Source organism: Oncorhynchus mykiss, chromosome 10, assembly GCF_013265735.2.
Source record: "Oncorhynchus mykiss isolate Arlee chromosome 10, USDA_OmykA_1.1, whole genome shotgun sequence".
NCBI classification, from domain to species: domain Eukaryota; kingdom Metazoa; phylum Chordata; class Actinopteri; order Salmoniformes; family Salmonidae; genus Oncorhynchus; species Oncorhynchus mykiss.
Genome location: NC_048574.1, coordinates 86,354,080 through 86,418,507, shown reverse-complemented (window position 1 = coordinate 86,418,507; position 64,428 = coordinate 86,354,080). Strand labels below are relative to the sequence as shown.

The 64,428-nt window shown below is 44.3% G+C and overlaps 3 protein-coding genes and 1 long non-coding RNA gene across 10 annotated transcripts in view; 1 reads left to right on the top strand and 3 right to left on the bottom strand.

The window, feature by feature from the left end:
* Positions 1-8,635: 8,635 nt before the first annotated feature.
* Positions 8,636-13,051, bottom strand: LOC118936866. 2 transcript variants are annotated; one of them, XM_036934379.1, is made up of 4 exons: positions 12,857-13,049; positions 12,418-12,486; positions 9,446-9,501; positions 8,636-9,289 (listed from the first exon to the last, which is right to left on the bottom strand). In XM_036934379.1, exons 2-4 carry the CDS (start codon positions 12,458-12,460, stop codon positions 8,792-8,794), a joined length of 597 nt encoding a protein of 198 aa, XP_036790274.1. In that variant the 5' UTR covers positions 12,461-12,486; positions 12,857-13,049; the 3' UTR covers positions 8,636-8,791. The 2 variants fall into 2 exon arrangements, with proteins under 2 accessions (XP_036790274.1, XP_036790273.1); XM_036934378.1 differs by lacking the exon at positions 12,418-12,486 and having other exon boundaries at positions 12,857-13,051.
* An 8,922-nt stretch (positions 13,052-21,973) lies between these two features.
* On the bottom strand, positions 21,974-23,315 carry LOC118936865. The gene is made up of 2 exons (XR_005034314.1): positions 22,353-23,315; positions 21,974-22,294 (listed from the first exon to the last, which is right to left on the bottom strand). It is a non-coding gene; the product is annotated as an uncharacterized LOC118936865 (long non-coding RNA).
* Positions 23,316-23,441: 126 nt separating this feature from the next.
* Positions 23,442-49,689, bottom strand: LOC110514239 (maternal embryonic leucine zipper kinase). Of its 4 annotated transcripts, none has more exons than XM_036934375.1 (19): positions 49,557-49,689; positions 48,797-48,878; positions 48,068-48,153; positions 47,673-47,789; positions 47,100-47,243; positions 46,236-46,304; positions 45,578-45,682; positions 42,129-42,227; positions 39,833-39,901; positions 35,667-35,765; positions 33,099-33,185; positions 31,938-32,072; positions 31,246-31,332; positions 30,862-31,156; positions 28,737-28,848; positions 26,480-26,642; positions 25,995-26,098; positions 24,054-24,141; positions 23,442-23,763 (listed from the first exon to the last, which is right to left on the bottom strand). In XM_036934375.1, the coding sequence occupies exons 2-19, from the start codon at positions 48,852-48,854 to the stop codon at positions 23,674-23,676; spliced, it is 2,007 nt and encodes a 668-aa protein (XP_036790270.1). In that variant the 5' UTR covers positions 48,855-48,878; positions 49,557-49,689; the 3' UTR covers positions 23,442-23,673. The 4 variants fall into 4 exon arrangements, with proteins under 4 accessions (XP_036790270.1, XP_036790269.1, XP_036790272.1 ...); XM_036934374.1 differs by having other exon boundaries at positions 49,486-49,640; XM_036934376.1 differs by having other exon boundaries at positions 23,443-23,763; positions 45,590-45,682; positions 49,486-49,640.
* Positions 49,690-60,259: 10,570 nt separating this feature from the next.
* Positions 60,260-64,428, top strand: part of LOC118936496 (thrombospondin type-1 domain-containing protein 4-like) — a 21,707-nt gene continuing 17,538 nt past the window's right edge. For all 3 annotated transcript variants that reach the window (XM_036934373.1, XM_036934370.1, XM_036934372.1), the window contains exons 1-3: positions 60,260-60,490; positions 63,326-63,455; positions 64,073-64,248. In XM_036934373.1, the coding sequence (XP_036790268.1) occupies positions 60,350-60,490; positions 63,326-63,455; positions 64,073-64,248 (447 nt within the window). In that variant the 5' untranslated portion in view covers positions 60,260-60,349. The remainder of the gene's footprint in view (positions 60,491-63,325; positions 63,456-64,072; positions 64,249-64,428) is intronic.

Genomic DNA, 64,428 nt, shown 5'->3' with positions numbered 1-64,428 from the left:
GATCCTTAATGAGTCCTGGTGTCTCCATTTAACCTGATCCTTAATGAGTCCTGGTGTCAACACCATTTAACCTGATCCTTAATGAGTCCTGGTGTCAACACCATTTAACCTGATCCTTAATGAGTCCTGGTGTCAACACCATTTAACCTGATCCTTAATGAGTCCTGGTGTCTCCATTTAACCTGATCCTTAATGAGTCCTGGTGTCAACACCATTTAACCTGATCCTTAATGAGTCCTGGTGTCAACACCATTTAACCTGATCCTTAATGAGTCCTGGTGTCAACACCATTTAACCTGATCCTTAATGAGTCCTGGTGTCAACACCATTTAACCTGATCCTTAATGAGTCCTGGTGTCTCCATTTAACCTGATCCTTAATGAGTCCTGGTGTCAACACCATTTAACCTGATCCTTAATGAGTCCTGGTGTCAACACCATTTAACCTGATCCTTAATGAGTCCTGGTGTCTCCAATTAACCTGATCCTTAATGAGTCCTGGTGTCAACACCATTTAACCTGATCCTTAATGAGTCCTGGTGTCAACACCATTTAACCTGATCCTTAATGAGTCCTGGTGTCTCCAATTAACCTGATCCTTAATGAGTCCTGGTGTCTCTATTTAACCTGATCCTTAATGAGTCCTGGTGTCTCCATTTAACCTGATCCTTAATGAGTCCTGGTGTCTCCATTTAACCTGATCCTTAATGAGTCCTGGTGTCTCCATTTAACCTGATCCTTAATGAGTCCTGGTGTCAACACCATGTGACCTGATCCTTAATGAGTCCTGGTGTCTCCATCTGACCTGATCCTTAATGAGTCCTGGTGTCCCCATCTGACCTGTTCCTTAATGAGTCCTGGTGTCTCCATTTAACCTGATCCTTAATGAGCCCTGGTGTCAACACCATTTAACCTGATCCTTAATGAGTCCTGGAGTCTCCATTTAACCTGGTCCTTAATGAGTCCTGGTGTCTCCATTTAACCTGATCCTTAATGAGTCCTGGTGTCTCCATTTAACCTGATCCTTAATGAGTCCTGGTGTCACCATTTAACCTGATCCTTAATGAGTCCTGGTGTCTCCATTTAACCTGATCCTTAATGAGTCCTGGTGTCTCCATTTAACCTGATCCTTAATGAGTCCTGGTGTCAACACCATTTAACCTGATCCTTAATGAGTCCTGGTGTCAACACCATTTAACCTGATCCTTAATGAGTCCTGGTGTCAACACCATTTAACCTGATCCTTAATGAGTCCTGGTGTCAACACCATTTAACTTGATCCTTAATGAGTCCTGGTGTCTCCATTTAACCTGATCCTTAATGAGTCCTGGTGTCTCCATTTAACCTGATCCTTAATGAGTCCTGCTGTCTCCATTTAACCTGATCCTTAATGAGTCCTGGTGTCAACACCATTTAACCTGATCCTTAATGAGTCCTGGTTTCAACACCATTTAACCTGATCCTTAATTAGTCCTGGTGTCTCCATTTAACCCGATCCTTAATGAGTCCTGGTGTCTCCATTTAACCTGATCCTTAATGAGTCCTGGTGTCACCATTTAACCTGATCCTTAATGAGTCCTGGTGTCTCCATTTAACCTGATCCTTAATGAGTCCTGGTGTCTCCATTTAACCTGATCCTTAATGAGTCCTGGTGTCAACACCATTTAACCTGATCCTTAATGAGTCCTGGTGTCAACACCATTTAACCTGATCCTTAATGAGTCCTGGTGTCAACACCATTTAACCTGATCCTTAATGAGTCCTGGTATCTCCATTTAACCTGATCCTTAATGAGTCCTGGTGTCTCCATTTAACCTGATCCTTAATGAGTCCTGGTGTCTACATTTAACCTGATCCTTAATGAGTCCTGGTGTCAACACCATTTAACCTGATCCTTAATGAGTCCTGGTGTCAACACCATTTAACCTGATCCTTAATGAGTCCTGGTTTCAACATCATTTAACCTGATCCTTAATGAGTCCTGGTGTCAACACCATTTAACCTGATCCTTAATGAGTCCTGGTGTCTCCATTTAACCTGATCCTTAATGAGTCCTGGTTTCAACATCATTTAACCTGATCCTTAATGAGTCCTGGTGTCAACATCATTTAACCTGATCCTTAATGAGTCCTGGTGTCAACACCATTTAACCTGATCCTTAATGAGTCCTGGTATCTCCATTTAACCTGATCCTTAATGAGTCCTGGTGTCTCCATTTAACCTGATCCTTAATGAGTCCTGGTGTCTACGTTTAACCTGATCCTTAATGAGTCCTGGTGTCAACACCATTTAACCTGATCCTTAATGAGTCCTAGTGTCAACACCATTTAACCTGATCCTTAATGAGTCCTGGTGTCAACACCATGTGACCTGATCCTTAATGAGTCCTGGTGTCTCCATTTAACCTGATCCTTAATGAGTCCTGGTTTCAACATCATTTAACCTGATCCTTAATGAGTCCTGGTGTCAACACCATTTAACCTGATCCTTAATGAGTCCTGGTATCTCCATTTAACCTGATCCTTAATGAGTCCTGGTGTCTCCATTTAACCTGATCCTTAATGAGTCCTGGTGTCTACATTTAACCTGATCCTTAATGAGTCCTGGTGTCAACACCATTTAACCTGATCCTTAATGAGTCCTAGTGTCAACACCATTTAACCTGATCCTTAATGAGTCCTGGTGTCAACACCATTTAACCTGATCCTTAATGAGTCCTGGTGTCAACACCATTTAACCTGATCCTTAATGAGTCCTGGTGTCTCCATTTAACCTGATCCTTAATGAGTCCTGGTGTCTCCATTTAACCTGATCCTTAATGAGTCCTGGTGTCTCCATTTAACCTGATCCTTAATGAGTCCTGGTGTCTCCATTTAACCTGATCCTTAATGAGTCCTGGTGTCAACACCATGTGACCTGATCCTTAATGAGTCCTGGTGTCTCCATCTGACCTGATCCTTAATGAGTCCTGGTGTCCCCATCTGACCTGTTCCTTAATGAGTCCTGGTGTCTCCATTTAACCTGATCCTTAATGAGTCCTGGTGTCACCATTTAACCTGATCCTTAATGAGTCCTGGTGTCTCCATTTAACCTGATCCTTAATGAGTCCTGGTGTCAACACCATTTAACCTGATCCTTAATGAGTCCTGGTGTCAACACCATTTAACCTGATCCTTAATGAGTCCTGGTGTCTCCAATTAACCTGATCCTTAATGAGTCCTGGTGTCTCTATTTAACCTGATCATTAATGAGTCCTGGTGTCTCCATTTAACCTGATCCTTAATGAGTCCTGGTGTCTCCATTTAACCTGATCCTTAATGAGTCCTGGTGTCTCCATTTAACCTGATCCTTAATGAGTCCTGGTGTCAACACCATTTAACCTGATCCTTAATGAGTCCTGGTGTCAACACCATTTAACCTGATCCTTAATGAGTCCTGGTGTCTCCAATTAACCTGATCCTTAATGAGTCCTGGTGTCAACACCATTTAACCTGATCCTTAATGAGTCCTGGTGTCAACACCATTTAACCTGATCCTTAATGAGTCCTGGTGTCTCCAATTAACCTGATCCTTAATGAGTCCTGGTGTCTCTATTTAACCTGATCCTTAATGAGTCCTGGTGTCTCCATTTAACCTGATCCTTAATGAGTCCTGGTGTCTCCATTTAACCTGATCCTTAATGAGTCCTGGTGTCTCCATTTAACCTGATCCTTAATGAGTCCTGGTGTCAACACCATGTGACCTGATCCTTAATGAGTCCTGGTGTCTCCATCTGACCTGATCCTTAATGAGTCCTGGTGTCCCCATCTGACCTGATCCTTAATGAGTCCTGGTGTCACCATTTAACCTGATCCTTAATGAGTCCTGGTGTCAACACCATTTAACCTGATCCTTAATGAGTCCTGGAGTCTCCATTTACCCTGGTCCTTAATGAGTCCTGGTGTCTCCATTTAACCTGATCCTTAATGAGTCCTGGTGTCTCCATTTAACCTGATCCTTAATGAGTCCTGGTGTCACCATTTAACCTGATCCTTAATGAGTCCTGGTGTCTCCATTTAACCTGATCCTTAATGAGTCCTGGTGTCTCCATTTAACCTGATCCTTAATGAGTCCTGGTGTCAACACCATTTAACCTGATCCTTAATGAGTCCTGGTGTCAACACCATTTAACCTGATCCTTAATGAGTCCTGGTGTCAACACCATTTAACCTGATCCTTAATGAGTCCTGGTGTCAACACCATTTAACCTGATCCTTAATGAGTCCTGGTGTCAACACCATTTAACCTGATCCTTAATGAGTCCTGGTGTCTCCATTTAACCTGATCCTTAATGAGTCCTGGTGTCAACACCATTTAACCCGATCCTTAATGAGTCCTGGTGTCAACACCATTTAACTTGATCCTTAATGAGTCCTGGTGTCTCCATTTAACCTGATCCTTAATGAGTCCTGGTGTCAACACCATTTAACCCGATCCTTAATGAGTCCTGGTGTCAACACCATTTAACCTGATCCTTAATGAGTCCTGGTGTCAACACCATTTAACCTGATCCTTAATGAGTCCTGGTGTCTCCATTTAACCTGATCCTTAATGAGTCCTGGTTTCAACATCATTTAACCTGATCCTTAATGAGTCCTGGTGTCAACACCATTTAACCTGATCCTTAATGAGTCCTGGAGTCTCCATTTAACCTGGTCCTTAATGAGTCCTGGTGTCTCCATTTAACCTGATCCTTAATGAGTCCTGGTGTCTCCATTTAACCTGATCCTTAATGAGTGCTGGTGTCTCCATTTAACCTGATCCTTAATGAGTCCTGGTGTCTCCATTTAACCTGATCCTTAATGAGTCCTGGTGTCAACACCATTTAACCTGATCCTTAATGAGTCCTGGTGTCAACACCATTTAACCTGATCCTTAATGAGTCCTGGTGTCAACACCATTTAACCTGATCCTTAATGAGTCCTGGTGTCTCCATTTAACCTGATCCTTAATGAGTCCTGGTTTCAACATCATTTAACCTGATCCTTAATGAGTCCTGGTGTCAACACCATTTAACCTGATCCTTAATGAGTCCTGGAGTCTCCATTTAACCTGGTCCTTAATGAGTCCTGGTGTCTCCATTTAACCTGATCCTTAATGAGTCCTGGTGTCTCCATTTAACCTGATCCTTAATGAGTCCTGGTGTCTCCATTTAACCTGATCCTTAATGAGTCCTGGTGTCAACACCATTTAACCTGATCCTTAATGAGTCCTGGTGTCTCCATTTAACCTGATCCTTAATGAGTCCTGGTGTCTCCATTTAACCTGATCCTTAATGAGTCCTGGTGTCTCCATTTGACCTGATCCTTAATGAGTCCTGGTGTCTCCATTTAACCTGATCCTTAATGAGTCCTGGTGTCTCCATTTGACCTGATCCTTAATGAGTCCTGGTGTCAACACCATTTAACCTGATCCTTAATGAGTCCTGGTGTCTCCATTTAACCTGATCCTTAATGAGTCCTGGTGTCACCATTTGACCTGATCCTTAATGAGTCCTGGTGTCTCCATTTAACCTGATCCTTAATGAGTCCTGGTGTCTCCATTTAACCTGATCCTTAATGATTCCTGGTGTCTCCATTTTGACCTGATCCTTAATGAGTCCTGGTGTCTCCATTTAACCTGATCCTTAATGAGTCCTGGTGTCTCCATTTGACCTGATCCTTAATGAGTCCTGGTGTCTCCATTTAACCTGATCCTTAATGAGTCCTGGTGTCTCCATTTGACCTGATCCTTAATGAGTCCTGGTGTCAACACCATTTAACCTGATCCTTAATGAGTCCTGGCAACACCATTTAACCTGATCCTTAATGAGTCCTGGTGTCTCCATTTAACCTGATCCTTAATGAGTCCTGGTGTCAACACCATTTGACCTGATCCTTAATGAGTCCTGGTGTCTCCATTTAACCTGATCCTTAATGAGTCCTGGTGTCTCCATTTGACCTGATCCTTAATGAGTCCTGGTGTCTCCATTTGACCTGATCCTTAATGAGTCCTGGTGTCTCCATTTGACCTGATCCTTAATGAGTCCTGGTGTCTCCATTTAACCTGATCCTTAATGAGTCCTGGTGTCTCCATTTTGACCTGATCCTTAATGAGTCCTGGTGTCTCCATTTGACCTGATCCTTAATGAGTCCTGGTGTCTCCATTTGACCTGATCCTTAATGAGTCCTGGTGTCTCCATTTTGACCTGATCCTTAATGAGTCCTGGTGTCTCCATTTGACCTGATCCTTAATGAGTCCTGGTGTCTCCATTTTGACCTGATCCTTAATGAGTCCTGGTGTCTCCATTTTGACCTGATCCTTAATGAGTCCTGGTGTCAACACCATTTAACCTGATCCTTAATGAGTCCTGGTGTCTCCATTTAACCTGATCCTTAATGAGTCCTGGTGTCTCCATTTAACCTGATCCTTAATGAGTCCTGATGTCTCCATTTAACCTGATCCTTAATGAGTCCTGGTGTCTCCATTTAACCTGATCCTTAATGAGTCCTGGTGTCAACACCATTTAACCTGATCCTTAATGAGTCCTGGTGTCAACACCATTTGACCTGATCCTTAATGAGTCCTGGTATCAACACCATTTAACCTGATCCTTAATGAGTCCTGGTGTCTCCATTTGACCTGATCCTTAATGAGTCCTGGTGTCTCCATTTAACCTGATCCTTAATGAGTCCTGGTGTCTCCATTTAACCTGATCCTTAATGAGTCCTGGTGTCTCCATTTAACCTGATCCTTAATGAGTCCTGGTGTCTCCATTTAACCTGATCCTTAATGAGTCCTGATGTCTCCATTTAACCTGATCCTTAATGAGTCCTGGTGTCTCCATTTAACCTGATCCTTAATGAGTCCTGGTGTCAACACCATTTAACCTGATCCTTAATGAGTCCTGGTGTCAACACCATTTGACCTGATCCTTAATGAGTCCTGGTATCAACACCATTTAACCTGATCCTTAATGAGTCCTGGTGTCTCCATTTGACCTGATCCTTAATGAGTCCTGGTGTCTCCATTTGACCTGATCCTTAATGAGTCCTGGTGTCTCCATTTAACCTGATCCTTAATGAGTCCTGGTGTCTCCATTTGACCTGATCCTTAATGAGTCCTGGTGTCTCCATTTAACCTGATCCTTAATGAGTCCTGGTGCCATAATCAGTGGTGTAAAGTCCTTCAGTATAAATAAAGTCCTTAATTCGTTTTTTAGGGGTTATCCTAACTTTACTATTTATATTTTCGACAACTTTTACTTCACTACATTCCTAAAGTAAATAATGTACTTTTTTACTCCATATATTTTCCCTGACACCCAAATGTACTAAATGTTACATTTAGAATGTTTAGCAGGACAGGAAAACGGTCCAATTCACACACTTATCTGGTTTGATTAATAAGGATTTTAAAATTATTTTTTTACTTTTATTTTTGATACTTAAGTATATTTAAAAAAAAACAAATACTTTTACTCAAGTAGTATTTTACTGGGTGACATTCAACTTGAATAATTTTCTATTTAGGCATCTTTTACTTTTACTCAAATATGCCAAGTGGTACTTTCCATCACAACATCCCATAATGACAAAGCAAAAACAGGTTTAGACATTTTTGTAAATTTATAAAATAAACAAAAATTAAATATCACATTTACATAAGTATCCTTTACTCAGTATGTTGTTGAAGCACCTCTGGCAGCGATTACAGCCTTGAGTCTTGGGTATGACGCTACAAGCTTGGCACACCTGTATTTGGGGAGTTTCTCCCATATCTTCTCTGCAGATCCTCTCAGGCTCTGTCAGGTTGGATGGGAAGCGTCGCTGCACAGCTATTTTCAGGTCTCTACAGAGATGTTCGATTGGGTTCAGGGCTGGGCCTCTTCTGGACATTCAGAGACTTGTCCCGAAGCCACTCCTGCGTTGTCTTGGCTGTGTGCTTTTGGGTCGTTGTCCTGTTGGAAGGTGAACCTTCGCCCCCAGTCTGAGGTCCTGAGTGCTCTGGAGCAGGTTTTCATCAAGGACCTCTCTGTACTTTGCTCTATTTGAGTGTGTGTCCACCCCCTGGATCTGCATGGTAGGGGTGGAACCAGCCATGACTAAGCATTTCTTGATCTACGAAATAAGAACTCTGCATTGTCTGTAATGCAGTTAAGCTCCCGGCAAGTGTGTGGTCGACTAGCTTCATTATTGCAATGATTAAAAATCAATATTAAATAAAAAGTTGGTTGTTTGAAGAAATGACAAAGTCTCTCAGTATGAATGCTGTATACTGAGGACTGAAGGAAATGCAGCTCAATATCAGGAAGGTGTTCCTAATGTTTTGTACACTCAGTGTATATCATTCATTTAATTTTTTTTTTACAAACCTAAACAATGTAGAAATCACAGATTTCCCCTTTAAACAAAAAGGTGCAGAGTTGACAAAACATAATCTGATTTTAGGATTAGGCAGCGTTTACACAGGTAGCCCAAGTATCATGAGAATGAGGAGAGAGAGAGTAGTCTAAGTAGCCATTGTGTATTCTAGTATTTCTGTGTCTCAGTCAGCTCACAGCAAAAAACACACAAACATCTCAGTTTCCAGGTGTAAATGTTACAATCCCCCAAAAAAACAGTTTAAAATTCACTTTATTAAATGATGGGGACTAAAGTTCACCAAACAGACTAAAGGATACAAAGGAAGGGAGTTTATTCTTTAACAAATAAAAACACTGATCAACTGTATTTCAGACTTAACACGATGCCCTCGGCCTCGCTGTGAAGCCTTTACGACCCAACACTGATCCCAGATTTGTCCGAGTCTCGGAGCTGCAGTTTCAGTTGGTCGTAGAACGTTTGGTCACGAGCAGTGGCACCGGCGGTCATTTTGGGTCCGTTCACGTCGGCCATTTTGGGTCCGTTCACGTCGGCCATTTTGGGTCCGTTCACGTCGGCCATTTTGTGTGGAGTCATGATGGCGAGCACTGCCAAAGCACAGAGCACCAACACTAGGTGAACCATATAGATAACTACACGGAGACAGGACACTAGCACAGACAGAGACAAGGTGGCGATACAGCAGGGCCCGGCAAGCAGGAGCAGGACGGTGTAATACAGGGAGGAGGAGATGAGGGTCAGAGAGGAGAAGAGGAGTTTAACCATCACAGAGACCAGCCAGGAGTAGACAGAGAGAGGGGAGAAGAGGAGTTCAACCATCACAGAGACCAGCCAGGAGTAGACCGAGAGAGGGGAGAAGAGGAGCCTGGAAATGGCCAGAGGAAGAGCCTGGAAAATGGACAGAACGATAAGTTACTTCTCTAACCCAGTTTTGAATATTTCAGCCCATCTACAACAAAATGGTCCCCATCTTCAACGTGCATGTACACAAACACGCTCGGGCGGCGTCATGATTTTTCTCCCCCCAGTACATTATAGACTGACCTGATCACAAACACTTCCTTGTTGGTTGACGTCAGACCTGTGGGCATTCTGAAGCCCTGAGGGGAGGAGAGAGGTGAAGGGTTAACATTTACACAACAGAGAGTAGTGGGGGGGCACAAGTTCAATAGTGCTCGTCGTGTGGAAACATCAGCTGTTGAGGCCCCAGCTAACAATCGTTGGTAGAAAGAACCCGTTTGTGATGTCACCCGGAATGTTCCCTTGGATGTTCGAGCGTCTAGTTCTCCCTCCCCCCTCCCTAACAATCGTTGGTAGAAAGAACCCGTTTGTGATGTCACCCGGAACCGTTCCCTTGGATGTTCGAGCGTCTAGTTCTCCCTCCCCCCTCCCTAACAATCGTTGGTAGAAAGAACCCGTTTGTGATGTCACCCAGAACCGTTCCCTTGGATGTTCGAGCGTCTAGTTCTCCCTCCCCCCTCCCTAACAATCGTAGGTAGAAAGAACCCGTTTGTGATGTCACCAGGAACTTTCCCTTGGATGTTCGAGCGTCTAGTTCTCCCTCCCCCCTCCCTAACAATCGTTGGTAGAAAGAACCCGTTTGTGATGTCACCCGGAACCGTTCCCTTGGATGTTCGAGCGTCTAGTTCTCCCTCCCCCCTCCCTAACAATCGTTGGTAGAAAGAACCCGTTTGTGATGTCACCCGGAACCGTTCCCTTGGATGTTCGAGCGTCTAGTTCTCCCTCCCCCCTCCCTAACAATCGTTGGTAGAAAGAACCCGTTTGTGATGTCACCCGGAACCGTTCCCTTGGATGTTCGAGCGTCTAGTTCTCCCTCCCCCCTCCCTAACAATCGTAGGTAGAAAGAACCCGTTTGTGATGTCACCAGGAACTTTCCCTTGGATGTTCGAGCGTCTAGTTCTCCCTCCCCCCTCCCTAACAATCGTTGGTAGAAAGAACCCGTTTGTGATGTCACCCGGAACCGTTCCCTTGGATGTTCGAGCGTCTAGTTCTCCCTCCCCCCTCCCTAACAATCGTTGGTAGAAAGAACCCGTTTGTGATGTCACCCGGAACCGTTCCCTTGGATGTTCGAGCGTCTAGTTCTCCCTCCCCCCTCCCTAACAATCGTTGGTAGAAAGAACCCGTTTGTGATGTCACCCGGAACACACCCGTAGTGATCGCCAGCAAGCTAATTACGAGTAACTAGCTAAACGAAAATACATTACTTTTTATATTTAACCTTTGTTCAAAATAGGCAAGTCAAGCCCCCCTCCCCTCCCCCCAGCTAAATTAGCCTACATTTTAGCCTATTGTGTGTGTATTGCACACTATGTTGAGGTAACAAAATCAGAGTATAACGCTTGTATGGATGTCAACTGCCAATACATGTTCATCGTCATCAATCAACTGCATCACAGTTAAAAAAAAACTCCTGACTATCGCCACCGATTACTGTATGCTAGCTATGCTACCAGCTTACACGGACAGGAGTTAGCATTTAGCAGTCGCTTCTTCTAAACCTGGAAAAAAAAAATAAAAAAATAAAGCTTCTACAACCTATTGAGCATGTTTTGGCGTAAAAAGTTAGGAGAATATTCCCTTAAAAACGCTGGAATCCTTCATTAATTCCATCATTAATGTCAAACAGAACTTACCCAGAACGCGGTTACCATGGGAATGCTGAGAGAATGTTCCGGTGTCCAGTTTCACCTTACCCAGAACGTTGTTACCATGGGGAATGTTGCGAGATTGTTCCGGTGTCCAGTTTTATCTGAGGGTTAACAATTCCCATGGTAACCACGTTCTGGGTAAGGTGAAACTGGACACCGGAACATTCTCATGGTAACCGCGATCTGGGTAAGGTGAAACTAGACACCGGAACATTCTCCCGACATTCCCCATGAAACATGTGTTGGTTGTGGCTGAGAGAGCTGATTAGCATGTCCTGTGTTGGTTGTTGCTGAGAGAGAGAGCTGATTAGCATGTCCTGTGTTGGTTGTGGCTGAGAGAGAGAGCTGATTAGCATGTCCTGTGTTGGTTGTGGCTGAGAGAGAGAGAGCTGATTAGCATGTCCTGTGTTGGTTGTGGCTGAGAGAGAGAGAGCTGATTAGCATGTCCTGTGTTGGTTGTGGCTGAGAGAGAGAGCTGATTAGCATGTCCTGTGTTGGTTGTGGCTGAGAGAGAGAGAGCTGATTAGCATGTCCTGTGTTGGTTGTGGCTGAGAGAGAGAGAGAGAGAGAGAGCTGATTAGCATGTCCTGTGTTGGTTGTGGCTGAGAGAGAGAGAGCTGATTAGCATGTCCTGTGTTGGTTGTTGCTGAGAGAGAGCTGATTAGCATGTCCTGTGTTGGCTGTTGCTGAGAGAGCTGATTAGCATGTCCTGTGTTGGTTGTTGCTGAGAGAGAGCTGATTAGCATGTCCTGTGTTGGTGGTGGCTGAGAGAGAGAGCTGATTAGCATGTCCTGTGTTGGTTGTTGCTGAGAGAGAGCTGATTAGCATGTCCTGTGTTGGTTGTTGCTGAGAGAGCTGATTAGCATGTCCTGTGTGTGTCAATAGGACGCAGTGTGTTTTTGATTATTGACATATACCCGTAGTATTTACTGTCTATACACACACACTAAGACCTGGGCGGACCATCCCCTGTATTTTGGTTAGCGCACCAGGTGGTGCTAAGTTAGGTAAGTACTGGGTAGGCAGGTAAGGTAGGAGAGGGTAGGTTAGGTGAGTACTGGGTAGGCAGGAGAGGGTAGGTTAGGTGAGTACTGGGTAGGCAGCTAAGGTAGGAGAGGGTAGGCAGGTAAGTAGTGGGTAGGCAGGTAAGGTAGGAGAGGGTAGGTTAGGTAAGTACTGGGTAGGCAGATAAGGAAGGAGAGGGTAGGTTAGGTAAGTACTGGGTACATTCCTATGTAAACATGACTTAAGGGAACCATCTCTAAAGGTGTGGGAACATTTGTTGTTAGCTGGGGACATTGTATTTTTTTTTGACCAGAGTCCTATGGGTCCTGTTGTTTTACTCACAGACATAAAGCAGGATGAGAGCCACGACCAGTACAATCTTCATCTTGTTTCAAACTCCCGCTCTAACCTCTGGAAGAAAACAGTATTTTTAAATTTAATTTAATGTCGTTCTTGTTTAACTGTTCTGTACTCCCCATCTATTTTAAAATGTGTCACAGCTAACGGAGATCCTAATGAACTAAAACACACACACACACGAGGTTCAACCGCCCCCTTAGTTTCTGTCGCCTTGGGCCTAAACGTGGTGGTCACTTTGCAAATAAACAATACACCAGGAATGGGCACTTTTGCCCCAGCTAACACACCTGACTCCAATAATCACCTAATCCTGATCTTCAGTTTAGAATGGCATATGTGATTAAACAGCTGTGTTTGCTGGGGGGGGGTGGGGACACCCAGGCCTGCGCTACATCATATGAAGAAGTGAATAGTTGCTCACCGTTTGTCCGAATGGAGAGTCTGTCTAAATGAAGAGGGCCACCTGTTTTCATTAGATTAAACTATAGCTGTTTAAATACACAGGCTTTTTTTCCCCCCATCAGTTGACAATTCAAGTCCGTCCTCCTCTCAAACACTGCCTGACCCAGGTGAAAGTTATGTCGTCAAATGAGCATCTTTCAACATGCTGGTTTTCACCAGTAAAGAGCCTGGATTGGTTGATTGGTCTTCTTTGTAGGATGGGCAAGACATGTGATTGAGTCCTAACGCCACATAGAGGTGGATAGAGGGCTACATGCTGGACAGGAGAGTAGAGAGAAAGACTAGCCCATAGAGGTGGGTGGAGGGCTAGACAGAAGAGTAGAGAGAAAGACTAGCCCATAGAGGTGGATAGAGGGCTACATGCTGGACAGGAGAGTAGAGAGAAATACTAGCCCATAGAGGTGGGTAGAGGGCTAGACAGGAGAGTAGAGAGAAAGACTAGCCCGTAGAGGTGGATAGAGAGCTACATGCTGGACAGGAGAGTAGAGAGAGACTAGCCCATAGAGGTGGATAGAGGACTGGACAGGAGAGTAGAGAGAAAGACTAGCCCATAGAGGTGGGTAGAGGACTGGACAGGAGAGTAGAGAGAAAGACTAGCCCATAGAGGTGGGTAGAGGGCCACAGACTGGACAGGAGAGTATAGAGAAAGACCAGCCCATAGAGGTGGATAGAGGACTGGACAGGAGAGTAGAGAGAAAGACTAGCCCATAGAGGTGGATAGAGGGCTACATGCTGGACAGGAGAATATAAAGACCAGCCCATAGAGGTGGGTAGAGGACCCTTCTTTGCAGCTGTGCCATAATGTCTTCTGTGACAGCAGGTATGTATATACTCTGCCCTTCTCCCCGATGTGTGACCCCATAGATTACACTGCCTGGATATAAGAGTAATGGACTGGTGTCAGGAACATCGTGGAATCAGAATTAGGCTGAAAGAGAGACAGAGGGAGAAGAGAGGAGTGGAGATTCATCTCTTATGTTTAGGCAGGTGACAGGTAGCGTCTGTTCCTGCTGGTGCCCCCTGCCCCTGGAGCGTACACACACACACACACCTCTACCCCCCCCCCAACCAGCGGGAGTCATTATCACAGCTGGGGGGGAGGGGGGGGGCAGTCACCACCCTACCCTAAATGACCATCTCACCCTTCCATTAAGGTTCTCACCCCCTGCTGTGAGACCAAGGAGATCTCAGAACAAACAACTGGGATGTGTTCATTAGAGCACACCGTAGAAAAACGTTTCGCAACAGAAGCAAAACATTTTTAGGAACAAAAACAAGAGTTTCTATTGGACAAATTCAGGAAGTTCCCTCCCCTTTAGGGTCCTAGTGAATACACCTCTGGTCACCTTTATAGACTATAGCCATCCTCATTATAGAGGATGGCTATATATATATATATATATATATATATACACAGTGAGTCCCATATAGTTTAATATGTTTTACACAGTGAGTCCCATCTAGTGTAATATATATCTATCTACACAGTGAGTCCCATCTAGTGTAATATGTTTTACACAGTGAGGCCCATCTAGTGTAATATATATCTACACAGTGAGCCCCATCTAGTGTAATATGTTTTACACAGTGAGTCCCATCTAGTGTAATATATATCTATCTACACAGTGAGTCCCATCTAGTGTAATATGTTTTACACAGTGAGGCCCATCTAGTGTAATATATATCTACACAGTGAGTCCCATCTAGTGTAATATGTTTTACACAGTGAGTCCCATCTAGTTTAATATGTTTTACACAGTGAGTCCCATCTAGTTTAATATGTTTTACACAGTGAGTCCTATCTAGTGTAATATTTCTACAGTGAGACCCATCTAGTGTAATATATATCTACACAGTGAGGCCCATCTAGTTTAATATATATCTACACAGTGAGTCCCATCTAGTGTAATATGTTTTACACAGTGAGTCCCATCTAGTGTAATATATATCTACACAGTGAGTCCCATCTAGTGTAATATGTTTTACACAGTGAGTCCCATCTAGTGTAATATATATCTACACAGTGAGTCCCATCTAGTTTAATATATATCTACACAGTGAGTCCCATCTAGTTTAATATGTTTTACACAGTGAGTCCCATCTAGTGTAATATGTTTTACACAGTGAGTCCCATCTAGTGTAATATATATCTACACAGTGAGTCCCATCTAGTTTAATATGTTTCTACACAGTGAGTCCCATCTAGTGTAATATATATCTACACAGTGAGTCCCATCTAGTGTAATATGTTTTACACAGTGAGTCCCATCTAGTTTAATATGTTTTACACAGTGAGTCCCATCTAGTTTAATATGTTTTACACAGTGAGTCCTATCTAGTGTAATATTTCTACAGTGAGACCCATCTAGTGTAATATATATCTACACAGTGAGGCCCATCTAGTTTAATATATATCTACACAGTGAGTCCCATCTAGTGTAATATGTTTTACACAGTGAGTCCCATCTAGTGTAATATATATCTACACAGTGAGTCCCATCTAGTGTAATATGTTTTACACAGTGAGTCCCATCTAGTGTAATATATATCTACACAGTGAGTCCCATCTAGTTTAATATATATCTACACAGTGAGTCCCATCTAGTTTAATATGTTTTACACAGTGAGTCCCATCTAGTGTAATATGTTTTACACAGTGAGTCCCATCTAGTGTAATATATATCTACACAGTGAGTCCCATCTAGTTTAATATGTTTCTACACAGTGAGTCCCATCTAGTGTAATATATATCTACACAGTGAGTCCCATCTAGTGTAATATGTTTTACACAGTGAGTCCCATCTAGTGTAATATGTTTTACACAGTGAGTCCCATCTAGTGTAATATGTTTCTACACAGTGAGTCCCATCTAGTGTAATATGTTTCTACACAGTGAGTCCCATCTAGTGTAATATATATCTACACAGTGAGTCCCATCTAGTGTAATATGTTTTACACAGTGAGTCCCATCTAGTTTAATATGTTTTACACAGTGAGTCCCATCTAGTGTAATATATGAGTCCCACACAGTGAGTCCCATCTAGTTTAATATGTTTTACACAGTGAGTCCCATCTAGTGTAATATGTTTTACACAGTGAGTCCCATCTAGTGTAATATATTTCTACACAGTGAGTCCCATCTAGTTTAATATATATCTACAAAGTAAGTCCCATCTAGTGTAATATATATCTATCTACACAGTGAGGCCCATCTAGTGTAATATATATCTACCCAGTGAGTCCTATCTAGTGTAATATGTTTTACACAGTGAGTCCCATCTAGTGTAATATATATCTACACAGTGAGTCCCATCTAGTTTAATATGTTTCTACACAGTGAGTCCCATCTAGTGTAATATATATCTACACAGTGAGTCCCATCTAGTGTAATATGTTTTACACAGTGAGTCCCATCTAGTGTAATATGTTTTACACAGTGAGTCCCATCTAGTGTAATATGTTTTACACAGTGAGTCCCATCTAGTGTAATATGTTTCTACACAGTGAGTCCCATCTAGTGTAATATGTTTCTACACAGTGAGTCCCATCTAGTGTAATATGTTTTACACAGTGAGTCCCATCTAGTTTAATATGTTTTACACAGTGAGTCCCATCTAGTGTAATATATGAGTCCCACACAGTGAGTCCCATCTAGTTTAATATGTTTTACACAGTGAGTCCCATCTAGTGTAATATGTTTTACACAGTGAGTCCCATCTAGTGTAATATATTTCTACACAGTGAGTCCCATCTAGTTTAATATATATCTACAAAGTAAGTCCCATCTAGTGTAATATATATCTATCTACACAGTGAGGCCCATCTAGTGTAATATATATCTACCCAGTGAGTCCTATCTAGTGTAATATGTTTTACACAGTGAGTCCCATCTAGTGTAATATATATCTACACAGTGAGTCCTATCTAGTGTAATATATATCTACACAGTGAGTCCCATCTAGTGTAATATGTTTTACACAGTGAGTCCCATCTAGTGTAATATATATCTACACAGTGAGTCCTATCTAGTGTAATATATATCTACACAGTGAGTCCCATCTAGTGTAATATGTTTTACACAGTGAGTCCCATCTAGTGTAATATATATCTACACAGTGAGTCCCATCTAGTGTAATATGTTTTACACAGTGAGTCCCATCTAGTTTAATATATATCTACAAAGTAAGTCCCATCTAGTGTAATATATATCTATCTACACAGTGAGGCCCATCTAGTGTAATATATATCTACCCAGTGAGTCCTATCTAGTGTAATATGTTTTACACAGTGAGTCCCATCTAGTGTAATATATATCTACACAGTGAGTCCTATCTAGTGTAATATATATCTACACAGTGAGTCCCATCTAGTGTAATATGTTTTACACAGTGAGTCCCATCTAGTGTAATATATATCTACACAGTGAGTCCTATCTAGTGTAATATGTTTTACACAGTGAGTCCCATCTAGTGTAATATATTTTACACAGTGAGTCCCATCTAGTGTAATATGTTTTACACAGTGAGTCCCATCTAGTGTAATATATATCTACACAGTGAGTCCCATCTAGTTTAATATATATCTACACAGTGAGTCCCATCTAGTTTAATATGTTTTACACAGTGAGTCCCATCTAGTGTAATATGTTTTACACAGTGAGTCCCATCTAGTGTAATATATATCTACACAGTGAGTCCCATCTAGTTTATTATATATCTACACAGTGAGTCCCATCTAGTTTAATATGTTTTACACAGTGAGTCCCATCTAGTGTAATATGTTTTACACAGTGAGTCCCATCTAGTGTAATATATATCTACACAGTGAGTCCCATCTAGTGTAATATATATCTACACAGTGAGTCCCATCTAGTTTAATATATATCTACACAGTGAGTCCCATCTAGTTTAATATGTTTTACACAGTGAGTCCCATCTAGTGTAATATGTTTTACACAGTGAGTCCCATCTAGTGTAATATATATCTACACAGTGAGTCCCATCTAGTTTAATATGTTTTACACAGTGAGTCCCATCTAGTGTAATATATATCTACACAGTGAGTCCCATCTAGTTTAATATATATCTACACAGTGAGTCCCATCTAGTTTAATATGTTTTACACAGTGAGTCCCATCTAGTGTAATATGTTTTACACAGTGAGTCCCATCTAGTGTAATATGTTTTACACAGTGAGTCCCATCTAGTGTAATATATATCTACACAGCGAGTCCCATCTAGTTTAATATGTTTTACACAGTGAGTCCCGTCTAGTGTAATATATGAGTCCCACACAGTGAGTCCCATCTAGTTTAATATGTTTTACACAGTGAGTCCCATCTAGTTTAATATATATCTACACAGTGAGTCCCATCTAGTTTAATATGTTTTACACAGTGAGTCCCATCTAGTGTAATATGTTTTACACAGTGAGTCCCATCTAGTGTAATATATATCTACACAGTGAGTCCCATCTAGTTTAATATATATCTACACAGTGAGTCCCATCTAGTTTAATATGTTTTACACAGTGAGTCCCATCTAGTGTAATATGTTTTACACAGTGAGTCCCATCTAGTGTAATATATATCTACACAGTGAGTCCCATCTAGTGTAATATATATCTACACAGTGAGTCCCATCTAGTTTAATATATATCTACACAGTGAGTCCCATCTAGTTTAATATATATCTACACAGTGAGTCCCATCTAGTTTAATATGTTTTACACAGTGAGTCCCATCTAGTGTAATATGTTTTACACAGTGAGTCCCATCTAGTGTAATATATATCTACACAGTGAGTCCCATCTAGTGTAATATATATCTACACAGTGAGTCCCATCTAGTTTAATATATATCTACACAGTGAGTCCCATCTAGTTTAATATGTTTTACACAGTGAGTCCCATCTAGTGTAATATGTTTTACACAGTGAGTCCCATCTAGTGTAATATGTTTTACACAGTGAGTCCCATCTAGTGTAATATATATCTACACAGCGAGTCCCATCTAGTTTAATATGTTTTACACAGTGAGTCCCATCTAGTGTAATATATGAGTCCCACACAGTGAGTCCCATCTAGTTTAATATGTTTTACACAGTGAGTCCCATCTAGTTTAATATGTTTTACACAGTGAGTCCCATCTAGTGTAATATGTTTTACACAGTGAGTCCCATCTAGTTTAATATGTTTTACACAGTGAGTCCTATCTAGTTTAATATGTTTTACACAGTGAGTCCCATCTAGTGTAATATGTTTTACACAGTGAGTCCCATCTAGTGTAATATATGAGTCCCACACAGTAAGTCCCATCTAGTGTAATATGTTTTACACAGTGAGGCCCATCTAGTATAATATATGAGTCCCACACAGTGAGTCCCATCTAGTTTAATATGTTTTACACAGTGAGTCCCATCTAGTGTAATATATGAGTCCCACACAGTGAGTCCCATCTAGTTTAATATATATCTACACAGTGAGTCCCATCTAGTTTAATATGTTTTACACAGTGAGTCCCATCTAGTGTAATATATATCTACACAGTGAGTCCCATCTAGTGTAATATATATCTACACAGTGAGTCCTATCTAGTGTAATATTTCTACAGTGAGTCCCATCTAGTGTAATATGTTTTACACAGTGAGTCCCATCTAGTGTAATATATTTCTACACAGTGAGGCCCATCTAGTTTAATATATATCTACACAGCGAGTCCCATCTAGTGTAATATATTTCTACACAGTGAGCCCCATCTAGTTTAATATATATCTACACAGTGAGTCCCATCTAGTTTAATATGTTTTACACAGTGAGTCCCATCTAGTGTAATATGTTTTACACAGTGAGTCCCATCTAGTGTAATATATATCTACACAGTGAGTCCCATCTAGTGTAATATATATCTACACAGTGAGTCCCATCTAGTTTAATATATATCTACACAGTGAGTCCCATCTAGTTTAATATATATCTACACAGTGAGTCCCATCTAGTTTAATATGTTTTACACAGTGAGTCCCATCTAGTGTAATATGTTTTACACAGTGAGTCCCATCTAGTGTAATATATATCTACACAGTGAGTCCCATCTAGTGTAATATATATCTACACAGTGAGTCCCATCTAGTTTAATATATATCTACACAGTGAGTCCCATCTAGTTTAATATGTTTTACACAGTGAGTCCCATCTAGTGTAATATGTTTTACACAGTGAGTCCCATCTAGTGTAATATGTTTTACACAGTGAGTCCCATCTAGTGTAATATATATCTACACAGCGAGTCCCATCTAGTTTAATATGTTTTACACAGTGAGTCCCATCTAGTGTAATATATGAGTCCCACACAGTGAGTCCCATCTAGTTTAATATGTTTTACACAGTGAGTCCCATCTAGTTTAATATGTTTTACACAGTGAGTCCTATCTAGTTTAATATGTTTTACACAGTGAGTCCCATCTAGTTTAATATGTTTTACACAGTGAGTCCTATCTAGTTTAATATGTTTTACACAGTGAGTCCCATCTAGTGTAATATGTTTTACACAGTGAGTCCCATCTAGTGTAATATATGAGTCCCACACAGTAAGTCCCATCTAGTGTAATATGTTTTACACAGTGAGGCCCATCTAGTATAATATATGAGTCCCACACAGTGAGTCCCATCTAGTTTAATATGTTTTACACAGTGAGTCCCATCTAGTGTAATATATGAGTCCCACACAGTGAGTCCCATCTAGTTTAATATATATCTACACAGTGAGTCCCATCTAGTTTAATATGTTTTACACAGTGAGTCCCATCTAGTGTAATATATATCTACACAGTGAGTCCCATCTAGTGTAATATATATCTACACAGTGAGTCCTATCTAGTGTAATATTTCTACAGTGAGTCCCATCTAGTGTAATATGTTTTACACAGTGAGTCCCATCTAGTGTAATATATTTCTACACAGTGAGGCCCATCTAGTTTAATATATATCTACACAGTGAGTCCCATCTAGTGTAATATATTTCTACACAGTGAGCCCCATCTAGTTTAATATATATCTACACAGTGAGTCCCATCTAGTGTAATATGTTTTACACAGTGAGTCCCATCTAGTGTAATATATATCTACACAGTGAGTCCCATCTAGTGTAATGTTTTACACAGTGAGTCCCATCTAGTGTAATATATTTCTACACAGTGAGTCCCATCTAGTTTAATATATATCTACACAGTGAGTCCCATCTAGTTTAATATATATCTACACAGTGAGTCCCATCTAGTGTAATATGTTTTACACAGTGAGTCCCATCTAGTGTAATATATATCTACACAGTGAGTCCCATCTAGTGTAATATGTTTTACACAGTGAGTCCCATCTAGTGTAATATATTTCTACACAGTGAGTCCCATCTAGTTTAATATATATCTACACAGTGAGTCCCATCTAGTGTAATATTTCTACAGTGAGTCCCATCTAGTGTAATATGTTTTACACAGTGAGGCCCATCTAGTGTAATATATATCTACACAGTGAGGCCCATCTAGTTTAATATGTTTTACACAGTGAGGCCCATCTAGTGTAATATATATCTACACAGTGAGTCCCATCTAGTGTAATATATATCTACACAGTGAGTCCCATCTAGTGTAATATATATCTTCACAGTGAGTCCCATCTAGTGTAATATGTTTTACACAGTGAGTCCCATCTAGTGTAATATGTTTTACACAGTGAGGCCCATCTAGTGTAATATATATCTTCACAGTGAGTCCCATCTAGTGTAATATGTTTTACACAGTGAGTCCCATCTAGTGTAATATGTTTTACACAGTGAGGCCCATCTAGTGTAATATATATCTACACAGTGAGTCCCATCTAGTGTAATATATATCTACACAGTGAGTCCCATCTAGTGTAATATATATCTACACAGTGAGTCCCATCTAGTGTAATATATATCTACACAGTGAGTCCTATCTAGTGTAATACTTCTACAATGATAGTAATCTGTATTGTCCATTTTAGAGCTGGAACCTCCAGGAGGGGTTTCTCTCCGGGAAAAGTCAACATGAACACAAACTCTCTACAAACTCCATTTATTTTGATCCTTTACAATTATTAACAATAAATCTTACGCAGACAGACAGATCATCTGACAAAAAAAATAGAGTTAAAACAACAACCTCTCCTACAAACGTAAAAGACATGATAGATAAACAAGTAAATATGGATCCCATTACTGGTATATGTACAAACTAACAAACGTTGTATTAACGCTTTCAGTAAAACTGTTAATCTGTAAAGAATTAACGCTTTTAGTAAACTGTTATTCTGTAAAGAATTAACGGTTTCAGTAAACTGTTATTCTGTGACGCTAAAAGGCTCTATGATATCGTAACACCTCGAAACTCCTTCCTGCTACTGAATCAGTGGGGGGGGGAAGGAATAAAACGCAACACCTCGAAACTCCTTCCTGCTACTGAATCAGTGGGGGGAAGGAATAAAAGGCAACACCTCAAAACTCCTTCCTGCTACTGAATCAGTGGGGGGGAGGGAATAAAACGCGACACCTCAAAACTCCTTCCTGCTACTGAATCAGTGGGGGGGAGGGAATAAAACGTGACACCTCAAAACTCCTTCCTGCTACTGAATCAGTGGGGGGGAGGGAATAAAACGCGACACCTCAAAACTCCTTCCTGCTACTGAATCAGTGGGGGGGAGGGAATAAAACGTGACACCTCAAAACTCCTTCCTGCTACTGAATCAGTGGGGGGGAGGGAATAAAACGCGACACCTCAAAACTCCTTCCTGCTACTGAATCAGTGGGGGGGAGGGAATAAAACGGGACACCTCAAAACTCCTTCCTGCTACTGAATCAGTGGGGGGGAGGGAATAAAACGCGACACCTCAAAACTCCTTCCTGCTACTGAATCAGTGGGGGGGAGGGATTCAAACGCGACACCTCAAAACTCCTTCCTGCTACTGAATCAGTGGGGGGAAGGAATAAAACGCGACACACTTTAAGGAAACATGTTTAAGGAGGAATGGAATGTCACCTGTAAAAGAGAGGAAGTGGTCATCTTATAAAACACGACACTGATCTCAGGTCAGTTTTCATGCAGATCCCCCCCCCCCCCCTCTACTAGTTAACTTATACTACACTGGTTAAGGTTGAGGAAATGGAGACTGTCCCTGGATCTGTGCTTCTGTCGACAGGCACTAGATCAGAAGGTGTCCAAACTCATTCCATGGAGGGCAGTCATCTGCTGGTTTTAGTTTTTAATATGTGTCAGTATGAAGTCCTAGACAACCAGGTGAGGGGAGGTCCTAGACAACCAGGTGAGGGGAGGTCCTAGACAACCAGGTGAGGTCCTAGACAACCAGGTGAGGGGGAAGTCCTAGACAACCAGGTGAGGGGGAAGTCCTAGACAACCAGGTGAGGGGGAAGTCCTAGACAACCAGGTGAGGGGGAAGTCCTAGACAACCAGGTGAGGGGGAAGTCCTAGACAACCAGGTGAGGGGGAAGTCCTAGACAACCAGGTGAGGGGGAAGTCCTAGACAACCAGGTGAGGGGGAGGTCCTAGACAACCAGGTGAGGGGAGGTCCTAGACAACCAGGTGAGGGGAGGTCCTAACTAATCAGTGACCTTAATTCATCAATGAAGTACAAGGGAGGAGTGAACCTGCAGACACTCTGCCCAACATGGAATTAGTTAAGACACCGGCTTTAGGTGCTGGAACGTGGACAGGATGTGACATCATCAACAGGAAGTAGTGACGTCTAGATGCTGGACGTAGAGAGAATGTCCTCCACCAGGTGTTTGTAAACCCAGGAGTCTCCCTTCAGCCGCTGTCTCCTCACACACACCACCTACAACACACAGCATCAATCATCAATAACGTGATCCCTACATTTCCTCACACACACCACCTACAACACACAGCATCAATCATCCATCAATAACCAACTAAAACAATCAATAATGTGATCCCTGCTGGGTGTCAGTAATCAATAACCTACAACACACATCACTAAACCAATAGGGTGGTCCACTGTGGCAGCAAGAGGCTGGTCAAAAAACCATCAATAACCTGATCAGTAGTAATCACTATGTACCTCAGTAACCATCAATAACCTGATCAGTAGTAATCACTATGTACCTCAGGTCTGTGCAGCAGACACACCTCCAGCTCAAACACCATGGTCACCTTCCCAAAGTCTCCCTGGGTGCGACACTTCAGAGTATAGCTGGGGAGGAGAGGACAGTCTGTTTAACGGGAACATTCTTGAGGGAGAAAGATGGAGAGACTGAAGACAAGCTGAGGGAGAGAAAGATGGAGAGACTGGGAAGAAAAGCTGAGGGAGAGAAAGATGGAGAGACTGAAGAAAAGCTGAGGGAGAGAAAGATGGAGAGACAGAAGAAAAGCTGAGGGAGAGAAAGATGGAGAGACTGAAGAAAAGCTGAGGGAGAGAAAGATGGAGAGACAGAAGAAAAGCTGAGGGAGAGAAAGATGGAGAGACAGAAGAAAAGTTGAGGGAGAGAAAGATGGAGAGACTGAAGAAAAGCTGAGGGAGAGAAAGATGGAGAGACTGAAGAAAAGCTGAGGGAGAGAAAGATGGAGAGACTGAAGAAAAGCTGAGGGAGAGAAAGATGGAGAGACAGAAGAAAAGCTGAGGGAGAGAAAGATGGAGAGACAGAAGAAAAGCTGAGGGAGAGAAAGATGGAGAGACTGGGAAGAAAAGCTGAGGGAGAGAAAGATGGAGAGACTGAAGAAAAGTTGAGGGAGAGAAAGATGGAGAGACTGAAGAAAAGCTGAGGGAGAGAAAGATGGAGAGACTGAGAAGAAAAGCTGAGGGAGAGAAAGATGGAGAGACAGAAGAAAAGCTGAGGGAGAGAAAGATGGAGAGACTGGGAAGAAAAGCTGAGGGAGAGAAAGATGGAGAGACTGAAGAAAAGTTGAGGGAGAGAAAGATGGAGAGACTGAAGAAAAGCTGAGGGAGAGAAAGATGGAGAGACAGAAGAAAAGCTGAGGGAGAGAAAGATGGAGAGACAGGGGAGAAAAGCTGAGGGAGAGAAAGATGGAGAGAGAAGAAAAGCTGAGGGAGAGAAAGATGGAGAGACAGAAGAAAAGTTGAGGGAGAGAAAGATGGAGAGACAGAAGAAAAGTTGAGCGAGAGAAAGATGGAGAGACTGGGGAGAAAAGCTGAGGGAGAAAGATGGAGAGACTGAAGAAAAGCTGAGGGAGAGAAAGATGGAGAGACTGGGAAGGAAAGATGGAGAGACTGGGGAGAAAAGCTGAGGGAGAGAAAGATGGAGAGAGAAGAAAAGCTGAGGGAGAGAAAGATGGAGAGACTGAAGAAAAGCTGAGGGAGAGAAAGATGGAGAGACTGAGAAGAAAAGCTGAGGGAGAGAAAGATGGAGAGACTGAAGAAAAGCTGAGGGAGAGAAAGATGGAGAGAGAAGAAAAGCTGAGGGAGAGAAAGATGGAGAGACTGGGGAGAAAAGCTGAGGGAGAAAGATGGAGAGACTGGGAAGAAAAGCTGAAGGAGAGAAAGATGGAGAGACTGAGAAGACAAGCTGAGGGAGAAAGATGGAGAGACTGGGAAGACAAGCTGAGGGAGAGAAAGATGGAGAGACTGGGAAGATGAGGAGGAAATATTGACTCGGTGAAAGAGGTATCACTACAAACCCTGGTTCGATTCCAGGCTGTATCACAACCGGCTGTGATTGGGAGCAGTGCACAACAGGCCCAGCGTCGTCCGGTGTTGGCCGTCATTGTAAATAAGAATTTGTTCTTAACTGACTTGCCTAGTTAAACAAACGTTACATAATCTTCCTGAGGGAGGGGCCTAGCTTCTTGAGGGAGGGGCCTGGCTTCCTGAGGGAGGGGCCTGGCTTCCTGAGGGAGGGGCCTAGCTTCCTGAGGGAGGGGCCTGTCTTTCTGGGGGAGGGGCCTGGCTTCCTGAGGGAGGGGCCTGGCTTCCTGAGGGAGGGGCCTGGCTTCCTGGGGGAGGGGCCTGGCTTCCTGGGGGAGGGGCCTGGCTGGCACTCCTTCTCCACTGTCTCAGATCAGTGCCTAAAAAGTGTGTGCGGGCCTCACCCTTTCTGTGCGAAGTCGACGTGTTTCTCCGGTAGAATGGAGAGGATCTGGTTCAACACCTGGTCTGGGTTGGTCTGACTGGTCAACGTTACATTATACTGGGCCTGGAGAGGAGAGGAGAGAGTCAGTTTGAGTTTATGTAAGACTGAGTGATTGTACCTTGAACCTATAGGGGGTGTCTATATATATGTACCTTGATCCTGTAGGGGGTGTCTATATATATATATGTACCTTGATCCTGTAGGGGGTGTCTATATATATGTACCTTGATCTATATATATATATATATATATACCTTGATCCTGTAGGGGGTGTCTATATATATATGTACCTTGATCCTGTAGGGGGTGTCTATATATATATATATATGTACCTTGATCCTATAGGGGGTGTCTATATATAAATATATATATATACCTTGATCCTGTAGGGGGTGTCTATATATTGGTACCTTGATCCTGTAGGGGGTGTCTATATATCGGTACCTTGATCCTGCGTGGTCTGTCCCGCAGCCCTCGTCTCTTACTGGGTGTGAGCAAGGTGATGACTTTATCCAGCCCTCTCTCCAGACTGCCGAAAACCTTCCCCCCCCTTCTCTTCTGGCTGCTGTCCCCCCGAGACGCCCCCGCCAGGTCTAACGACCGGGACCTAAGAGAAGGACGGACGGAGGGGGACAATGATCTCAAGACCAGTGGTTCTTTTTTTTTAACAATTTTTCTCCCCAACTTCCTGATATCCAATTGGATGTTACGATCTTGTCTGATCGCTGCAACTCCCCCCCCCCAACGGACTCGGGAGAGGTCGAAGTTCGAGAGTCAAGCGTCCTCCCGAAAACATCACCTGTCAAGCCTCTCTAATTCTTAACACACTGCTCGGTTAACCCTGACTCCTGACTCTACCACACAAAGAACCTCGGGATAGAATGGATACTTTCTGTTGTCGGTCTTCATCAAGTCATCATCAGTAACCTTCTCTCTGGGCTGAAGACCAGTATCTCCTTCTCTCTGGGCTGAAGACCAGTATCTCCTTCTCTCTGGGCTGAAGACCAGTATCTCCTCCTCTCTGGGCTGAAGACCAGTATCTCCTTCTCTCTGGGCTGAAGACCAGTATCTCCTTCTCTCTGGGCTGAAGACCAGTATCTCCTTCTCTCTGGGCTGAAGACCAGTATCTCCTCCTCTCTGGGCTGAAGACCAGTATCTCCTTCTCTCTGGGCTGAAGACCAGTATCTCCTCCTCTCTGGGCTGAAGACCAGTATCTCCTTCTCTCTGGGCTGAAGGCCAGCATCTCCATCATACCTTCTCTCTGGGCTGAAGACCAGTATCTCCTTCTCTCTGGGCTGAAGACCAGTATCTCCTCCTCTCTGGACTGAAGACCAGTATCTCCTCCTCTCTGGACTGAAGACCAGTATCTCCTCCTCTCTGGGCTGAAGACCAATATCTCCTCCTCTCTGGGCTGAAGACCAGTATCTCCTCCTCTCTGGACTGAAGACCAGTATCTCCTCCTCTCTGGGCTGAAGACCAGTATCTCCTTCTCTCTGGGCTGAAGACCAGTATCTCCTCCTCTCTGGGCTGAAGACCAGTATCTCCTTCTCTCTGGGCTGAAGACCAGTATCTCCTTCTCTCTGGACTGAAGACCAGTATCTCCTTCTCTCTGGGCTGAAGACCAGTATCTCCTTCTCTCTGGGCTGAAGACCAGTATCTCCTCCTCTCTGGGCTGAAGACCAGTATCTCCTCCTCTCTGGGCTGAAGACCAGTATCTCCTTCTCTCTGGGCTGAAGGCCAGCTCTCCTTCCTCCATCATACCTTCTCTCTGGGCTGAAGACCAGTATCTCCTTCTACCTTCTCTCTGGGCTGAAGACCAGTATCTCCTTCTCTCTGGGCTTAAGACCAGTATCTCCTTCTCTCTGGGCTGAAGGCCAGCTCTCCTTCCTCCATCATACCTTCTCTCTGAACTGAAGACCAGTACCTCCTTCTACCTGGGCTGAAGACCAGTATCTCCATCATACCTTCTCTCTGGGATGAAGGCCAGTATCTCCATCATACCTTCTCTCTGGACTGAAGACCAGTATCTCCTTCCTCCATCATACCTTCTCTCTGGACTGAAGGCCAGTATCTCCTTCCTCCATCATATCTTCTCTCTGGGCTGAAGGCCAGTATCTCCATCATACCTTCTCTCTGGGCTGAAGGCCAGCATCTCCATCATATCTTCTTTCTGGACTGAAGGCCAGCATCTCCATCATACCTTCTCTCTGGGCTGAAGGCCAGCATCTCCTTCCTCAATCATACCTTCTCTATGGGCTGAAGGCCAGTATCTCCATCATACCTTCTCTCTGGGCTGAAGGCCAGCATCTCCATCATATCTTCTTTCTGGACTGAAGGCCAGCATCTCCATCATACCTTCTCTCTGGGCTGAAGGCCAGCATCTCCTTCCTCAATCATACCTTCTCTCTGGGCTGAAGGCCAGTATCTCCATCATACCTTCTCTCTGGGCTGAAGGCCAGCATCTCCTTCTCTCTGGGCTGAAGGCCAGCATCTCCATCATACCTTCTCTCTGGGCTGAAGGCCAGCATCTCCATCATACCTTCTCTCTGGGCTGAAGGCCAGCATCTCCTTCCTCCATCATACCTTCTCTCTGGGCTGAAGGCCAGCATCTCCTTCCTCCATCATATCTTCTCTCTGGGCTGAAGGCCAGCATCTCCATCATACCTTCTCTCTGGGCTGAAGGCCAGCATCTCCATCATACCTTCTCTCTGGGCTGAAGGCCAGCATCTCCATCTCTTCTTCCTCCTTTCCTTCCACTCTCTCCCTCGGTCTCTTCCTCTTCCTCGACGGGTCCTTACAAGTACTGCCTCCTCCTGCAACACGCACGCGCACACACGCACACGCACACACACACACACACGGGAGAAGTGTGTAACACATGTCAGTACACACCACATGGGACAGAGAGCAGGGAAAGAGACAGCAACACCTGTCACAGTACACGCCCAGGGACTCACACACACAGACACACACACAGTACACACCCAGGGACACACACACACAGACACACACACAGGGTCCCTGGTGTGTTAGTCTGGACAGAGCTGTCAGCTGTAGCAGGAGGGGAGAGGTGGGTTATAAATTACACAGAGTGTGTGTGTGACATCCATATTATTAGTGAAAAACTGGTCATAGATAGCTATATACCTACACCTATCTCTATATCCATCTATATATCTACACCTATCTCTATCTCTCTATATCCATCTATCTACACCTATATCCCTACACCTATCTCTATCTCTCTATATCCATCTATCTACACCTATATCCCTACACCTATCTCTATCTCTCTATATCCATCTATCTACACCTATATCTATATATCTACACCTATCTCTATCTCTCTATATCCATCTATCTATACCTATATCCCTACACCTATCTCTATCTCTCTATATCCATCTATCTATACCTATATCCCTACACCTATCTCTATATATCCATCTATCTACACCTATATCTATATATCTACACCTATCTCTATCTCTCTATATCCATCTATCTACACCTATATCTATATATCTACACCTATCTCTCTCTCTCTATATCCATCTATATATCTACACCTATCTCTATCTCTCTATATCCATCTATCTATCTACATCTATATATCTACACCTATCTCTCTCTCTCTATATCCATCTATCTACACCTATATCTCTCTATATCCACATATCTCTCTCTCTCTCTCTATATATATATATATATATATCTCCATCTATATCTATCTATATACACCTATATCTATCCATCTATCTATATCTATATATATATACACCTATATCTATCCATCTATCTATCTATATCTCCATATCTCTATACACACATAGAGATATATATCTATCTATCTCCATCTATATCTCTCTATATCTCTCTAGTCTGTATTATTTGTCAGAAGTAAAAGCCAGGATCCAGTGAAAGGCTGAGAGAGCAAGATACATTATAAACCAACCATCCTCATCATCTCTCTCATTGAAACGCAGAGGGCTAACAGCTAATAGCTAACAACATTAGCATTCCACTCACTCACAAATAACTGTTACGCCGTTAGCCACGCTAGTTAGCATTAGGCTAGCTATTATAAAACAAAAAAATGGGGCACACCGTTGGGTCGACAGTGATCATAATTACACAGAGAGAGAGATAAATCAGATGAATGTGAGCGTCTTCGGCAAAAAGCGGTTGAAATGACTATTACCAGAATACAATTTACTTGCAAATGTGCCACTTCTGATTCTGAGTGGTGGTGGTGGGTGGGGGGGGTATATCCCTTTCAGAAACACACCATATTGAGAGGTGACCGCTGGGATTAAAAGGCTGTGAGCCACAGAAACATCACCGTATTGAGAGGTGACCGCTGGGATTAAAAGGCTGTGAGCCACAGAAACATCACCGTATTGAGAGGTGACCGCTGGGATTAAAAAGGCTGTGAGCCACAGAAACATCACCGTATTGAGAGGTGACCGCTGGGATTAAAAGGCTGTGAGCCTCAGAAACATCACTGGAGAGAAACCCCCCTCCCCTCCCAAAAGAGAAAAGACTGAATTTGGGAAAAACTCAAACGGAATCAGGATGTATGTTTCTGTGTATTGTCTGTGTGTGTGTGTGTGTGTGTGTGTCTGTGTCTGTGTCTGTGTGTGTGTCTGTGTCTGTGTCTGTGTGTGTGTGTCTGTGTCTGTGTCTGTGAGTGTGTGTCTGTGTCTGTGAGTGTGTGTGTGAGTGTGTCTGTGTCTGTGTGTGAGTGTGTGTGTGTGTGAGTGTGTGTCTGTGTCTGTGAGTGTGTGTGTGTGTGTGTGTGTGTCTGTGTCTGTGTGTGATCTTACCTTGGGGTGTGTCAAGCTTGTTGCCAACCTTGTTGGTGTTATTATGGGTTGGTGTAGTCAAGACCCTCTTATTGGACTGAGTTGCCTTCCTATTGGCTACTGGGGATCGGGGGGCGGGCAAAGCAAATATATCTGCATCCTTATTGGCCACGGCAACGTTCTCTTTGTTTTCATTGGTCCGTTCCCGGCATTGGTCCCGCCTCTCCTGGTGACGGTGCGCGTTTGGCTCCCTCTCCGGAGTGGGGGCGTGTTTAGTCTGATCCCGCCTCTTTTCAGCTGACGGACAGGTCGCTCTCTTTAGGAAGACAGAAACAAGAATGTTGATAACAAGAGAGACAGAGACAGAAACAGACAGAGAGAGAGAGAGAGAGATGACCCCCTGACCTCTTGCTGGGGTGTGAGTGGAACCCAGGGCAGGTCGTCATCATAGCAACGGTCCTCAGCATCATCATCATCATCGAAGAGTAGAGTCTTCTTAGACAGGAGGGAGATCGAGAGAAGAGGGAGGAAGAGAAAAGGAATAAATATGTTTATTCACTTTTCAAGGCAACGGAGGAGAGATGAAGGAGAGGGAGGGAGGGAGAGAGACGAGGGGGAGAGAGAGGAGGGAGAGAGAGACAGAGACAGAGAGACAGAGACAGAGACAGAGACAGAGAGAGAGACAGAGACAGAGAGAGAGACAGAGAGAGAGACAGAGAGAGAGAGAGAGACAGAGAGAGAGACAGAGAGAGAGAGACAGAGACAGAGAGAGAGAGAGAGAGAGAGAGAGAGAGAGAGAGAGAGAGAGAGAGAGAGAGAGAGAGAGAGAGAGAGAGAGACAGAGACAGAGAGAGAGACAGAGAGAGAGACAGAGAGAGAGAGAGAGACAGAGAGAGAGACAGAGAGAGAGAGACAGAGACAGAGACAGAGACAGAGACAGAGACAGAGACAGAGAGAGAGAGAGAGAGAGAGAGAGAGAGAGAGAGAGAGAGAGAGAGAGAGAGAGAGAGAGAGAGAGAGAGAGAGAGAGAGAGAGAGAGAGAGAGAGAGAGAGAGAGAGAGAGAGACAGAGAAGAGAGGTAGCAGTAGATTCTGACCTGTACTCCCAGGCGTTGAGGTGAACAGGACATGACATCACAGACAGGAAGTTGAGGCCTGATCCGGACAGGTTTCCCTCTCTGTTTCTTAGAGAGCAGCAACAGGTAGGTGGCAGTGGTCTGGTCGTACTTCCACTGTACACACACACAGTGTGAATATATAGAAAAATAAATCACATTTTTCTGGTTACTACATGATTCCATATGTGTTATTTCATAGTGTTGATATCTTCATTATTATTCTACAATGTAGAAAATAGTAGAAATAAAGAAAAACCCTGGAAAGAGAAGGAGTTATTTTGGCTGGTCGTGTGTGTGTGTGTGTGTGTGTGTGTGTGTGTGTGTGTGTGTGTGTGTGTGTGTGTGTGTGTGTGTGTGTGTGTGTGTGTCTGTGTGTGTGTGTGTGTGTGTGTGTGTGTGTGTGTGTGTGTGTGTGTGTGTGTGTGTGTGTGTGTGTGTGTGTGTGTGTGTGTGTGTCTGTGTGTGTGTGTGTGTGTGTCTGTGTGTGTGTGTGTGTGTGTGTGTCTGTGTGTGTGTGTGTGTGTGTGTGTGTGTCTGTGTGTGTGTGTGTGTGTCTGTGTGTGTGTGTGTGTGTGTGTGTGTGTGTGTGTGTGTGTCTGTGTGTGTGTGTGTGTGTGTGTGTGTGTGTGTGTGTGTGTGTGTGTGTGTGTGTGTGTGTGTGTGTGTGTGTGTGTGTGTGTGTGTGTGTGTGTGTGTGTGTGTTATATCTCCATCTATCTATAGAAAACATATATCTACACACACACAGACGTCTGATGAATTAATGTATAAACTAAACTGTCAGTGTTCATTCAAATCGGCGGTGTTATACTGCCATCTACTGGCGAAACCCGTCAACACACACGATGATACACAGTGTCTCCACCTTCATTTAGCCCAGATTTAGGTATATATTTATTTATTACATATTTTTTCCCCCCACTGGTGCCAACAATGTAGAATACATAAATCTTTTTCTGCCGAGACGAGCTTTTAAAATGGATAGTCGCTCGTTGACTCAATGACTGGAAGTCTATGTGAACCCCCCGCGACCCTTACCTCTACTGACGAACCCCCCCCCCCCCCGCGACCCTTACCTCTACTGACGAACCCCCCCGTACCCCTTACCTCTACTGATGAATGAAATACAGCCCCACACACCTCATTGACCAGCTGTAGGGTGCTCTGTCTGGAGATCTTCAGGCTGACGGACATCTCAGTGATGCAGTCCTCATCTATATAACCCAACTAGAGGAGAGAGATGGAGGGGGGAGAGGGAGGAGAGAGGGGGGGGGAGAGGGAGGAGAGAGGGGGGGGGGGGAGAGGGAGGAGAGAGGGGGGGGGGGGGGAGAGAGAGAGAGAGGAGGGAGAGAGAAAGGGGGAAGGGGGAGAGAGAGAGAGAGAGAGGTGGGGAGAGGGAGAGAGAGAGGGGAGGGGGAGAGTAGTTTCTCTAGAGATAAATCAGATCCAGACTGAACTGTGTGATGTAGTAGGGAGTTGTAGTTTCTCTAGAGATAAATCAGACCCAGACTGAACTGTGTTATGTAGTAGGGAGTTGTAGTTTCCAACGGACCAATAGTCTACATAGTGTATAGTGCAGAAAACGTGGTAATTAACTACAATGACCATAATCCATTGCGCGCCTCCTTGTACCGGTCCGCGGCAGACACAGAGAGTAGAACGTACGATCAAGAGATCCACATCTATCAAGACAACTAGAGGTGTCGACCTTAACGAGATGGCAACCAGCACAGGTGTAACACATCCTGACTAACGAGTTGACACCAAACGGTATCGCCCTACGTGCTAACGAGCTATACGTGCTAACGAGCCCTACGTGCTAACGAGCCCTACGTGCTAACGAGCTAACGAGCTATACGTGCTAACGAGCTATACGTGCTAACGAGCTATACGTGCTAACGAGCTATACGTGCTAACGAGCCCTACGTGCTAACGAGCTATACGTGCTAACGAGCTATACGTGCTAACGAGCCCTACGTGCTAACGAGCCCTACGTGCTAACGAGCCCTACGTGCTAACGAGCTATACGTGCTAACGAGCTCTACGTGCTAACGAGCCCTACGTGCTAACGAGCTATACGTGCTAACGAGCTATACGTGCTAACGAGCCCTACGTGCTAACGAGCCCTACGTGCTAACGAGCTATACGTGCTAAAGTCCAACCTCAAAACGTACAAGGAAAAACAAAAAACTGTAACAAGGCGTGTTTGGGGGTTCTTATAGGAGCGTTTGGGGGTTCTTAGAGGTGCTGTTGGGGGTTCTTATAGGAGCGTTTGGGGGTTCTTAGAGGTGCTGTTGGGGGTTCTTATAGGAGCGTTTGGGGGTTCTTATAGGAGCGTTTGGGGGTTCTTAGAGGTGCTGTTGGGGGTTCTTATAGGAGCGTTTGGGGGTTCTTATAGGAGCGTTTGGGGGTTCTAGAGGTGCTGTTGGGGGTTCTTAGAGGTGCTGTTGGGGGTTCTTATAGGAGCGTTTGGGGGTTCTTATAGGAGCGTTTGGGGGTTCTAGAGGTGCTGTTGGGGGTTCTTAGAGGTTCTGTTGGGGGTTCTTATAGGAGCGTTTGGGGGTTCTTATAGGAGCGTTTGGGGGTTCTTAGAGGTGCTGTTGGGGGTTCTTATAGGAGCGTTTGGGGGTTCTTAGAGGTGCTGTTGGGGGTTCTTATAGGAGCGTTTGGGGGTTCTTATAGGAGCGTTTGGGGGTTCTTAGAGGTGCTGTTGGGGGTTCTTATAGGAGCGTTTGGGGGTTCTTATAGGAGCGTTTGGGGGTTCTTAGAGGTGCTGTTGGGGGTTCTTAGAGGTGCTGTTGGGGGTTCTTAGAGGTGCTGTTGGGGGTTCTTAGAGGTGCTGTTGGGGGTTCTTAGAGGTGCTGTTGGGGGTTCTTAGAGGTGCTGTTGGGGGTTCTTATAGGAGCGTTTGGGGGTTCTTAGAGGTGCTGTTGGGGGTTCTTAGAGGTGCTGTTGGGGGTTCTTAGAGGTGCTGTTGGGGGTTCTTAGAGGTGCTGTTGGGGGTTCTTAGAGGAGCGTTTGGGGGTTCTTATAGGAGCGTTTGGGGGTTCTTAGAGGCGCAGTTGGGGGTTCTTAGAGGCGCATTTGGGGGTTCTTAGAGGCGCATTTGGGGGTTCTTAGAGGAGCGTTTGGGGGTTCTTATAGGAGCGTTTGGGGGTTCTTATAGGAGCGTTTGGGGGTTCTTAGAGGCGCATTTGGGGGTTCTTAGAGGAGCGTTCGGGGGTTCTTATAGGAGCGTTTGGGGGTTCTTATAGGAGCGTTTGGGGGTTCTTAGAGGTGCTGTTGGGGGTTCTTAGAGGTGCTGTTGGGGGTTCTTAGAGGTGCTGTTGGGGGTTCTTAGAGGTGCTGTTGGGGGTTCTTAGAGGTGCTGTTGGGGGTTCTTAGAGGAGCGTTTGGGGGTTCTTAGAGGCGCATTTGGGGGTTCTTAGAGGAGCGTTTGGGGGTTCTTAGAGGTGCTGTTGGGGGTTCTTAGAGGTGCTGTTGGGGGTTCTTAGAGGTGCTGTTGGGGGTTCTTAGAGGCGCATTTGGGGGTTCTTAGAGGAGCGTTCGGGGGTTCTTAGAGGAGCGTTTGGGGGTTCTTAGAGGAGCGTTTGGGGGTTCTTAGAGGCGCGTTCGGGGGTTCTTAGAGGAGCGTTTGGGGGTTCTTAGAGGCGCGTTCGGGGGTTCTTAGGTGTACGTGTGTGTGTTCAGGTGTGTGTGTGTTCTTACAGGTTGCTTGCTGTGCCACTCTACAGGGGTGCCATAGCCAGACATCGTCCAGGGATGGTCTAGGAGTTGTCTGATGGTCACACGATGCTTAGGATCCACCTACACACACACAATCAATAACTCCTACTATACCAAATCTGATGTCACATAATCAATAACTACTACTATACAAAACCTGATGTCACACAATCAATAACTCCTACTATACAAACCAATCAATAACTCCTACTATACAAACCAATCAATAATTCCTACTATACAAACCAATCAATAACTCCTACTATACAAACCAATCAATAACTCCTACTATACAAACCAATCAATAACTCCTACTATACAAACCAATCAATAACTCCTACTATACCAAACCAATCAATAACTCCTACTATACAAACCAATCAATAACTCCTACTATACAAACCAATCAATAACTCCTACTATACAAACCAATCAATAATTCCTACTATACAAACCAATCAATAACTCCTACTATACAAACCAATCAATAACTCCTACTATACAAACCAATAAATAACTCCTACTATACAAACCAATCAATAACTCCTACTATACCAAACCAATCAATAACTCCTACTATACAAACCAATCAATAACTCCTACTATACAAACCAATCAATAATTCCTACTATACAAACCAATCAATAACTCCTACTATACAAACCAATCAATAACTCCTACTATACCAAACCAATCAATAACTCCTACTATACAAACCAATCAATAACTCCTACTATACAAACCAATCAATAATTCCTACTATACAAACCAATCAATAACTCCTACTATACAAACCAATCAATAACTCCTACTATACAAACCAATCAATAACTCCTACTATACAAACCAATCAATAACTCCTACTATACAAACCAATCAATAACTCCTACTATACAAACCAATCAATAATTCCTACTATACAAACCAATCAATAACTCCTACTATACAAACCAATCAATAACTCCTACTATACAAACCAATCAATAACTCCTATTATACAAACCAATCAATAACTCCTACTATACAAACCAATCAATAACTCCTACTATACAAACCAATCAATAACTCCTACTATACCAAACCAATCAATAACTCCTACTATACAAACCAATCAATAACTCCTACTATACAAACCAATCAATAACTCCTACTATACCAAACCAATCAATAACTCCTACTATACAAACCAATCAATAATTCCTACTATACAAACCAATCAATAACTCCTACTATACCAAACCAATCAATAACTCCTACTATACAAACCAATCAATAACTCCTACTATACAAACCAATCAATAACTCCTACTATACAAACCAATCAATAACTCCTACTATACAAACCAATCAATAACTCCTACTATACCAAACCAATCAATAACTCCTACTATACAAAACAATCTATAACTCCTACTATACAAACCAATCAATAACTCCTACTATACCAAACCAATCAATAACTCCTACTATACAAACCAATCAATAACTCCTACTATACAAACCAATCAATAACTCCTACTATACAAACCAATCAATAATTCCTACTATACAAACCAATCAATAACTCCTACTATACAAACCAATCAATAACTCCTACTATACAAACCAATAAATAACTCCTACTATACAAACCAATCAATAACTCCTACTATACCAAACCAATCAATAACTCCTACTATACAAACCAATCAATAACTCCTACTATACAAACCAATCAATAATTCCTACTATACAAACCAATCAATAACTCCTACTATACAAACCAATCAATAACTCCTACTATACCAAACCAATCAATAACTCCTACTATACAAACCAATCAATAACTCCTACTATACAAACCAATCAATAATTCCTACTATACAAACCAATCAATAACTCCTACTATACAAACCAATCAATAACTCCTACTATACAAACCAATCAATAACTCCTACTATACAAACCAATCAATAACTCCTACTATACAAACCAATCAATAACTCCTACTATACCAAACCAATCAATAACTCCTACTATACAAACCAATCAATAACTCCTACTATACAAACCAATCAATAACTCCTACTATACAAACCAATCAATAATTCCTACTATACAAACCAATCAATAACTCCTACTATACAAACCAATCAATAACTCCTACTATACAAACCAATAAATAACTCCTACTATACAAACCAATCAATAACTCCTACTATACCAAACCAATCAATAACTCCTACTATACAAACCAATCAATAACTCCTACTATACAAACCAATCAATAATTCCTACTATACAAACCAATCAATAACTCCTACTATACAAACCAATCAATAACTCCTACTATACCAAACCAATCAATAACTCCTACTATACAAACCAATCAATAACTCCTACTATACAAACCAATCAATAATTCCTACTATACAAACCAATCAATAACTCCTACTATACAAACCAATCAATAACTCCTACTATACAAACCAATCAATAACTCCTACTATACAAACCAATCAATAACTCCTACTATACAAACCAATCAATAACTCCTACTATACAAACCAATCAATAATTCCTACTATACAAACCAATCAATAACTCCTACTATACAAACCAATCAATAACTCCTACTATACAAACCAATCAATAACTCCTATTATACAAACCAATCAATAACTCCTACTATACAAACCAATCAATAACTCCTACTATACAAACCAATCAATAACTCCTACTATACCAAACCAATCAATAACTCCTACTATACAAACCAATCAATAACTCCTACTATACAAACCAATCAATAACTCCTACTATACCAAACCAATCAATAACTCCTACTATACAAACCAATCAATAATTCCTACTATACAAACCAATCAATAACTCCTACTATACAAACCAATCAATAACTCCTACTATACAAACCAATCAATAACTCCTACTATACAAACCAATCAATAACTCCTACTATACAAACCAATCAATAACTCCTACTATACAAACCAATCAATAACTCCTACTATACCAAACCAATCAATAACTCCTACTATACAAACCAATCAATAACTCCTACTATACAAACCAATCAATAACTCCTAGTATACAAACCAATCAATAACTCCTACTATACAAACCAATCAATAACTCCTACTATACCAAACCAATCAATAACTCCTACTATACCAAACCAATCAATAACTCCTACTATACAAACCAATCAATAACTCCTACTATACCAAACCAATCAATAACTCCTACTATACAAACCAATCAATAACTCCTACTATACAAACCAATCAATAACTCCTACTATACAAACCAATCAATAACTCCTACTATACAAACCAATCAATAACTCCTACTATACCAAACCAATCAATAACTCCTACTATACAAACCAATCAATAACTCCTACTATACAAACCAATCAATAACTCCTACTATACCAAACCAATCAATAACTCCTACTATACAAACCAATCAATAACTCCTACTATACAAACCAATCAATAACTCCTACTATACAAACCAATCAATAACTCCTACTATACAAACCAATCAATAACTCCTACTATACCAAACCAATCAATAACTCCTACTATACAAACCAATCAATAACTCCTACTATACAAACCAATCAATAACTCCTACTATACCAAACCAATCAATAACTCCTACTATACAAACCAATCAATAACTCCTACTATACAAACCAATCAATAACTCCTAGTATACAAACCAATCAATAACTCCTACTATACAAACCAATCAATAACTCCTACTATACAAACCAATCAATAACTCCTACTATACCAAACCAATCAATAACTCCTACTATACAAACCAATCAATAACTCCTACTATACAAACCAATCAATAACTCCTACTATACAAACCAATCAATAACTCCTACTATACAAACCAATCAATAACTCCTACTATACCAAACCAATCAATAACTCCTACTATACAAACCAATCAATAACTCCTACTATACAAACCAATCAATAACTCCTACTATACAAACCAATCAATAACTCCTACTATACAAACCAATCAATAACCTGATCATACGTCAAAATCAAAGAGCAAGAGGAGGTGTGTGTGTGTGTGTGTGTGTGTGTGTGTGTGTGTGTGTGTGTGTGTGTGTGTGTGTGTACCTGCATCATCTGGTTGAGTAGCAGGATGCTCCCAGGAGACAGCCAATGAGGGTTGTTGTAACTACCTCTCTAGAACAGTAAAACACGTAGGTTAGTTTACACCAGAGGCTTTGAATCTGGCTTTTATACACTCACAAATAGAGAAAACCAACTGTCACGGTTGAACCCTTTCCTCCAGAGAAAACCAACTGTCACGGTTGAACCCTTTCCTCCAGAGAAAACCAACTGTCACGGTTGAACCCTTTCCTCCAGAGAAAACCAACTGTCACGGTCGAACCCTTTCCTCCAGAGAAAACCAACTGTCACGGTTGAACCCTTTCCTCCAGAGAAAACCAACTGTCACGGTCGAACCCTTTCCTCCAGAGAAAACCAACTGTCACGGTTGAACCCTTTCCTCCAGAGAAAACCAACTGTCACGGTTGAACCCTTTCCTCCAGAGAAAACCAACTGTCACGGTTGAACCCTTTCCTCCAGAGAAAACCAACTGTCACGGTTGAACCCTTTCCTCCAGAGAAAACCAACTGTCACGGTTGAACCCTTTCCTCCAGAGAAAACCAACTGTCACTGTTGAACCCTTTCCTCCAGAGAAAACCAACTGTCACGGTTGAACCCTTTCCTCCAGAGAAAACCAACTGTCACGGTCGAACCCTTTCCTCCAGAGAAAACCAACTGTCACGGTCGAACCCTTTCCTCCAGAGAAAACCAACTGTCACGGTTGAACCCTTTCCTCCAGAGAAAAACAACTGCCACAGTTGAACCCTTTCCTCCAGAGAAAACCAACTGTCACAGTTGAACCCTTTCCTCCAGAGAAAACCAACTGTCACGGTTGAACCCTTTCCTCCAGAGAAAACCAACTGTCACGGTCGAACCCATTCCTCCAGAGAAAACCAACTGTCACGGTCGAACCCTTTCCTCCAGAGAAAACCAACTGTCACGGTCGAACCCTTTCCTCCAGAGAAAACCAACTGTCACGGTCGAACCCTTTCCTCCAGAGAAAACCAACTGTCACGGTCGAACCCTTTCCTCCAGAGAAAACCAACTGTCACGGTTGAACCCTTTCCTCCAGAGAAAACCAACTGTCACAGTTGAACCCTTTCCTCCAGAGAAAACCAACTGTCACGGTTGAACGCCTTTCCTCCAGAGAAACAGTTCTGAACTATATTAGTGGAACTAAATGTTTTCCCTTCTACCGTGTCAGAAATAGCTGTCCTATTTCTAAAACTACTAGCTGGCTGAACCATTTGTGAAACAACCATGTTCTGTCACGTTACCTTGGATACGTGGCTAACAACCATGTTCTGTCACGTTACCTTGGATACGTGGCTAACAACCATGTTCTGTCACGTTACCTTGGATACGTGGCTAACAACCATGTTCTGTCACGTTACCTTGGATACCTGGCTAACAACCATGTTCTGTCACGTTACCTTGGATACCGAGCTAACAACCATGTTCTGTCACATTACCTTGGATACCTAGCTAACAACCATGTTCTGTCACGTTACCTTGGATACCTAGCTAACAACCATGTTCTGTCACGTTACCTTGGATACCTGGCTAACAACCATGTTCTGTCACGTTACCTTGGATACCTAGCTAACAACCATGTTCTGTCACGTTACCTTGGATACCGAGCTAACAACCATGTTCTGTCACGTTACCTTGGATACTTAGCTAACAACCATGTTCTGTCACGTTACCTTGGATACCTAGCTAACAACCATGTTCTGTCACGTTACCTTGGATACCTAGCTAACAACCATGTTCTGTCACGTTACCTTGGATACCTAGCTAACAGCCATGTTCTGTCACGTTACCTTGGATACTTAGCTAACAACCATGTTCTGTCACGTTACCTTGGATACCTAGCTAACAACCATGTTCTGTCACGTTACCTTGGATACCTAGCTAACAACCATGTTCTGTCACGTTACCTTGGATACCTAGCTAACAACCATGTTCTGTCACGTTACCTTGGATACCGAGCTAACAACCATGTTCTGTCACGTTACCTTGGATACCTAGCTAATAACCATGTTCTGTCACGTTACCTTGGATACCTAGCTAACAACCATGTTCTGTCACGTTACCTTGGATACCTAGCTAACAACCATGTTCTGTCACGTTACCTTGGATACCGAGCTAACAACCATGTTCTGTCACGTTACCTTGGATACCTAGCTAATAACCATGTTCTGTCACGTTACCTTGGATACCTAGCTAACAACCATGTTCTGTCACGTTACCTTGGATACCTGGCTAGCCACCCTGTAACTTGACCAATACAGTATCTTACGGTGATTTTCCTGTAGAGGACCATACAGTTGTCGTCATCAAAGGGCAGATATCCACAGAGCAGAGCAAACAGCAGCACCCCCATACTCCACACATCAGCCTGGTAACACAACACACACACACACATTATATATCCACACAGCAGCCTGGTAACACAACACACACACACACACACACATTATATATCCACACAGCAGCACCCCCATACTCCACACATCAGCCTGGTAACACAACACACATTATATATCCACACATCAGCCTGGTAACACAACACACATTATATATCCACACAGCAGTACCCCCATACTCCACACATCAGCCTGGTAACACAACACACATTATATATCCACACATCAGCCTGGTAACACAACACACATTATATATCCACACAGCAGCACCCCCATACTCCACACATCAGCCTGGTAACACAACACACATTATATATCCACACAGCAGCCTGGTAACACAACACACATTATATATCCACACAGCAGCCCCCCATACTCCACACATCAGCCTGGTAACACAACACACATTATATATCCACACATCAGCCTGGTAACACAACACACATTATATATCCACACATCAGCCTGGTAACACAACACACATTATATATCCACACATCAGCCTGGTAACACAACACACATTATATATCCACACATCAGCCTGGTAACACAACACACACATTATATATCCACACATCAGCCTGGTAACACAACACACATTATATATCCACACATCAGCCTGGTAACACAACACACATTATATATCCACACAGCAGCCTGGTAACACAACACACATTATATATCCACACAGCAGCCTGGTAACACAACACACATTATATATCCACACATCAGCCTGGTAACACAACACACATTATATATCCACACATCAGCCTGGTAACACAACACACATTATATATCCACACAGCAGCCTGGTAACACAACACACATTATATATCCACACATCAGCCTGGTAACACAACACACATTATATATCCACACAGCAGCCTGGTAACACAACACACACACACACACATTATATATCCACACAGCAGCCTGGTAACACAACACACATTATATATCCACACAGCAGCCTGGTAACACAACACACATTATATATCCACACATCAGCCTGGTAACACAACACACATTATATATCCACACATCAGCCTGGTAACACAACACACATTATATATCCACACAGCAGCCTGGTAACACAACACACATTATATATCCACACAGCAGCCTGGTAACACAACACACATTATATATCTACACAGCAGCCTGGTAACACAACACACATTATATATCCACACATCAGCCTGGTAACACAACACACATTATATATCCACACATCAGCCTGGTAACACAACACACATTATATATCCACACAGCAGCCTGGTAACACAACACACATTATATATCCACACAGCAGCCTGGTAACACAACACACATTATATATCCACACATCAGCCTGGTAACACAACACACATTATATACCACACAGCAGCCTGGTAACACAACACACATTATATATCCACACAGCAGTACCCCCATACTCCACACATCAGCCTGGTAACACAACACACATTATATATCCACACATCAGCCTGGTAACACAACACACATTATATATCCACACAGCAGTACCCCCATACTCCACACATCAGCCTGGTAACACAACACACATTATATATCCACACAGCAGTACCCCCATACTCCACACATCAGCCTGGTAACACAACACACATTATATATCCACACATCAGCCCCCCATACTCCACACATCAGCCTGGTAACACAACACACATTATATATCCACACAGCAGCCTGGTAACACAACACACATTATATATCCACACAGCAGCCCCCCATACTCCACACATCAGCCTGGTAACACAACACACATTATATATCCACACAGCAGCCTGGTAACACAACACACATTATATATCCACACAGCAGTACCCCCATACTCCACACAGCAGCCTGGTAACACAACACACATTATATATCCACACATCAGCCTGGTAACACAACACACATTATATATCCACACAGCAGTACCCCCATACTCCACACAGCAGCCTGGTAACACAACACACATTATATATCCACACATCAGCCCCCCATACTCCACACATCAGCCTGGTAACACAACACACATTATATATCCACACATCAGCCCCCCATACTCCACACATCAGCCTGGTAACACAACACACATTATATATCCACACAGCAGCCTGGTAACACAACACACATTATATACCCACACAGCAGCACCCCCATACCCCACACATCAGCCTGGTAACACAACACACATTATATATCCACACATCAGCCTGGTAACACAACACACATTATATATCCACACAGCAGCACCCCATACTCCACACATCAGCCTGGTAACACAACACACATTATATATCCACACAGCAGCACCCCATACTCCACACATCAGCCTGGTAACACAACACACACACACACATTATATATCCACACAGCAGCCTGGTAACACAACACACACACACACCACCGTTCAAAGGTTTGTGGTCAATTAGAAATGCTGTTATTTTAATGGACAATTTTTTTTTGCATTTGTGGGTTTGATTCAGGCTCAAAATGGCCCGAAACAAATAATTTTCTTCTGAAACTCGTCAGTCTATTCTTGTTCTGAGAAATGAAGGCCGTTCCATGCGAGAAGGCCAAAATACTGGAGTCGCCTTTTCACTGTTGACGTTGAGACTGGTGTTTTGCGGGTACTATTTAATGAAGCTGCCTGTTGTGGACTTGTGAGGCGTCCGTTTCTCAAACTAGACACTCTAATGTACTTGTCCTCTTGCTCAGTTGTGCACCGGGGCCTCCCACTCCTCTTTCTATTCTGGTTAGACACAGTGTGCGCTGTTCTGTGAAGGGAGTAGTACACAGTGTTGTATGAGATCTTCAGTTTCTTGGCAATTTCAGCCTTCATTTCTCAGAACAAGAATAGACTGACGAGTTTCAGAAGAAAGGTCTTTGTTTCTGGCCATTTGAAGTCTGTAATCAAAACCACAAATGCTGATGCTCCAGATACTCAACTAGTCTAAAGGCCAGTTGTATTGCTTCTTTAACCAGAACAACAATTTTCAGCTGCGCTAACAGAATTGCAAAGGGGTTTTCTAATGATCAATTAGCCTTTTTAAAATGATAAACTTGGATTAGCTAACACAACGTGCCATTGGAACACAGGAGTGATGGTTGCTGATAATGGGCCTCTGTACGCCTATGTAGATATTCCATTAAAAATCAGCCGTTTCCAGCTACAATAGTCATTTACAACATTAACAATGTCGACACTGTGTTTCTGATCGATTTGATGTTATTTTAACAGACATTATTGTTTGAATTTTGACCACACACACTCATTATATTCACACAGCCAGACATATTAAATTCCTCCCACCGGGTGTCTCACCTCCGAGCCGATGTAGGCTTTCCCCTGGATGAGTTCAGGAGCAGCATAGGCTGGACTTCCACAACAGGTCATCAGCTCATATCCCAGACCCCCCTATAAAGACAGACTGATTAGACTGGACCACAACAGGTCTTCAGCTCATAACCCAGACCCCCCTATAAAGACAGACTGATTAGGCTGGACTTCCACAACAGGTCAACTCATATCCCAGACCCCCCTATAAAGACAGACTGATTAGACTGGACCACAACAGGTCATCAACTCATATCCCAGACCCCCCTATAAAGACTGTTATTAGACTGGACCACAACAGGTCATTAACTCATATCCCAGACCCCCCTATAAAGACTGTTATTAGACTGGACCACAACAGGTCATCAACTCATATCCCAGACCCCCCTACAAAGACAGACTGATTAGACTGGACCACAACAGGTCATTAACTCATATCCCAGACCCCCCTATAAAGACTGTTATTAGACTGGATCACAACAGGTCATTAACTCATATTCCAGACCCCCTCTATAAACACAGTGATTAAGGAGGACTTAGCACACAGAACACATAAATCAAATCTATATTATTTATAGACAATGACCACTAAGCCTTGACACATATCACCGAGACAACATGACAGTGTGGTTACCTTTGGTTTGGCACAGAGACCAAAGTCGATCAGTTTCAGGTTGTGGTCTTCATCTATCAACAGGTTCTCCTGAGGGAGGAGAGAGAGGGAGAGAGAGGGGAGAGAGAAAGAAGGAGAGAGAGATAGAAAGAGAGAGAGGAGAGATGAGAGAGAAAGAGGGGAGGAGAGAGGGAGAGAGAGGCAGAGGGGAGAGAGAGAGAGAAAGAGAGAGAGGAGAGATGAGAGAGAAAGAGGGGAGGAGAGAAGAGAGAGAAAGAGGGGAGGAGAGAGGGAGAGAGAGGCAGAGGGGAGAGAGAGATTCAGCACCATCACCACCAGTGGGTAGTTCAGACACAGACACACAAACAACCACACAGACACCCACACAGACAACCACCCACACAGACACCCACACAGACAACCACACCCCCACCCACCCACACAGACAACCACACCCCCACCCACACCCACACACACAGACAACCACACCCCAACCCACCCACACAGACAACCACACACACAGACAACCACACAGGACGTGTCTGAAATCTGTCTTCACTTGTTTTCATAACACGTCTGTTTGGTTCAGAGTCATGATAAAGGGATAGTTCATGATTTTAACAATGAGTATGCGCTGTGAATGTACCCCAGTGAGCTTATATAGCTGTGGGCGTATCCCTGGTTACCTACCGGTTTGAGGTCTCTGTGGGCGTATCCCTGGTTACCTACCGGTTTGAGGTCTCTGTGGGCGTATCCCTGGTTACCTACCGGTTTGAGGTCTCTGTGGGCGTATCCCTGGTTACCTCCCGGTTTGAGGTCTCTGTGGGCGTGTCCCTGGTTACCTACCGGTTTGAGGTCTCTGTGGGCGTATCCCTGGTTACCTACCGGTTTGAGGTCTCTGTGGGCGTATCCCTGGCTGTGGACGTAGGCCAGAGCTGAGACGATCTGTCTGAAGAACACTCTGGTCTCCTCTTCAGACAGACGGTCCTTAGCGACGATGTAGTCAAACAGCTCTCCTCCCGGACAATACTGAAGAAGAAGAGGGAGAGAGAGAGGTTCATATTGGGGCCGGTCTGTCTGATGTGTGGGTTCTACCTCCAGGACAATACTGGAGAAGAAGAGGGAGAGAGAGAGGTTCATATTGGGGCCGGTCTGTCTGATGTGTGGGTTCTACCTCCAGGACAATACTGGAGAAGAAGAGGGAGAGAGAGAGGTTCATATTGGAGCCGGTCTGTCTGATGTGTGGGTTCTACCTCCAAGACAATACTGGAGAAGAAGAGGGAGAGAGAGAGGTTCATATTGGGGCCGGTCTGTCTGATGTGGGTCCTACCTCCAGGATCATGTATATCTTGGTATTAGGCTCTATAACATGGTACAGTCTACAGAGTCTATAACATGGTACAGTCTACAGAGTCTATAACATGGTACAGTCTACAGACATGCTGACGTGGGTCCTACCTCCAGGATCATGTATATCTTGGTATTAGTCTCGATAACATGGTACAGTCTACAGACATGCTGATGGCTCAGACTCTTCATGGCCTCTATCTCCACCTTCACACGAGGAAGGTCCTCCTGCACAGAAGAAGAAAAAAGGAAGTCTGTTTCTTTAACAAGCCATCTACATTAGATTAAAACCATCACAGTAAAAACACACTAAATAGTAGAGACTTGAGAGAGACAGAGAGAGAGAGAGAATGGAAAGAGAAAGAGAACGAGAGCGAGAGAATGGAGAGAGAGAGAGAATGGAAAGAGAGAGAGAGAGAGGGAGAGAGAGAGAGAAGAGAGAGAGAAGAGAGGGAGGAAGGGAAAGAGAGATACAGATATGCAAGAGAGAGTAATGAGAGACTCACCCCCAGTTCCTTCTTCTCCATGATTTTAATGGCCACCTTCTCTCCCGTCAGGATGTGGCGACCCAGCTTGACCTTAGCAAAGCCTCCTGTAGGACACAACACACACCCAGCAGAATAGCAGGTCAGATAAGAGACCACACACACCGATTAGAACGAATAACACCCACCCACCGATCAGAACGGATAACACACACCCACCGATCAGAACGGATAACACACACCCACCGATCAGAACGAATAACACACACCCACCGATCAGAACGGATAACACACACACACCCACCGATCAGAACGGATAACACACACCCACCGATCAGAACGGATAACACACACACACCCACCGATCAGAACGGATAACACACACCCACCGATCAGAACGGATAACACACACCCACCGATCAGAACGGATAACACACACCCACCGATCAGAACGAATAACACACACCCACCGATCAGAACGGATAACAGACACCCACCGATCAGAACGGATAACACACACCCACCCACCGATCAGAACGGATAACACACACCCACCGATCAGAACGGATAACACCCACCCACCGATCAGAACGAATAACACACACCCACCCACCGATCAGAACGGATAACACACACACACCCACCGATCAGAACGGATAACACACACCCACCCACCGATCAGAACGGATAACACACACCCACCCACATGGCTCATGTGTCGGTACAGATGGTTGTGTTGAAGCGTCTCACCCGAGCCGATGGTCTCGTAGACTTCATAGTACTTGAGGAGTTCCGCCGCGCTGTCCATCTCGCCGAAAACACAACTTTCCAGCTGCGAAAATCAAAACACACAGCGACATTGAGCTGAAAGGCTCCAGAAGGTTAGTTCCTGATAGGTGGCTACTGCTGGCTAAAATAACATCCCATCCCAACCAGACCTGCCTGTCTTAGCTAGCTTGCTAACGTTAGCTGCCGGTCAACTGACAAGGTTGCAAGTTCAAATCCCTGAGCTGACAAGGTACAAATCTGTCGTTCTGCCCCTGAACAGGCAGTTAACCCACTGTTCCTAGACCCTCATTGAAAAATAAGAATTTGTTCTTAACTGACTTGCCTAGTTAAATAAAGGTTAAATAAAATAAATAAAAAAACAACCTTCGGTCTCCTTTGAAATAGTCGATAAGCTCATGTTAACTTAAAAATCTAAACGTTTCAACGCATAAGATGACAAAAGAAGAACCTAATTACACTTCTAACATATAAACAAATACGGTAGTAAGCTGTGACTTATCAATTCAAACCAGCGAGCAACATTATTACGTCGGTTAATTCACTGACTTGCGGGTTGCCCCAAGTTCGCTAATGTTTCACCTAGCTAGGCTAGCGATACTTTTGTACAGTTTGGCTAACTAAGTTATCCTATGCTGAAGCGTCGAACCTACCTTAAATACACAACTTGGATATAGTGAGGAAAGCAAAAAAAAAAGTAATCACGAATGTGTGAAATATATACTTAGTTTTTGTAATATACAGCCCTCTCGCTCAGTGATGTCCTGTTGTCGAAGTTTGAATTCCCCACTACAGTGACGACATGTCCTACTTCCGGTGTCTGCATCCAACGTATCTACTTCCTCCCTCTATCGTTGAGTAATGGCACTGCATCTATAAAATTGATTATTTAATTTAATTTTTTATTTAATTAACCTTTATTTAATTAGGAAAGTAATTTTAAGAACACATTCTTATTTACAATGACGGCCTACCCCGTCAATGCATGTATCGTTCAGTATTGACACTGCAGCTATAAAACAGATTCTACACTATAAGTCCCTAACTACAGGATCTAGGATCAGATCATTCTAGCCCACAATCCTAACTTTAAAAGGGCCAATCAGCGGTTGAAACCATAACAAAGCAACTCCACGCCACTGTTTCGGTAAAAAAAGCTGAAGATTGGGACTGGAGAAATGTAATCACTCTCAAATTCACAGACGAAGAAGCTATGGATGCAAGGACTGACCATTCATAACATGCTAGATTTAAAGGTAGACTCAACGAACTGACGTTGTCACGTGCATAACCTGGGCAGCCGCTAGTGGGCTTTATGGTTCTCCACTATATTATGGGCTTGATGGTTCTCCACTATCCTCTGGGCTTTATGGTTCTCCACTATATTCTGGGCTTGATGGTTCTCCACTATCCTCTGGGCTTTATGGTTCTCCACTATATTCTGGGCTTGATGGTTCTCCACTATCCTCTAGGCTTGATGGATCTCCGTTATCCTCTGGGATTGATGGTTCTCCACTATCCTCTGGGCTCCACTATCCTCTGGGCTTGATGGATCTCCACTACCCTCTGGGCTTGATGGTTCTCCACTACCCCCTGGGCTTGATGGTTCTCCACTATCCTCTGGGCTTGATGGATCTCCACTATCCTCTGGGCTCCACTACCCTCTAGGCTTGATGGAGCTCCACTGTCCTCTGGGCTCCACTACCCTCTGGCCTTGATGGAGCTCCACTATCCTCTGGGCTCCACTACCCTCTGGGCTTGATGGAGCTCCACTATCCTCTGTGCTCCATTACCCTCTGGGCTTGATGGAGCTCCACTATCCTCTGGGCTTGATGGAGCTCCACTGTCCACTGGGCTCCACTACCCTCTGGGCTCCACTATCATCTGGGCTCCACTATCCTCTGGGCTCCACTATCCTCTGGGCTTGATGGTTCTCCACTATCCTCTGGGCACCACTATCCTCTGGGCTTGATGGATCTCCACTACCCTCTGGGCTCCACTACCCTCTGGGCTTTATGGAGCTCCACTATCCTCTGGGCTTGATGGATCTCCGCTATCCTCTGGGCTCCACTACCCTCTGGGGTTTATGGATGTCCACTACCCTCTGGGCTTGATGGTTCTCCACTACCCTCTGGGCTTGATGGTTCCCCACTACCCTCTGGGCTTGATGGTTTTCCACTACCCTCTGGGCTTGATGGTTCTCTACTATCCTCTGGGCTTGATGGATCTCCATTATCCTCTGCGATTGATGGAGCTCCACCTCCCTCTGGGCTCCACTATCCTCTGGGCTTGATGGAGCTCCACTATCCTCTGGGCTCCACTATCCTCTAGGCTCCACTATCCTCTGGGCTTAATGGTTCTCCACTATCCTCTGGGCTTGATGGATCTCCACTATCATCTGGGCTTGATGGTTCTCCACTATCCTCTGGGCTCCACTATCCTCTGGGCTTGATGGATCTCCACTATCCCCTGGGCTCCACTACCCTCTGGGCTTGATGGAGCTCCACTATCCTCTGTGCTCGACTACCCTCTGGGCTTGATGGAGCTCCACTATCCTCTGGGCTTGATGGAGCTCCACTGTCCACTGGGCTCCACTACCCTCTGGGCTCCACTATCATCTGGGCTCCACTACCCTCTAGGCTTGATGGATCTCCACTACCCTCTGGGCTTGATGGTTCTCCACTACCCTCTGGGCTTGATGGATCTCCACTATCCTCTGGGCTCCACTACCCTCTGGGCTTGATGGAGCTTCACTACCCTCTGGGCTCCACTATCCTCTGAGCTTGATGGATCTCCACCATCCTCTGGGCTTGATGGTTCTCCACTACCCTCTGGGCTTGATGGATCTCCACTACCCTCTGGGCTTGACGGTTCTCCACTACCCTCTGGGCTTGATGGATCTCCACTATCCTCTGGGCTTCATGGTTCTCCACTACCCTCTGGGCTTGATGGTTCTCTACTACCTTCTGGGTTTTATGGAGCTCCACTATCCTCTGGGCTTGATGGTTCTCCACTATCCTCTGGGCTTGATGGATCTACACTACCCTCTGGGCTTGATGGAGCTCCACTACCCTCTGGGCTTGATGGATCTCCACTACCCTCTGGGCTTTATGGAGCTCCACTATCCTCCAGGCTTGATGGTTCTCCACTATCCTCTGGGCTTGATGGATCTCCACTACCCTCTGGGCTTGATGGATCCCACTATCCTCTGGGCTTGGAATGTTACTTCCTGATGTTGTGTTCAGCCACCATGCTAATGGTTAATGCCTAGGAATGTTACTTCCTGATGTTGTGTTTAGCCACCATGCTAGTGGTTAATGTCTAGGAATGTTACTTCCTGATGTTGTGTTTAGCCACCATGCTAATGGTTAATGTCTAGGAACACTTTTTTGGGTTACTACATGATTCCATATGTTTTATTTCATAGTTTTGGATGTCTTCACAATTAATTCTACAATATAGACAATAATTAACAATTAAGAAAAACCCTGGAATGAGTAGGTGTTCTAAAACTTAGTAGGTGTGTGTGTGTGTGTGTGTGTAACGTGTCCTCTGGGAGTCGGGGAAGCAAATACAGGAAGTGAATCATCGAAAAATGATTGTGTGTTTCCTGTTGGACCTTTATGGTATTTGTTCTATTACATTGTTATTGATGACCGAAACTTAGTAGGTGTGTGTGTGTGTGTGTGTGTGTGTGTGTCTGTGTGTGTGTGTGTGTGTGTGTGTGTGTGTGTGTGTGTGTGTGTGTGTGTGTGTGTGTTATTGATGACTGCGTCGTGGGGTTTAGAGTTAGCAAGAAAGGTATTTTACTGCACATTAAAAACGGGAAACTTGATGTGTGTGTGTGTGTGTGTTGTAAGTTATTTCAGGGTCCCTCAATGCTCGTAACTGACCACATGTTTTGGCGTGCGCACACACACACACACACACACACACACACACACAATCCAACATGGCTTGTATGAAGCTGTTACAGTGGAACGCTGGTGTTCCGGTTCTAGAACCGGTTAGAATTCTCAACATTCCAGAGCAATGTTCCGGAGCCTTCCAGCATTTCTGAGTCTCAACTCTGCAGGGGGGGAGGTCTGTGTCTGATCTAGGATCAGGGTTTCTCCCCCCCCCCCCCCCCCCCCCCTCTCACGTAATCTCATTCATTGTGATCTGAAAAGGCATGACTGATCCGGGATCAGCCCAACTCTTACTCTGGCACACCTGATAGATACGGCTTCACTGTAGAAAACCTTTTCTCACTGTAAAGATCGTTTGGAATGTTTATTTATCTCTCGTCTGTCTTCACATCCGTCATTTTCCAGCAGTTAAAATCAGAAGGTCTGGAAACTTCTACAGTTACCTCCCACGGTGTGTGTGTGTGTGTGTGTGTGTGTGTGTGTGTGTGTCTCTCCTCTCATGGTGTTGGCTGAGTGTGTGTGTGTGTATGTGTGTGTGTGTAGTGTGTAGTGTGTGTGTGTGTGTGTGTGTGTGTGTGTGTAGTGTGTAGTGTGTGTGTTGTACTGTGTGTGTTGTACTGTGTGTGTGTGTGTGTGTGTGTGTCTGTGTGTGTGTGTGTGTGTGTGTGTGTGTGTGTGTGTGTGTGTGTTGGCAGAGTTATGAAAATATTGCGTCCCTATGTGTTTAAAGTTGAACCAATCATTTATGTCCAGATAAATATTACCATAAGCAAGACGGAGAGGAGCTCAGCTAACACCCTGAGAGGAGAGATACACACACACACACACACACACACACACACACACACACACACACACACAGTACAACACACACAGTACAACACACACAGTACAACACACACAACACACACACACACACACACACACACACACACACACACACTACACACTACACACACACACATACACACACACACTCAGCCAACACCATGAGAGGAGAGACACACACACACACACACACACAGACTGCACCAGATTTGCCAGTTCTTGCTGTGAGATGTTACCCCACTCTTCTACCAAGGCACCTGCAAGTTCCTGGACATTTCTGGGAGGAATGGCCCTAGCCCTCACCCTCCGTTCCAACAGGTCCCAGACATTTCTGGGGGGGAATGGCCCTAGCCCTCACCCTCCGATCCAACAGGTCCCAGACGTGCTCAATGGGATTGAGATCCGGGCTCGTCACTGGCCATGGCAGAACACTGACATTCCTGTCTTGCAGGAAATCACACACAGAACAGAACACAGAACGAGCAGTATGGCTAGTGGCATTGTCATGCTGGAGGGTCATGTCAGGATGAGCCTGCAGGAAGGGTACCACATGAGGGAGGAGGATGTCTTCCCTGTTACGCACAGCGTTGAGATTGGCTGCAATGACAACAAGCTGATGGGCTCTGAAGTGTCCAAGATGCTGTACTGTAATGATGCTGAGCCAGGGCTATGAAGTTTCCAGGATGCTGTACTGTAATGATGCTGAGCCAGGGCTCTGAAGTTTCCAGGATGCTGTACCGTAATGATGCTGAACCAGGGCTCTGAAGTGTCCAAGATGCTGTGTTATAATGATGCTAAACCAGGGCTCTGAAGTGTCCAAGATGCTGTACCGTAATGATGCTAAACCAGGGCTCTGAAGTGACCAAGATGCTGTGTTATAATGATGCTAAACCAGGGCTCTGAAGTGACCAAGATGCTGTACCGTAATGATGCTAAACCAGGGCTCTGAAGTGTCCAAGATGCTGTACCGTAATGATGCTAAACCAGGGCTCTGAAGTGACCAAGATGCTGTACCGTAATGATGCTAAACCAGGGCTCTGAAGTGTCCAAGATGCTGTGTTATAATGATGCTAAACCAGGGCTCTGAAGTGACCAATATGCTGTGTTATAATGATGCTAAACCAGGGCTCTGAAGTGTCCAAGATGCTGTACCGTAATGATGCTAAACCAGGGCTCTGAAGTGTCCAAGATGCTGTACCGTAATGATGCTAAACCAGGGCTCTGAAGTGACCAAGATGCTGTACCGTAATGATGCTAAACCAGGGCTCTGAAGTGACCAAGATGCTGTGTTATAATGATGCTAAACCAGGGCTCTGAAGTGTCCAAGATGCTGTACCGTAATGATGCTAAACCAGGGCTCTGAAGTGACCAAGATGCTGTGTTATAATGATGCTAAACCAGGGCTCTGAAGTGACCAAGATGCTGTACCGTAATGATGCTAAACCAGGGCTCTGAAGTGACCAAGATGCTGTACCGTAATGATGCTGAACCAGAGCTCTGAAGTTTCCAAGATGCTGTACCGTAATGATGCTGAACCAGGGCTCTGAAGTGTCCAAGATGCTGTACCGTAATGATGCTAAACCAGGGTTCTGAAGTGTCCAAGATGCTGTACCGTAATGATGCTAAACCAGGGCTCTGAAGTGACCAAGATGCTGCACCGTAATGATGCTGAACCAGGGCTCTGAAGTGTCCAAGATGCTGTACCGTAATGATGCTAAACCAGGGCTCTGAAGTGACCAAGACGCTGTACCGTAATGATGCTGAACCAGGGCTCTGAAGTGTCCAAGATGCTGTACCGTAATGATGCTGAACCAGAGCCCTGAAGTGTCCAAGATGCTGTACCGTAATGATGCTAAACCAGGGCTCTGAAGTGTCCAAGATGCTGTACCGTAATGATGCTAAACCAGGGCTCTGAAGTGACCAAGATGCTGCACCGTAATGATGCTGAACCAGGGCTCTGAAGTGTCCAAGATGCTGTGTTATAATGATGCTAAACCAGGGCTCTGAAGTGTCCAAGATGCTGTGTTATAATGATGCTAAACCAGGGCTCTGAAGGGTCCAAGATGCTGTACCGTAATGATGCTAAACCAGGGCTCTGAAGTGACCAAGATGCTGCACCGTAGTGATGCTAAACCAGGGCTCTGAAGTGTCCAAGATGCTGTGTTATAATGATGCTAAACCAGGGCTCTGAAGTGACCAATATGCTGTGTTATAATGATGCTGAACCAGGGCTCTGAAGTGTCCAAGATGCTGTACCGTAATGATGCTAAACCAGGGCTCTGAAGTGTCCAAGATGCTGTACCGTAATGATGCTGAACCAGGGCTCTGAAGTGTCCAAGATGCTGTGTTATAATGATGCTAAACCAGGGCTCTGAAGTGACCAAGATGCTGTACCGTAATGATGCTGAACCAGGGCTCTGAAGTGACCAATATGCTGTGTTATAATGATGCTAAACCAGGGCTCTGAAGTGACCAATATGCTGTGTTATAATGATGCTGAACCAGGGCTCTGAAGTGTCCAAGATGCTGTACCGTAATGATGCTAAACCAGGGCTCTGAAGTGTCCAAGATGCTGTACCGTAATGATGCTGAACCAGGGCTCTGAAGTGTCCAAGATGCTGTGTTATAATGATGCTAAACCAGGGCTCTGAAGTGACCAAGATGCTGTACCGTAATGATGCTGAACCAGGGCTCTGAAGTGTCCAAGATGCTGTACCGTAATGATGCTAAACCAGGGCTCTGAAGTGACCAAGATGCTGTGTTATAATGATGCTGAACCAGGGCTCTGAAGTGTCCAAGATGCTGTACCGTAATGATGCTAAACCAGGGCTCTGAAGTGTCCAAGATGCTGTACCGTAATGATGCTGAACCAGCGCTCTGAAGTGTCCAAGATGCTGTGTTATAATGATGCTAAACCAGGGCTCTGAAGGGTTTCCTTTTCTCCACTGTTATCTCTTCATGTTATTTTAGATAACGTCCTGTTGTAAACATTACCATCTACGTTGGCGGCCATTTTGAATTCCGCGTCTCGGTTATTAAGTTTAAAATGAGCGACCACTTCTGGGATGTTTTCAAATGATCAGAGGAATGTTTGTACCAAATGTAATGCTTTTTATCTGTTGCGTAACAGTTTTCAATAGTGAAATACCAGCTTTCATGGCAGCTATTTAACATTTTTTAAATACCTTAATATTTTTGTACCTTTAGGCAAGTCAGTTAAGAACACATTTTTATTTACAGTGACGGCCTACCGGGGAAACAGTGGGGTTAAACTGCCTTGTTCAGGGACAGAACGACAGATTTTTACCTTGTCAGCTCGGGGGGATTCGATCTTGCAACCTTTCGGTTACCAGCCCAACGCTCTAACCACTAGTCTACCTGCCTCCTCTCCACTCTAACCACTAGTCTACCTGCCACCTCTACACTCTAACCACTAGACTACCTGCCTCCTCTACACTCTAACCACTAGACTACCTGCCTCCTCTACACTCTAACCACTAGACTACCTGCCTCCTCTACACTCTAACCACTAGGCTACCTGCCACCTCTACACTCTAACCACTAGGGTACCTACCTCCTCTCCACTCTACACTCTAACCACTAGGCTACCTGCCTCCTCTACACTCTAACCACTAGACTACCTGCCTCCTCTACACTCTAACCACTAGGCTACCTGCCACCTCTACACTCTAACCACTAGGCTACCTGCCTCCTCTACACTCAAACCACTAGACTACCTGCCTCCTCTACACTCTAACCACTAGACTACCTGCCTCCTCTACACTCTAACCACTAGGCTACCTGCCACCTCTACACTCTAACCACTAAGCCACCTACCTCCTCTACACTCTAACCACTAGTCTACCTGCCTCCTCTACACTCTAACCACTAGGCTACCTGCCGCCTCTACACTCTAACCACTAGGCTACCTGCCTCCTCTACACTCTAACCACTAGGCTACCTGCCTCCTCTACACTCTAACCACTAGGCTACCTGCCGCCTCTACACTCTAACCACTAGGCTACCTACCTCCTCTACACTCTAACCACTAGGCTACCTGCCTCCTCTACACTCTAACCACTAGATTACCTGCCTCCTCTACACTCTAACCACTAGATTACCTGCCTCCTCTACACTCTAACCACTAGATTACCTGCCTCCTCTACACTCTAACCACTAGACTACCTGCCTCCTCTACACTCTAACCACTAGGCTACCTGCCACCTCTACACTCTAACCACTAGGGTACCTACCTCCTCTCCACTCTACACTCTAACCACTAGGCTACCTGCCTCCTCTACACTCTAACCACTAGACTACCTGCCTCCTCTACACTCTAACCACTAGGCTACCTGCCACCTCTACACTCTAACCACTAGGCTACCTGCCTCCTCTACACTCAAACCACTAGACTACCTGCCTCCTCTACACTCTAACCACTAGGCTACCTGCCACCTCTACACTCTAACCACTAAGCCACCTACCTCCTCTACACTCTAACCACTAGTCTACCTGCCTCCTCTACACTCTAACCACTAGGCTACCTGCCGCCTCTACACTCTAACCACTAGGCTACCTGCCTCCTCTACACTCTAACCACTAGGCTACCTGCCTCCTCTACACTCTAACCACTAGGCTACCTGCCGCCTCTACACTCTAACCACTAGGCTACCTACCTCCTCTACACTCTAACCACTAGGCTACCTGCCTCCTCTACACTCTAACCACTAGTCTACCTGCCTCCTCTACACTCTAACCACTAGGCTACCTGCCTCCTCTACACTCTAACCACTAGGCTACCTGCCTCCTCTACACTCTAATCACTAGTCTACCTGCCTCCTCTACACTCTAACCACTAGGCTACCTGCCTCCTCTACACTCTAACCACTAGGCTACCTGCCTCCTCTACACTCTAACCACTAGGCCACCTACCTCCTCTACACTCTAACCACTAGTCTACCTGCCTCCTCTACACTCTAACCACTAGGCTACCTGCCTCCTCTACACTCTAACCACTAGGCTACCTGCCTCCTCTACACTCTAACCACTAGGCTACCTGCCTCCTCTACACTCTAACCACTAGGCTACCTGCCTCCTCTACACTCTAACCACTAGACTACCTGCCTCCTCTACACTCTAACCACTAGACTACCTGCCTCCTCTACACTCTAACCACTAGGCTACCTGCCTCCTCTACACTCTAACCACTAGACTACCTGCCTCCTCTCCACTCTAACCACTAGGCTACCTGCCTCCTCTACACTCTAACCACTAGACTACCTGCCTCCTCTCCACTCTAACCACTAGGCCACCTACCTCCTCTACACTCTAACCACTAGTCTACCTACCTCCTCTACACTCTAACCACTAGGCTAACTTGCTTCCTGGTTAAGTGTGCAATGAGCCCCCCTTCTGCAGACTTTGGGGAATACATTGTTGTTTGATTCCCTGCCAGTGAACTGACTGGAAACCTCTGAATCACTCTAATTGGTTCCTGATATGGCTGGTCCATAGTGGGTTTGATTCTTAAAGGAGAGTGAATCATCAGGTGGTGGAGGGGTTCTGAATCAGACGTAACCAGCAGGCCTCCTGGGAAATGTGGTTCTGGAGGGGCAGGAGATCTGAGTGAGGAGGGGGGGGAAGCCAGAGTGGTGGAGAGAAGAGAGGAGGGGGGGAGAGAGGAGCGGGGGAGCCAGAGTAGTGGAGAGAAGAGAGGAGGGGGGAGAGGAGGGGGGGAGCCAGAGTGTCTGGATGAGAGCTGATGTCCCCTCCACTCTGAGGGATGAGGGCTGATGTCCCCTCCACTTTGTTGCTCTGTGGGACTGAGGGAGGAGAGCTGATGTCCCCTCCACTCTGTTGCTCTGTGGGACTGAGGGAGGAGAGCTGATGTCCCCTCCACTCTGAGGGATGAGGGCTGATGTCCCCTCCACTCTGTTGCTCTGTGGGACTCTGAGAGAGGAGGGCTGATGTCCCCTCCACTCTGTTGCTCTGTGGGACTGAGGGAGGAGAGCTGATGTCCCCTTCACTCTGTTGCTCTGTGGGACTGAGGGAGGAGAGCTGATGTCCCCTCCACTCTGTTGCTCTGTGGGACTGAGGGAGGAGAGCTGATGTCCCCTCCACTCTGAGGGAGGAGAGCTGATGTCCCCTCCACTCTGTTGCTCTGTGGGACTCTGTGGGAGGAGAGCTGATGTTGGCAGGGTTTGGGGAGCACACCACAGGGCTCTGTCTGTCTTACAGGTCGCGTTGTATTCCTTGGAGAGGTGTTTTCACTGACGTTTTGGTGCCAAAGTGTTTGTAAACCCCCTCCTCTGTCTGAGAAGGATTGAGAAACAGAACGAAGAACATTGCCAGACAAAAAAAGACTTGTCTGGAATTGACTGAGAACAGAGAGAGAGAGAGAGAGAGAGAGGGGAGGGGGGGGAGAGACTGAGAGAGGGGAGAGAGAGAGAGAGGGGAGAGAGAGAGAGAGGGGAGAGAGAGAGAGAGAGAGAGAGAGAGAGGGGGGAGACAGAGAGGGGAGAGAGAGCGAGAGAGAGAGAGAGAGAGAGAGAGAGAGAGAGAGAGAGAGAGAGAGACAGACAGACAGAGACAGAGAGAGAGAGAGAGAGACAGAGAGAGAGAGAGAGAGACAGAGAGAGAGACCGAGAGAGAGAGACCAAGAGAGTGACCGAGAGAGAGAGACAGAGAGAGAGACGAGGGAGGGATGTTGTAAAAAGAGAGAGAACTCTCCCTCCCCTCGTCTCCTCCAGTGTGTGACTGGTCAGTCAGTCAGCTAGTCTCCATGGCAGGGTGGTGTCAGCAGCAGCGCGTGTCCTCACGGCCCGGTCTGATTCTCCTCAGACTCACCCTGGCTCTCTACCTCCTCTACCCGTCCTCGGGTGCTCTTCCGTGGGATAGACAGGCCAGCGGCTCCCCTGTGGAGGTAAGACGACCACACTAGCAGGTCATCTAGAACGCAATTCTCTACCACAACAATGTGTGTTACTTGTCAATCAGCTACTTGTTCCTCCTTCTACAGTAGGTAGTCAATCAGCTACTTGTTACTCCTGGTTCCTCCTTCTACAGTAGGTAGTCAATCAGCAACTTGTTACTCATGGTTCCTCCTTCTACAGTAGGTAGTCAATCAGCTACTTGTTACTCCTGGTTCCTCCTTCTACAGTAGGTAGTCAATGCCAATATGGTAGAGGTGCATGTAGGAATATGACTTTGGTTTACTTTCATTGCTGTATGTGTTGCTGTTATAATGTTAGATTAGGAGTTAGTTAGATTAGGAGTTAGATAGATTAGGAGTTAGTTAGATTACGAGGAGTTAGATAGATTAGGAGTTAGTTAGATTAGGAGTTAGTTAGAGTAGGAGTTAGTTAGATTACGAGGAGTTAGATTATGAGGATTTAGATTAGGAGTTAGATAGATTAGGAGTTAGTTAGATTAGGAGTTAGTTAGATTCGGAGTTAGATAGATTAGGAGTTAGTTAGATTACGAGGAGTTAGATAGATTAGAAGTTAGTTAGATTAGGAGTTAATTAGAGTAGGAGTTAGTTAGATTACGAGGAGTTAGATTATGAGGATTTAGATTAGGAGTTAGATAGATTAGGAGTTAGTTAGATTAGGAGTTAGTTAGATTCGGAGTTAGATAGAATAGGAGTTAGATTAGGAGTTAGTTAGATTAGGAGTTAGATAGAGTAGGAGTTAGTTAGATTACGTGGAGTTAGATAGATTAGGAGTTAGTTAGATTAGGAGGAGTTAGTTAGATTAGGAGTTAGTTAGATAGATTGGGAGTTAGATTATGAGGAGTTAGTTAGATTAGGAGTTAGTTAGAGTAGGAGTTAGTTAGTTAGATTAGGAGGAGTAAATTAGATTATGAGTTAGTTAGTTAGATTATGAGTTAGTTAGATTAGGAGTTAGTTAGTTTAGGAGGAGTAAATTAGATTATGAGTTAGTTAGTTAGATTATGAGTTAGTTAGATTAGGAGTTAGTTAGTTAGATTATGAGTTAGTTAGATTAGGAGTTAGTTAGATTATGAGTTAGTTAGTTAGATTAGGAGTTAGTTAGATTAGGAGTTAGTTAGTTAGATTAGGAGTTAGTTAGATTAGGAGTTAGTTAGTTAGATTAGGAGTTAGTTAGATTAGGAGTTAGTTAGGTAGTTTAGGAGTTAGTTGCAAGACTGTTTGGGTTTCTAATTGTTAGTAAACTGGCTGGCTTCCATAGCTGTCAGCTATTGTTGGAAAAGAGTGAGAATTTTTGTCGCTGTTTGTTGGTGTGTGTGTGTGTGTGTGTTTGTGTGTCGTGGAGTGTTGGACTGGTATTGGTAGTGTGTGTGTGTGTGTGTGTGTGTGTGTGTGTGTGTGTGTGTGTGTGTGTGTGTGTCGTGGAGTGTTGGACTGGTATTGGTAGTGTGTGTGTGTGTGTGTGTGTGTGTGTGTGTGTGTGTCGTGGAGTGTTGGACTGGTATTGGAAATGTGTGTGTGTGTGTGTGTGTGTGTGTGTCGTGGAGTGTTGGACTGGTATTGGTAGTGTATGTGTGTGTGTGTGTGTGTGTGTGTGTGTGTGTGTGTGTGTGTGTGTGTGTCGTGGAGTGTTGGGCTGGTATTGGTAGTGTGTGTGTGTGTGTCGTGGAGTGTTGGGCCTGTATTGGTAGTGTGTGTGTGTGTGTGTGAGAGGAGGCTGGTGAGAAGATCTATAGGAGAACGAGGCTCGTCGTAACGTCTGGAATGGAATCAATGGAACGGAGTCAAACATGTGGTCCTCATGTGTGTTTAATACAGTTCCATTGATTCCCTTCCAGCCGTTACAACGAGCCCTGTTCTCCTATAGATCCTCCCAGCAGCCTTAAAGGGAGACTTCACCCACTCATGGTTTTACTCACGGTGACGCTCGTCAGTCACTGCTGCTGGAACGAGTCCACTGTTCTGTGTGCGTGCCGGGGTCTGTGTACTAATCGATCACAGATCCCAGATCTTTATCGTTCGTCAATAAAACATTGAACATCAGGAAAGAGGAAACCAAAAAACAACACAGAGTCGAGATGTACGACTAAATAAATAATAATACAAATATTGAAATCGTTTAAATAATAAAACACATCTGGAGTAGAGAGAACAGAAAGAGAGAGAGAACAGAAAGAGAGAGAGAGAGATAGAGAGTAGGGGGAACAGAAAGAGAGAGAGAGAGAGAGAGATAGAGAGTAGAGGGAACAGAAAGAGAGAGAGAGAGAGGGAACAGAAAGAGAGAGAGAGAGAGAGTAGAGGGAACAGAAAGAGAGAGAGAGAGAGTAGAGGGAACAGAAAGAGAGAGAGAGAGAGAGAGAGAGAGAGAGAGGGAACAGAAAGAGAGAGAGAGAGAGAGAGAGTAGAGGGAACAGAAAGAGAGAGAGAGAGAGAGAGTAGGGGGAACAGAAAGAGAGAGAGAGAGAGAGAGAGGGAACAGAAAGAGAGAGAGAGAGGGAACAGAAAGAGAGAGAGAGAGAGAGAGGGAACAGAAAGAGAGAGAGAGAGTAGAGGGAACAGAAAGAGAGAGTAGAGGGAACGGGAAGAGAGAGAGAGAGTAGAGGGAACAGAGAGAGAGAGAGGAAGAGAGTAGAGGGAACAGAAAGAGAGAGTAGAGGGAACGGGAAGAGAGAGAGAGACAGAGAGAGAGAGTAGAGGGAACGGGAAGAGAGAGCTTCAAAGCTCAAACACACTCGTCTCTTCTCTGTCCCTCACTTGTGTGTGTGTGTGTGTGTGTGTGTGTGTGTGTGTGTGTGTGTGTGTGTGTGTCAGGGCCATAAGGTGGTGAGTGGGACGTTCTCTCGACCGGTCCTCGTTGTGGGCTACCATAAAATAGTGGAGATACCAGCTGGAGCCACAGACATCAGGATACAGGAGTCTGTCAAGACCAGGAACTACCTGGGTAGGTACACACACACACACACACACACACACACACAGGGTGTGTGTAATAATAAGAGTAAAATTAAGAACAGAGTAGCAGCAGCAAATGAGTGTAAAAGTGTGTGTTTATTAGTGTGTGTATGTGTAATAATGTCATACACACACACACACTAAAACAGAGATCGCAAATAAGGTCCCTCTATCCAACTTCATGGGTTGGACTGAATTACAAATAATTTCCCTCTATTCCTTCTGTGTCATGTTGTGGTCGTACCGTACAGAGCTGTAGACTGAGTTAGTTCTGGGGTCATGTTGTGGTCGTACCGTACAGAGCTGTAGACTGAGTTAGTTCTATGGTCATGTTGTGGTCGTACCGTACCGTACAGAGCTGTAGACTGAGTTAGTTCTGGGGTCATGTTGTGGTCGTACCGTACCGTACAGAGCTGTAGACTGAGTTAGTTCTGGGGTCATGATGTGGTCGTACCGTACAGAGCTGTAGACTGAGTTAGTTCTGGGGTCATGTTGTGGTCGTACCGTACAGAGCTGTAGACTGAGTTAGTTCTATGGTCATGTTGTGGTCGTACCGTACAGAGCTGTAGACTGAGTAAGTTCTGTGGTCATGTTGTGGTCGTACAGCGCTGAGGACTCAGAGTGGAGTCTCCATCATCAACGGCAACTGGGCGATCGACCGCCCGGGCCTGATCGTTGCAGTTGGAACCCGGCTGACATATCGGCGACCCAACGAGATCCGGTCCAGAACCGGAGAGTCCATCACCGCACCGGGACCCACCACGGAGGAGTTACATCTATACGTAAGACACACACAGTTATCTATTATATATATATACACAGTGCCTTGCGAAAGTATTCAGCCCCCTTGAACTTTGCGACCTTTTGCCACATTTCAGGCTTCAAACATGAAGATATAAAACTGTATTTTCTGTGAAGAATCAACAACAAGTGGGACACAATCATGAAGTGGAACGACATTT

Coding starts and splice junctions, on each gene's coding strand:
- LOC118936866 (XM_036934378.1), bottom strand. CDS start 12,908: ATGAAAACAGGTGGCCCTCTTCATTTAGACAGACTCTCCATTCGGACA. Junction 9,502..12,856: donor ACTCTCCATTCGGACAAACG/GTGAGCAACTAT, acceptor TCCTCCCCTCAG/GGCTTCAGAATGCCCACAGG. Junction 9,290..9,445: donor AAGGAAGTGTTTGTGATCAG/GTCAGTCTATAA, acceptor TCCATTTTCCAG/GCTCTTCCTCTGGCCATTTC.
- LOC110514239 (XM_036934375.1), bottom strand. CDS start 48,854: ATGGACAGCGCGGCGGAACTCCTCAAGTACTATGAAGTCTACGAGACC. Junction 47,244..47,672: donor AGATATACATGATCCTGGAG/GTAGGACCCACG, acceptor CTTCTTCTTCAG/TATTGTCCGGGAGGAGAGCT. Junction 28,849..30,861: donor CAAGCTTGACACACCCCAAG/GTAAGATCACAC, acceptor TGCGTGTTGCAG/GAGGAGGCAGTACTTGTAAG.